This window comes from Mus caroli, unplaced genomic scaffold (assembly GCF_978045245.1).
Source record: "Mus caroli unplaced genomic scaffold, Mus_caroli_1 scaffold_11, whole genome shotgun sequence".
NCBI lineage: Eukaryota > Metazoa > Chordata > Mammalia > Rodentia > Muridae > Mus > Mus caroli.
In genome coordinates, this window is record NW_028227266.1 from 106,455,548 (window position 1) to 106,523,925 (window position 68,378).

General features: G+C 53.5%; 3 protein-coding genes across 10 annotated transcripts; all 3 read right to left on the reverse strand.

Annotated features, from left to right (window-relative positions):
* Positions 1 to 5,299: 5,299 nt before the first annotated feature.
* On the reverse strand, positions 5,300 to 22,959 carry Slc38a3 (solute carrier family 38 member 3). 2 transcript variants are annotated; one of them, XM_021172042.3, is made up of 16 exons: positions 22,818 to 22,959; positions 12,953 to 13,102; positions 12,790 to 12,868; positions 12,499 to 12,614; positions 11,860 to 11,933; positions 11,676 to 11,768; positions 11,496 to 11,577; positions 10,439 to 10,521; positions 10,299 to 10,357; positions 9,940 to 10,110; positions 9,775 to 9,854; positions 9,425 to 9,525; positions 9,096 to 9,220; positions 8,861 to 9,005; positions 6,273 to 6,376; positions 5,300 to 6,182 (listed from the first exon to the last, which is right to left on the reverse strand). In XM_021172042.3, exons 2-16 carry the CDS (start codon positions 13,051 to 13,053, stop codon positions 6,078 to 6,080), a joined length of 1,518 nt encoding a protein of 505 aa, XP_021027701.1. In that variant the 5' UTR covers positions 13,054 to 13,102; positions 22,818 to 22,959; the 3' UTR covers positions 5,300 to 6,077. The 2 variants fall into 2 exon arrangements, with proteins under 2 accessions (XP_021027701.1, XP_021027699.1); XM_021172040.3 differs by lacking the exon at positions 22,818 to 22,959 and adding an exon at positions 21,269 to 21,394.
* A 5,330-nt stretch (positions 22,960 to 28,289) lies between these two features.
* On the reverse strand, positions 28,290 to 33,173 carry Gnat1 (G protein subunit alpha transducin 1). The gene is made up of 9 exons (XM_029481994.2): positions 33,068 to 33,173; positions 31,449 to 31,491; positions 31,193 to 31,334; positions 30,939 to 31,096; positions 30,703 to 30,831; positions 30,370 to 30,499; positions 30,023 to 30,176; positions 29,714 to 29,905; positions 28,290 to 29,395 (listed from the first exon to the last, which is right to left on the reverse strand). The coding sequence occupies exons 1-8, from the start codon at positions 33,171 to 33,173 to the stop codon at positions 29,715 to 29,717; spliced, it is 1,053 nt and encodes a 350-aa protein (XP_029337854.1). The 3' UTR covers positions 28,290 to 29,395; position 29,714.
* Positions 33,174 to 35,133: 1,960 nt separating this feature from the next.
* Sema3f (semaphorin 3F) lies at positions 35,134 to 63,706 on the reverse strand. 7 transcript variants are annotated; one of them, XM_021171575.3, is made up of 19 exons: positions 63,122 to 63,706; positions 59,111 to 59,271; positions 46,041 to 46,201; positions 45,890 to 45,952; positions 45,669 to 45,788; positions 44,858 to 44,950; positions 43,212 to 43,305; positions 41,759 to 41,878; positions 41,475 to 41,614; positions 41,256 to 41,370; positions 41,014 to 41,083; positions 40,715 to 40,859; positions 38,917 to 39,139; positions 38,280 to 38,368; positions 38,120 to 38,161; positions 37,798 to 37,955; positions 37,549 to 37,616; positions 37,132 to 37,265; positions 35,134 to 36,448 (listed from the first exon to the last, which is right to left on the reverse strand). In XM_021171575.3, exons 2-19 carry the CDS (start codon positions 59,220 to 59,222, stop codon positions 36,038 to 36,040), a joined length of 2,358 nt encoding a protein of 785 aa, XP_021027234.1. In that variant the 5' UTR covers positions 59,223 to 59,271; positions 63,122 to 63,706; the 3' UTR covers positions 35,134 to 36,037. The 7 variants fall into 7 exon arrangements, with proteins under 7 accessions (XP_021027234.1, XP_021027233.1, XP_085684126.1 ...); XM_085828000.1 differs by lacking the exon at positions 35,134 to 36,448 and adding an exon at positions 62,286 to 62,366 and having other exon boundaries at positions 36,652 to 37,265; XM_085828001.1 differs by lacking the exons at positions 35,134 to 36,448; positions 63,122 to 63,706 and adding exons at positions 62,286 to 62,366; positions 62,665 to 62,937 and having other exon boundaries at positions 36,652 to 37,265.
* Between the last annotated feature and the right edge of the window lie 4,672 nt (positions 63,707 to 68,378).

Below are 68,378 nucleotides of genomic sequence, written 5' to 3' on the forward strand. Positions count from 1 at the left end.
CTGGTTTGCCTAGGACTCCCTATGTGAACTATACTTACTACCTTGAACTTGTGTCTATCTTCCTGTCTCTGATTAGGATTGGAAATTTACCACTGCCTCACCTAGCTCTTGTGAGGGTTTTGTTTTTGTTTTGGTTTGGTTTTGGTTTTTCTTTTTCTTTTTTTTTTTTTTTTGGTTTTTTGGTTTTTTGGTTTTTCGAGACAGGGTTTCTCTGTGTAGCCCTGGCTGTCCTGGCACTCACTTTGTAGACCAGGCTGGCCTCGAACTCAGAAATCCGCCTGCCTCTGCCTCCCGAGTGCTGGGATTAAAGGCGTGCGCCACCACGCCCGGCTGGTTTTGGTTTTTCAAGACAGGGTTTCTCTGTATAGCTCTGTCTGTCCTGGAACTCACTTTGTGGACTAGGCTGGCTTCAAACTCAGAAATCCACCTGCATCTGCCTCCCAAGTGCTGGGATTAAAAGCGTGTGCCACCACCGCCCGGCTCTTGCGAGGTTTTGAAAGCAGGTTTCTCTCTCTCTCTCTCTCTCTCTCTCTCTCTCTCTCTCTCTCTCTCTCACACACACACACACACACACACACACACACACACACACACACACACACACGCTCTGTTTGTGCAGGTTCCTATAGAAGTCAGAAGAAGGTGTCAGATGCCTGTAACCAGAGTCTCAAGCGGCGGTGGTGAATCACCAGGTGTAGGTGCTAGGAACTAGACTCAGGTTTTCTGGAAGAGCAGCCAGTGCTTCTTCCTACCTGCTGGGCCTTCTCCAGCTCTCTCTCCGAAAGCAATGTTATCTTTCAGATTTTTGTTGTTGTCGTCGTTCAGGGCTTTTCTTTCTAAGTCACTCCCTGGTAATCAAGTAGCACAGCTACAAGTTGTTAGAAAGAAAAGCATTTGCTTAGAGTTTACACTGAGACCAGAGCAAACTCCTGCATGTGTCCTCTAGCGTCCTGCCACATGTCCCTTACTGTACTGGGCTCATCTGGGGCTCAGTGTGTGCTGGCTTCCATTCTTGTCAGGGGGTCCCCAGTCACACCACACTCTCTGATTCCCAGCTGTCACTGTCCCCCTTCTTTTACTGCCTTTCAGCTCAGTTCCTCCACATCCTTCTACCTAACTCACTCCAGCCCATCCCCCAGCCAAGCTTCTGTCTCTAGTTTCCTTTCAGCAGTGAATTCTGGTCTGTCTTTCTTTCTTCCTTTTTTTTTTTTTTTCATTTCATTTTATGTTTTAAATTAAAAAAAAATGTGTATAAACACATACATGTAAGTGCCATGAAGGGCAGAGGCTTGGGAACTCTCTGAAGCTGAAGCTTGGGGCTGTTGTGAGCCCCCTGATGTAGATGCTGGGAATCAGCTTGGGTTCTCTGGAAGAGCAGTACAGATGTTAAACCTCTGAGTTATCTCTCAGTTCAGCAACTAGAGCAATCTATGTAACACTTACATTTACTAGCTAAAAAAAAAATAGTGTGTACATCTTTCATCTTTAATCCTAGCCCTGGAGAGGCAGAGGCAGGTGGATGAGGATGAGTTCAAGGTCAGCCTGGTCAAAAGAGAGTGTTTTAGTCTAATTAAAGTTACATATCAGAGGCCAGGCGATGGTGGCACACTCCTTTAATTCTAGCACTTGGGAGGCAGAGGCAGGCGGATTTCTAAGTTCGAGGCCAGCCTGGTCTACAAAGTGAGTTCCAGGACAGCCAGGGCTACACAGAGAAACCCTGTCTGGAAAAAACCAAAATAAACAAACAAACAAAAAGTTTGGCAGATGGGAGATCTTGTCTCAAAAGATTGGGAGACAGGGAGAGGCTGGAGAGATGGCTCAGTGGTTAAGAGCACTGGTTCCTCTTCTAGAGGACCTGAGTTCAATTCCCAGCAACCACAGGGTGTCTCACAACCATCTGTAATGGGATCTGATGCCCTCTTCTGTCATGCAGGCATACATGCAAATAGAGCACTCAATGCATAAATAAATAAATCTTAAATATATATATCATCTGTTTTTTAAAAATGACCATCCAAAAACACAAAGCAAAACAACAACAACAACAACAAAAACCCAAAAATCAAAACAAAAGAAAACTTAAAACCCTTTGAGTCCCACTGAATCAGATCTCACTCCTCTTACATTTCAGGGCCCAGAGCACTTCCCCTCCAGTGCCCACTGGACACATCTATTTCCATCTGCTTCATCTAGACTTAGCTCAGTGACTTCCTGGCTGTCCCTCCTATTCTCAGGTATATGAGGACCTCAGGCCTTTCTACTGGCTGGCCCTGCTCACTACAAAATTCCTGAACTTACTTTTTTTTTTTTTATTTTGGTTTGTTGGTTTTATTGTTGTTGTTTTGATTGTCAAAACAGGGTTTCTCTGTGTGACCCTGAGTGTCCTGCAACGTACGCTGTAGATCAGGCTGGCCTGGAACTCACAGAGATCCACCTGCCTCTGCTTTCTGCCTGAGGTCTGGGACTGAAAGTGTGTGCCACGATGTCCTGCTCACACTAAGTATCTTCTAACAAGTGAGATAACTATGTTCATTACTAATGCCTCTCTGCTAAAGGTATCTTTATCCATGGTCACTGTCATTTAAGAGTGTATGGCATGTAGAAAAGTCTCCATAAAAATTTGAGGATGGGGCTGGAGAGATGGTTTAGTGGTTAAGAGCACTGGCTGCTCTTCCAGAGGTCCTGAGTTCAATTCCCAGCAACCACATGGTGGCTCACAACCATCTGTAATGGGATCTGATGCCTTCTTCTGGTGTGTCTGAAGACAGCTACAGTATACTCATATAAATAAAATAAATATATATCTTCAAAAAAGTGTGATGACAGGGATATAGCTTGGTATTTGACCCTGTGCCCACTGTGTGTGAGTCCTTGGGTTTATCCCCAGCACCCTCCCCAGAAATGGGACTGAAGATATAGCTCTTTTGTAAAACACTTGCCTAACATACGTGAGATGCTGGGGTCAATATCCAACACCACAATAGCAAAGCAAAACCTTGGGGAATGAATGGGTGAGTCACTCTCCAGGAATGTACATATGGGCGAGCAGATGTGGGCAAAGCCGGCTGCTGGGCAGGGAGGGACCACTATATTATCCTGGTCTGTATTATCTTTTTGGTCACTCTATGTAGCCCAGGATGGCCTCAGACTCAGGGTCTTCCTGCCCTAGCCTCCAGAATGCTAAGCATGTCGTCTTATTTCTATGACAAGCAGGCAGTAGAAAACAGTGACCGCATGAGGGTCTGGTGCAGCGGCACACACCTGTAATCCCTTCTCTCAGGGGGAGAACTGGAAGCTTGAGTCTGCCTTGAGCTACATGGTGAGATCTTTTTTTTTGTTTTTGTTTTTTAAAGATTTATTTTATACATGAGTACACTATCATTGCTCTCTTCAGACACACCAGAACAGGGCACCAGACCCCATTACAGATGGTTGGGAGCCACCATGTGGTTGCTGGGAATTGAACTCAGGTCCTTTGGAAGAGCAACCAGTGCTCTTAACCACTGTGCTATCTCTTCAGCCACCACACGGTGAGATCTAACCTTCTGTCCCTCAGAGAAAGAACGAGTGAAGGAAATATGGGTGGCAGATGTGCTAGGCTTTTGGGGTGCTCTAGCATCAATATTTCAAATAAGACAATTTTTTCCAGAGCCATTGAGTATGTGCTTGTGTGTTGTCTCTCACATGCTAGACAAACACTCGATAACTAGGCTTCCAAGAAGAGAACATTTTCCCCCTCAAAAGCATAAAAAAAGGGGGGGACCTCGGAAGTTATTCAAAACATAAGATAATCCCTAAGGATATCCAAAGGGCCATGGACCTATCCTCACGGAGGCTGTTCCCAGACTTGGCGGCCAGTGACAAGAATCCTCATTTTTACAGTCATGGGGATACATGACTCCTGAATCTAGTACAGTGTCTTACATCGCTTGCCCCATTCTTCCTGGAGCCTGCCACCCCTGCTCTAGTTGAGCAAGCAGAGAGGGGTGTTGAGGTGAGGGTCCTCTTTCATACCCTGGCTCTGTGTGGGGGCTACTGTTATCACATCTGGACTGAGAAGCCTGCAGCCTTGGCTGATGTCCCATTGCTCTGTTGTTCTGCATCCTTCTTTGAATAGGGAACATGAAAAGGCTCTAAGATCTGCCCATAGGATAACATCTTCCCTTGATTATCCACCACCACCCCAGTGAACCAGGCATTCCAGGCAAGACTATGCGCCCCATCTAATGGAGAAGAAACTGGTGGCTCATGGGCGGTCCCTTCTGACAGTCTACCTTAGGTCGCATCTACCACTAGGTCAGTGTCCAGATGTTTCTTGTGGCCACAGGGCTCATGGTTGAAGTCAGGCTCCTGGGACCGATGGGAATGGGTCTCAGGAAGCCCCCCTCTGTCTAGCTGGCACAGCTGTGGGCCAAGCAGCCACCAGCTTGAAGAAGTTCTTTCTTCAGGGCTTTCCCAAGCTGGCAGTTGCCTTCCAAGTTCAAACTGGATTTTTCTTGCTGTCCTTTCGCTGGTGGCCTATCCTAGTGCAGGGTCTTTCCTAATGAGGGTTTGGTGCCAAGGTCTGGGCAGTTCTATCCTTCTGGACTGTAGCTGATTCAGGCCTGTGAGTTGCAATGGGCAGCTTCCCAGTCCCACTTGGGCCCGGATACCTGGGGCTGCCCTGCCTCCTTGGAGTCCCTGCCTTGCCTCGGACTTCACTCTCCCTTAGCCGTGCAGAACTATCCCGACTCCGGTGAGACGCACTAACCGACCTTTATTCATAGAGGTATTTATTACTAATAAAAAATCAGTCCTGCAAGGGAAAGGATCCCGAGATTTCTGTCTCCAGCTTTAAGGCACTGACAGAGGGCTGACAAGTAGCCTAAGAGCTGGTGGGCTGCAGGGGCCCTAGCCTGAGGCTTGTGCAAAGCTCAGCTACCCCCAGCTCAGACGACCCCCCCCCCCCCCGCCCCTGTGTGGAGCTGCTGGGGATGCGCCTCACGTTGCCTCCTTCCGCAGGCTTCTCTCTGTCCCACTTCCTGGCGCTCATTAATTCCTCCCCACCTCACCCCGTGAGAAAGCAGGTCTGTGCTGAACTTGGCCCAGGCCCAGAGCTGGGTCTGAGCACGCCACCGCCACCGCTTGGTCTGAGAGGCAGGAGGTGGGGTGGGGGAGGAGGGTCTTGCTCAGTTCCCACTCTGGTGCAGGCAAGCAGACAGGAGAAACCCAGTGCCCCTCTTCACAATTGTTACTAATCCCTACCCCATTTTCCAGAAACCTGAGGACTGTGGAGACCAAGAATATAGAACACAATCGGTCTTGTGTATAATATTTATAAAAGGCAAGCCTCCCCCTCCCTGTGCCAGCCTGGCTTCTAGGGTCTTTGACTCCCAAGGGCAGGCTACTCTGGGCCTGGCCTCCCCTCTCCCAGCAGTGGAATGTAAGTCATGGCCCAGGCGTGAGGTGTGGGAGTCCCAGCCTCCCCTGAACTGTGAAGGCCCACAGCAGGGAACCCTTGGGGTGCATACCAGCCCCATCCTCAGCAGAACCCGCTGACCCCAAATATGGGATGGGATAGGGTCCCCTATGGAGGAGAGGAAAGAAGACAAGATTATCCAAGATTTGGGGCCCAAGTGTTGGAAACAGGGCTGGAGATCAGGGACGGGCCCTTGGGTTTAGACTGTGGCCTCTCAGCAGGACTAGGGGATGTCTTCAGGCCTGGGTTTTCTGGCTCTGTGTGCCCCTACAGCCCGTGTGATTTCAGGAGGTGGCCGCTAGGCCTCAGTGTGCACAGCTGCTGGAGGAGGATGGAGGGTTTCATAGGATCTAAGGCGACGACAGCCCCACCCTGTTCCTAGTGCAGGAAGCCCCTGCAGCTCTGGAGCCCAGCAGGGGTGGTCCATGGGCCTTGGTCCTGGCTCTTCAACAAAAACCTTCCAACGGAGAGGATATGGGTGGAGCCAAAGGCCATAGTATTTACAGAGTCTTTCTCCCCGTCTCTCTCCCCTTACTTAGCCCCTGGCTGGGAGCAGGGGCCGGAGAGAGAGAGGGCAGGGGGTGCTAGGATGAATAGACAGGACAAAATGGAGGTCCTCCTAATGGTTTCCTCCATGCTGGCTGGTCCCAGAGACCCAGTCAATGATGATGAAACTCAGGCTCATGGTCATCAGCAGGAAGCCAACCGCAGCGAAACAAAGGGCCTGTGGAAGATCAGGAGTGAGAGTCAGGCCTGAGCTAGGGAGAATTCCCTTAGCACTGCCCCAGCCCACGGGCGCCAAGGCCCCTCCTACCAGGATTTTAGGGGTGGATCTTGCAGGCTCCTTGTCAGTGGGCATGATTCGGAAGTAGAAGATGGCAGGGAAGATGAAGATGAGGCACGGAGCAGATGTGGCACCTGCAGAGAACAGAACTTAGCAACAGCTGCTCTCACTTGCCTACTGGCCAAGGTCTGAAGTGGATCAGTGAGATCAAGTAGTCTCCTTTGGAGGAAAGACTACATTCCGGGGAAGCCCACCAGCCTTTCCCTCTCTTGTTCTCTCTCCACCAAGGTACAAGGCTGATGGTGTTGGCGGGTAAGGAAAATATATGAGAATGAAGCTAGCCATGAAGAAAAGAAACTTATATCAGAATAAACCCCTAAGAAAACTGGGTTCCTGGGGCTGGTGAGCTGGCTCAGCAGTTTCCAAAGGTCCTAAGTTCAATTCCCAGCAAGGGCATGGTGTCTCACAGCCATCTATGAGGGGATCTGATGCCCTCTTGTGACATTTGGGTGTACATGCAGCAGAGCACTCACATACATACATACATACATACATACATACATACATACAAGAATACTGGCTTCCTAACACAGCTTGCTATAATTTGGATCTTGAATGTTCTCAGAGGCCCAGGTGCTTGGGGAGGTGGGGAGTGGGGTCTCTAGGAGGTTCTGAAGTTGGTGCTACTTGAAAGGGGGCGGACTAGCGGGGCAGTGGTGGTGCTTTTAATCCTAACACTTGGGAGGCAGAGGCAGGTGGATTTCTGAGTTCGAGGCCAGCCTGGTCTACAAAGTGAGTTCCAGGACAGCCAGGGCTATACAGAGAAACCCTGTCTCGAAAAAAAAAAAAAAAAAAAAAAAAGAAAGAAAGAAAGAAAAAAAGAAAGAAAGAAAGGGGGTGGACTTTTAGGAGGTGGAGCCTTGTGGGAGGTCCTTAAGCATGGGTATGAGCCCCTTAATGGTACTGACTGTAAGACATTGTCTCCTCTTTCCCTATTAGCTCTTGGCCATGGAGTAAGCAGTTTTGTTCTGCCATGCACTTCTGTCAGGATGGGCTATCTCACTATAGCCTCAAATCAACTGGCACCAATCAATTATGGCTGACACCTGTGAAAGTATGAGGCAAGATAAACCTCTTTGTTTGTTTGGGGACAAGGTCCTGTCCCAAGGGATACAGGCTGTCTCCTGTATCCCAGGACAGCCTCAAACTGTATAGTCAAGAATGACCTTGGACCCCTGTTCTTCCTGCCTCCACCTCCTCAATGCTGGGAATATCACTGCAATAGCTTGTTTACATGTGCTGGAGTCTAACCCAGATCATCAGGCATGCATAGCCAGGCAAACAGTCTACTACAAACAGTCTACTAACTGAGCTATGTCCTCAGTCCTCAGTCCCTGAACCTTTTCTCTCTCTCACACTTGGTAATTTTTATATTTATTGCTTTGTATATGTGTGTGTGTGTGGCTGCACGTGTGTCATTGTGCACATGTGACCATTAGAGGACAACTGCTGTTTTTTTTTGTTTGTTTGTTTGGTTGGTTGGTTGGTTGGTTTGGTTTGGTTTTTCGAGACAGGGTTTCTCTGTGTAGCCCTGGCTGTCCTGGAACTCACTCTGTAGACCAGGCTGGCCTCAAACTTAGAAATCTGCCTGCCTCTGCCTCCCAAGTGCTGGGATTAAGGGCGTGTGCCACCACTGCCCGGCGAGGACAGCTGTTTAGGAGTCAGTTCTCTTCTTCCACCATGTGAGCTCCAGGGATCAAACTCCAGTTGTGAGGCTTGGTGGCAGACTCACTGAGTCGTGTCATCAGCCCTACATTTTTTCTTTATAAGTTAATTGCCTCTGGTATTCTGTCACAATGACAAAGAGCTGACTAACAGTTTCCCAACAGACTTTCCCATCCCTTGAACCATGCACTTCGGTCTGTGGATTTCAGTTTGACTCAGAGTTTGAACACACGGAAGCGAGTCTTTTCAAGATAATCTCACAATTCTCAGCCCCCCAGATCAGTAAGGCAGACTGAGGAGTAGGGTTAAGGAATCAGTCCTATGACTTTTGGGGTGACTTTTTAGAATTGTCTAATTTTCCAGCTCAAAACCTCAGCTGGGATGGGACAGTGGACAGAGCCTCAAGCTTGGAGTCCGATAGTCTTGTAGCTAAATTGGGTCCCTCTACTTATCAACTGTAGCTCTTGTGTTCCTTTAATCACGCTGGCCTTGGGCCTCCCTATATGTAAAATGGGCTAAGACATTATGGGATCTTTCATGGTTGTCCATGGTTGCTATGCTGTCTCTGCTTGCGTTCAAGTGATTCTCCTGTATCATCCTCTCAAGCTAAGATTACAGGCACATACTACCATGCCCAACTCAGTGAAATCCTTTGTGGAGACTTTGGCCTGGGCGTCCACACTATCATCTATTAAAGAGGACCAACTCAGGGTTTTTGAGCCTTCAAGATGGATTGCAGTAGTAAAGATAAGCATTCAGGTAGGAGGCCAAACCATGTACACGGGGGATAGCCCTCATAAATGTAGGGTGTGAACCCAGGGGTCTACCAGGATCTGTAGAAGTGAAACTCTCTATGGCTCTACCCTGCTCGCCCAGTCGGGTCAGGCTCTCACCAATGATCCCAAATATGCCCAAGATGTTGGGGGCGAAGATAACCAGCAGATTGATGCACGTAAGCAGGCCAGTGGCAATGAGCACGTGCCGCAACCAGCTGAACTCCTGGTTCTGAAACAGCATCTGCTGGATAGCACGTCGTACCTGGGCAGGGGGAAGAACCATCAGTCTGGTGGCCTCCACTAAACCCTCCCTTCCCTTTAGCCTTGCCCAGCCACCTGCCCACTGGCTCACCGGGAACAGAACGATCGGAACTGTAAGTGTGACCGCTATCAGCACGGCCACTCGCACACACAAGATCAGCACGTCAAACGGGTCCACCTTGCTGTAGGTGTGCAGCAGCTCCGACTCCACCCCGTCTGTGGCAGGCAGGGAGGGTGGTCAGCAGGCCAGGGGGCGGTGGACCCTGACACTGTGGGGAGTGGTACTCAGACTCACCTCCACAGCTGCAGGACACAGTCAGGCATTGCACATCTAGTGAGTGCCTAAAGTCACTGTGGCCACTGACCAGCCCTTGCCTCCCAGCCTGGCTCCCGATCCCACCCGCGCCGATCCAGCCATACCGTAGAAGGTGAGGTAGCCGAAGAGGGCGGCCAGGAAGTACATGACATACATGACAGCAATGGACAGGTTGGAGATGTGCTGCATCTTCCTCTTGGAGGGGCTGCGGACAGTAAGAGACGGGACTTGGTGGCGCGGCAGGCTGAGCCATGCCGTGATACCTGTTTATATCCGAGGGGTCTCCCTGTCTCCTTCTTGGCTCTAACTCCCACTCTTATCAACCGTGAAGACCTTTGGTCTGGTGACCTGAGTCTCAGCTTATCTCCCTCCAGACAGACATCCGAGACCACATCTATTCTCTCCAGACCAACTCAAGGCAGCCGCCGTCCCTCTCCCAGCCGCAGACACCTACTCCTTGAGCTCTGTATATATGGGCAGCACCTCAGGGTGGCAGACGAAGGCGAAAGCCATGATGGGGATGGTGTATGCTGTCTGGAGACACAAAAGACTTTGTCAAGGCAGTCCCTCCCCACCAAGCCCCTCCCCACTCCCCTGGCCCAGCTTGGCCTGTTGGAACCTGTGAGTTGAGAGTGAAGTAGCTTGGGGTACAGAAGGCCTCAGCAGCAGCGTCAGGCTCGCCCTGCAGCTGCGCCTTCTCCTCTGCTACCACCACGTGGCTGAAGTTGCTGGTGGCATTGGCCAGGTTGTGTGCCAATGGGCAAGGAACTTGGAACTTCTTATAGATGACCTGGAGTGGAGAAGCGTGAGTGTCAGAGTCAGGCAGAGCTGCCGGCAACGGGACTTGGAAGCCACAGTCAAGATTAGAAGAGCTGTCTCCTCACTCCAGCTTCCCTGGAGACCCTGCCCCCTCCCTCTGACACAGGACTCCCTCGGGCCACTGCTCTTTCCTGACCAACATGGAGGAGGGTGGCTCACTGCGATCAAGAAGAACACCATGCAGCTGAGAGAGAAGCCACTGGAGTAACCCAGGTAGCCTGCAAAGGAGGAGACTGTGAGACTCGGGCCTCTCCTGTGTCCCTTAACGTCCCCCCTACAGCCTGACCCTGGTGACTCACCGAGCTGTCGCATCAGTGCTAGGGGCAGAATGATGGTGACAGAAACCAGGATCACAAGGTAGTTGCCATCCATGTACCACACCCTACAGGAATAAGCAGTGGTCAGGAGGACGCCCCGCAGCCTGGTGTGGGGCCACCGGCTTCCCCAGTGGCACACTAGTGACACCACATTGTGTTCCCTGATGAATATTTAACCATCACTCCAAGTCTCCCTGTGCTTTATCTAAAATGGGCTCGTTGGTTGTCACACTCCTAAGTGGGGTGACCTGGCCTGGGATACAGCTCGTGCGGGTCCCCTGTGACTGAAGTTGCTGGTAGTGTTGTCTCAGAGGTCTGAGTCCAGCCTCCTGAGAGGACCTGGCTCAGGGAGGATCTGTGCTTTTCTTGGAGGGGAGGGGTCTCAGGGACTTGCAAATAATGTGTGCTCCCTGTGGTCTCTCTTGGCACCTGCATCTTGTATTATTCCAGCCCCCCTTCCTCCTGGAAATGAACATGGGGCATAGATAAGGGTAAATGGGGCAGGGCCACTCATTCTTCTTGGGGAAATTCAAGGGCCTTTCCTAGGGAGAAGTCCCCCGGGAGCCTAGGTGCACACCCCCAGTCCTTTCCTCTCAGCACTGTTCTCAATCACCAGCCCCTTTGCTTGTGGGCACTGGGTTGTCCACAGCAGGGGTAAGTAAGCTTCTGATCTCTTCCCCTAAATACACAGCGAGGTTGGTGCTCAGCCGCTGCTAGCTAAGTAGTAGGCACCCCCACATATGCCCTGGGCTTAATCTCTTGGTAGTGGCAGCTAGGGTGGGGGTGAACCCCATGATCAGGAATAGCAGGTGCTTAGAGTTAAGCCTGAGGCCCTTCTGCTCCTATGCAGGGTCCTGGGTCACATGGGCCCTAGCTTTCGGGCTCTCGGGGTTTTCCCTGGATGCTCTGCACACAAGTGGGAGCTGCATGTGGCTTTCTTCGCAGCCCTGTGCTTGCCACCAGCCATACTTCTGCCTTGTCTATCACAATAGCTGGTACCCATTACTTCCACCCCACCCCACCCCATTCCCAGGCTCACGAGGCCGGCTTCTCCAGATTCAGGAAGGTCTGTATGACAAGAGGCAATTCAGACTTGATGATGTATAGGTAGCTGGACATGGCTGGGGAGGAGGCAGGGGGATAACTGCTGAGGTGAGCTGAACCAGCCAGCCATCAGACCTGCCCATTCTGCATACTGCCACCCCAGCCACTTGCTCACCTCCGATGTTCTGAAGTGTAATGGCCAGGGCTGCTGCTAGCTTCCCCGGGGTCCCAAAGGCACGGTAGCCCAACTGCTCGTAGGCACGGATGCCTGTGAACACAGGAAGTCAGGATAGCTGGGGGTGGGGGTTGGCCCTCTTCACCTCGCCCCCCCCCCTTTTGCAAGCCCACGAGCGGCTCACCCACAATCCCCGAAGACTTGAGGAGCAGGTGGATGGAATAGCTAGACAACAGGGCCACCGCTGTAAGCAGGAACCTGGAGGACAGGGTGGGAAAGAGGCCACTGGGGGTTGGCTGGCAGGGAGTGATGAGCTCAAGGAGGCTGGGAGGAAGGACTCTGTGATATCAATGTCTGATCTCCCCCTACCCAGAGGGAGTGGGTGCAAATCAGGAGACTCCAGAGATATTATGAATGCTACTCTTTTTGACCCAGGGTGCAATCTGACCTGGGTCGGGGCTCTCTGGGTCAAGAGTGTCCTGAGCCTGTCCTCTAAGCACCTCCTCTTCTTGAGTCTTTGGGACAAACATGTTTTCCATGCAGGCTCCAGGGCAGAGCCACCAAATCAAGGACTCATGTGGCCACACAAGGCCTGGCCACAAGGATTCAGCCATCGAGTGTAAACGTAGTAGAACAGACACAGGTCTGTAAGGCTGGCCTTGTGGGTTTGAAGAACACTGAGGTATTTTTGCCTGGCTGTGGATGTTTTTGCAGCGGTGAACTGGGTGCTGAGAAAGAAGTGCCCACCCACTGGATAGTGAGCTGGAAGGTCCTTGGAGGTCATGGTTGGCGGCTATTTAGGGCTGTTTGCAGAGGCACTCACAGGAAAAGGATGATGCCCGTATTGGCCATGGCGTAGGCGAGCCCCAGAATTCCACTGCCCATGATGGCGTTGCTGAGATTGAACACTGACATCCCAAATGACGTCTTCCCCTCAAACTGCAGGCACCAGAGTAGGATGGAGACAAGAGGGGAATCAGCACAAGGGGGGGATGGGTGCACTGTGGTCATCTTCCTTGTTAACCTCCCGGCCTACCATTGTGTCCCTAGAGAACCTCATCACCGTGTCCAACTTCCCCACAGTCCCCCAACTCCCTCAGGCTGTCCAGCTCACATCAGTGAAGTGTGGCTCCTTGCTGGGACTTTTCTGAAGGAAGCCCTTGCCCTCTCCACAGTGTTGGGTGTCTTCAGCCCTGTAAGAGGAGGCCAGCGCGTGGGACTCTTGGACCTCTGCCCAAGGCTGCCCTCAGCCACCACTGGCTCCCTTTTCTGCTTACCTCTGGGTGTCTGTTGTAGGCACGCCCACTGGTAGAAGCCCCTCCAAGTGTTTGCCATTGGGCACCAGCTCCACCATCTCTGTCTGTCGGGGTATCTCCATGGCTCAGAGACCACCCCAGAACACCGCTCTCACACCGACAGTCAGGTATCTGTGGATCAGTCAGTCTTTCTGGTTATCCTTGGGGTCATGGTCTAGTCTCCCACATGGAGTCAATGACCATAATACATCTCTGAGAGGGTCACTTGGGACAGACAGGCCCATGAAAGCTCACTGGAACTTGGCACTTCCTTGGGATCAGGATGGGACAGGACAATAACTCTCCTGCAGAGAACAGTCCAAGCTGCTGGGACCTCAATTTCTCTACCTGTGAAGTGAGGGTCATTTGGGTGACCCGAGTCCATAGCTGAATAGCACCAGAAGTCCTGAATGCTAAGCCCTAGGTTCTGACCCCACTCCGCGTGTGCACCTTGAATTAAATCTCCTTCCTCACAGAAGTCCTGGGACACCATTTCCTGAACTGGTCCTGTGTGCCAGGGGCCTCCTGGCCAACCTAGAATGGCACTGCCCGACGGCTGGAGGCCTTGGGAGAGGGTGAGGGGTGTGGGCCCCGTTCCCAGCTGCCCGGCGGGCTCTGTTGGCAGTCAGAACAAAGGGCCCTCTGTGGGCTGAGAGCTGGCGCTGTGGACAGCAGGCGCAGAGGGTGCCCCTTCCAGAGCCAGGAGGCCTGAAGCAGTGCCGGGGCTGGACACCTGGGTCCATCCAGCCTGGCTGTCGTGAAAGGCCCTCAGGGGCCCTTCCAGGAAATGGATGTCCCAGGGCGCACAGTTCTGCGGGCCACTTGCTCTTCATGCTCCTCACAGCCCTGCCTTCCTTCTAGCATCTCCTCTCTTGCCAGGGAGCCCTGATCCTTAGAGCCTGCCATCCAAGACACCCTCTAAACAGAGCTCTCATTTCCCTGGGCCAGGAGCTTAGGGCTTGGCCGGCTGAGGAGAAGCCCATATCACTGCTGGGTGCCCCTCTCTCTCTGGGCTTGGCCAGGCTGGACTGCAGATGATCCAGCTTCCACAGTGACCACTGCCCAGACAACTCACTGGCTCCTCTCCCATCCCTGGGGCCAGGGGATACCTAACGTGCCCAGAAGATGTCTGGGCAAACTGAACCCAGGCTCCGTCAGGACATCCTAAAGGCTAAAGTGGCCAGGAGGGGCTCTGAGCCAGAGTGGAGATCAGAAAAGGCTGTCTCTGCCAGGCAGGATAGCCAGAGCCTGGGCCTGAGGCAAGCGGGGTATCCCAAATGCAGCTCTGAATCCATTCGCCCTACTCTAGCCCACAATGGTCTCAGACCTTCTTTGAAGCGGGACACTCCAAGGAGCTCGAACAAACACCTGGGATTGATCCTTGATTCTACAGGGAGCCAGGCTCAGGCCTTAGGCCCCACACCATATAGATATCTGTCTCCCTATACCCACCGGAGCACCCTCACCCACCCCAGCCCAAAGCTCAGATCTCAAATACCTTATCCCTGGGAATTCCACACCTGATACCATTACCTACCGCTGTTTCTCTAGTTGCCAGTTTTGAGCCCTTTATTATCGTAGCCTACCTACCTAGGACCCTGACCATGTGGACTCTAGGACTCTCTTCCCATAGATCATCGATCATCCCTAAGCTGTCCTCTCTCCTGTAGATCAACTGTCATTCCTAGGTTGTCCTCATGTTGCCCTTCTGCTGAGCCTTGCCAGGATCTCACCTAGATGTAAGGTGCCACTGCCAGGTCTCCAAAGCCCCCTGGCACTCAGCAGGTTGCCCTTGCTCGGTCCCCACCCTGAGCAAGCTGGAACAAGCCCTGGGAGTGTGCTGAGTCAGCGGTCTAGGCCAAGCAACTGTTTCTGCTATAATGACAGACAGAGGCCCCCAAGGGCTTGCCTGGGCCGGTGTGTGTAGGGCTTCATTCTATTCTGGCATCAGGATACGGAGCAGCCTAGCACTGCCTCCAGGGAGACTAAGTCTGTGGAATGGCTATGGGAGGTGCCTGAGGTTCTGGCTCTAGGTTCCCTGTCCCCTTTCAGGATGTGGGCTAAAAGCCTTTGAGGCCTGATGGCTATTATTCATAACCAGTCATTGCTGGGTCTCAGGCTGCCCTGAGATCCCAGGAAAGATGCAGAATATTTGTCCTCAAATGACCTCCAATCTGGTTGAAGTAATGTCCTTCCATGTTCCATTACCCCTGCCCCCAACCATCAATCCTTTATATCTCCTGCTGGGACTGGATGTGAGACAATCTCTTGGGACTTTAAAAAGGAGAGGAAAGTTAGGTATATAGCTAACTGGTAGAGTCTTTCCCTGGCATGCAAAAGACCCCAGGTTCCAGCCCTAAAACTCCCCTGCAAAAAAAAAAAAAAAAAAAAAAAAAAAAGGTGGTTAGGGGAGAGAGGTATCAAGAAAGGTTTCCTAGCCAGGCGGTGGTGGTGAAGGTGGTGGTAGTGATGGTGGTGGTGGCAGCGGCGGCGCACGCCTTTAATCCCAGCACTTGGGAGGCAGAGGCAGGTGGATTTCTGAGTTTGAGGCCAGCCTGGTCTACAGAGTGAGTTCCAGGACAGCCAGGCTACACAGAGAAACCCTGTCTGGAAAAACAAACAAACAAACAAACAAACAAACAAACAAACAAACGAAAGAAAGAAAGGCTTCCTGGAAGAGGCAGTGTAGTCAGGTCTAAACTTCCAACAGAAGCTCCAACGTGTGAAGTAAGGAAGAGAGGCAGAGAGTGCAGCACGGGCGGGCGTAGGCTCTGAGGTGTGGTATCAACAGGGGTGAGGGGAGAAGGAAGAGTCTGAGTGTAGACAAACCTTCCAGAGCCGTAAAGGCTAAGTCAAGGTTGGTAACCTCAGTGTGGGCGGGTCTCAGGACCACAGCCCCAGAATGGAGATTGGCTTTTATCCTATGAGGGAGATCTCAGATACTTCCTAGGGCTGCCAGCCCATCTCTTACAGCTCCTACCTTGGGCCTGCTGTCTCCAATGGTGGTGAGAGCCCAGACGAGCCCCCAGCTCAGACCAGCCTCACTACTCAGACCACCCTCAACCAGGACCTCATCGCCCCCTGAAGTCTAGGGGTTCTGGGAGGCTAGATCAAAGCTTATGACAGAATGAGGGAGCTCTCATGAGGCTTCACCTCCAAGAGCAGGCCTGGGGGGTCCAAAGAACGGCCAAGCCTTAGGATAGAGAGGTCCCCGAGCCCTTGGACGTTCGTGAGGATGGCGTCAGTTGTGGGTAGTGTGAGCAGTGAGCTGATGGCCTGGCCCAGCATACCACTCTGAGGCTTGTTTGCTCTGCCAGGAGATGGGAGGGAGGGGCATCAGGAGGACGGTGCATCAAGTAACGCCTGCCCACGCAAGCATCACAGAGTGAGAATTTATCAGGCACACCTCGGCAGGTGTTGACTTTGGCTAATTAAAGACTTCTAGGCCCAGGAATCCAGGCCAGGATGGGCTGGCTGCTTGCATCAGCCACCATGGGCACCACAGCTTCCTCTCCTATCGGAGTCCCTAGGCTCTGTTCTTCCCCTCAGTTCTCAGGGACCTAAGTGGGCTTGCGAGTGTGGGCCAGCGACAGGGTGGACTGTACTTCTCCCAGTCCTGTAACCATATGTTCTAACGGGGTGTGTACGTCATATAAAATTCACTTCTGCAGCTCTGCCTTCCTGGGCCTGGGCAGCCTTGAACTTAGCCCAAGGAAGACCTGATATGAAGCAGGCTGTTTGGAATGAAGAGTCACAGAGCTCCTTACTGGGAGGCTCCAAAGTAGGGAAAGCTCCTATCCCTGGTTTAGCCATTATGTCAGGGTATCTCTAGATTCCTGCTTCTCCGGGTTTAAAGAGGGGACTCCATCTTGGGAGTAAGCGTGCATTGCCGAGGGATCAGTATATGGTTAACATGTTTGAACGGTAGGTCCCTAACACACAGCCACAGGGACTGCTGGGAGCCGCCGCTGTAAGAGATTGAGGTTCAGGGCAAGTAGGAGGTTGGTAGAGCACCCAGTCACATCTCGTCCCCCCCCCAGGTCACTTTGGTGACAGAAGACCCCAGGCTGTACCTAACCACTGTCTCATCACTAAAAGACAACGGAACAGGAGGACGAGATGTGGCCAGTGTGTGATCGGCACAGCTGGCATGAAGAGGTGAGTGTGTAAGAGCAGGCGAAGCCAGGGAAAGGTGCAGACCTGGAACAATGATGCCTCAGCGACTCCATGCCTCAGCCTCGGCTCCCTGGCCCTGGGATCTGTGTAGCCTGTGTCTGTGTTCTGGCTATCCGGAAGCATCTAGGAGGATCTAAGAAACCCAGCTGGAGCCGGAAGGTAGACTTTCCTGTGACAGGGTACACTTCCTAGACAAGGCAGATGCTTACAAGTCACCTTGGCCTCATCTCCCACTGCGACCTGAACCCCCTGCTCAGTCCCTAAGGGAGAGTGTAGCCTGAACCTCTCAATGCAAGCTGTCCGGAGCCAGCAGCAGCCCCCTCCCCCGACTCCATTGCCAGCTTGTTCAGAGAGATGTGTAGCCAGAAGTCCTGCTGAGGCAAAGGACAGAACATCACGTGACTGTGGCCCCCAAGAGGCAGGGGAGACCCTGCGCCAGCCAGCCCATCTTCCTCTGGGCCGACCCGGAATCCCCTGGAGGTGGCCAAATATTTGGACAGCCGGACTTCTGGCCTCAAGGAAAACTGGAACACAAGCCTGAGGCAGTTTGGGACTCATTGTAGACCCTGATGGGGGGCTAAAGCAAGGTCAGCTTGGAGGAGGGGAGACATCCAAGGTCAGGAGGATTGAGAGGGCGAGAGGAAAGATCTGAAGGGAGAGAATGCAAAAGAAAACACACATTTCACATATGCGCCCATGCATACTGATCTAGACAGACAACCAGCCAGCCAGCCAGGGGCCCAGAGAGCTAGAGAAACATGGGTGGATATACAGGGTGACAGACAGAAGAAAACAGAAAGAACCATAAATCATATATAAGTGGATGGTTTGCTATTCAGGCAAGGAGAAAGAGACAATGAGAGAGGTAAGAAACAAAGAGGACCCTCCAGAGGCTGCAGAAAGATGGTGCCAAGAAATAGCCAGCAAGAGACAGAGCCCTATAGGGATGGTGGTGCAAACCTTAAACCCCAGCACTTAGGAGGCAGAGACAGGGGCATAGCTATGAGTTAGAGGCCAGCCGGATCTATATAGCAAGTTCCAGAGCAGCCAAAGCTACATAGTAAAACTCTGTCTTAAAAACACCCACAAAAACGGGACTGGAAGCCGGGCGTGGTGGCGCATGCCTTTAATCCCAGCACTCGGGAGGCAGAGGCAGGCGGATTTCTGAGTTCGAGGCCAGCCTGGTCTACAAAGTGAGCTCCAGGACAGCCAGAGCTATAAAGAGAAACCCTGTCTCGAAACCCCCCCCCCAAAAAAAAAGGGACTGGAGAGATGGCTCAGCAGTTAGGAACACTGACTGCTATTCCGAAGGTCCTGAGTTCAAATCCCAGCAACCACATGGTGGCTCACAACCATCTGTAATGAGATCTGATGCCCTCTTCTGAAGACACCTACAGTGTACTTACATACAATAAATAAATAAATCTTAAAAAGAAAAGAAAAAAAAAAAAGAAAGAAGAAACACAAAAACAGAGCTGGGCCAGTGGTGGCACACACCTTTAATCCCGGCACTTGGGAGACAAAAGCAGATGGATTTCTGTGAGCTCAAGGCCAGCCTGGTCTGCCAAACAAGTTCCAGGACAGACAGGATACAGAGAAACCCTGCCGTGAAATAACCAAAAAAAAAAAAAAAAATCCCACAAAACCAAAACAAACAATCAAATAACCTCCGCCCCAACAAAGACAGAGAGTCCTAGAAGGAGCAAGGAGGGAGAAGGAGCCAAAATGGCCATGCATAGGGTATGAGGCAGGTGTGTGTCAGGCTCCGTATGTACCATGGAGACCCTAGGCAGAACCCAGGGAGGACTCCATAAGGCCACCACTGCATCAGGTCTCCATAAATTCAAGTCCTATCCCACCAGCCCGATGCCATGGCACATCCAGTGGAGCCAAGGCCAGGCTCTGCTAGGAAGTTCAGAGACCTCAAGGCTGGTGCCTGAGACTTATTTACCTGAACAGAGGAAAAGGCAAGCAGAGGCGATGGTCAGCTGGAGCGACTCCTATTGTCAGTGGTCACACACAGGTGCAGACGTGCTGGCTGAGGGGCTGTGTACAGGACGTGGCCCGCAGAGCGGAAATTCAAAGCCAAGCAACCCTGGGCCACTGGCAGGAAAGCCCCTCCTGCCCCAGCAGCTGGTCCTTCCCGTTGGCCCCCAGAAGTGCTGCCTGGTCCTCTAGAGCTCCCACCCTAGCCTCCTGTGTCTGTGTTCCCATCCAAAGTCAAAGGCCCACCTCTTCAGTATGCTTTCACCAGTCACACTGTGTGCAAGACACACAGTAGGTACTCAATAATCATACTGAATGAATGGAATGCATTCAAAGTTCTCAGTCTAACTTACCTACTCTGTGGGACCCAGTCCCTGGTGATGTCTACAATAGAACTCTTCCCACGGGGCCCCTTCCTACGACGATGACAGCACAAACATCACATTTCAGCTTGCTGGGCACACAAATGCCTAAACGGCATTTAGTCTCTTGCAGGCACTGCCTTGCAAACATGCTTTGCCCTCAGTCTTTCTGCTTCCACTCACACCCAGCGCAGACTCCCAGGGTGTGCTTCATTCAGCTTCCGATCTTTTCCTGGTTCAGCCTGGAGTTCATGATCTACCTGCCTTCGTTGGGCCTGTTTCTCCATTTGTGGGGGTAGGGAGGCCATGGCCCCTGACACAAGTACAGGGATAAGCAAGTCTTTGGGCCTGGTTTTCTGGAGCCTTGGACTGTGGGATACAGCAAGCCTGGGATAAGATCACACTCAGAAGGATGATTTGAGAGGCAGTGAAGAGATGGGATCCCCAGACCCAGGCTGAAGGAAGCTCTGAGGCACACCGTTCTCATCTTTCCTAGAGACACAGTCTCATGCTCAAACCCAAGAAATCAGAGCTTGCATTCCTGGTTCTGCCATCCCAGCCTCTCCAAAGTGCTGGGCATGGCCTCATGCACTCCTGATCCCTCCCATCATGGGGCTTCTTAGGGGAGGTTTCCACAGCTGTGCAGATGTTCCCTATTTCCAAATAGAACTATCCTTGGATTTATCTAGCTTTCTAACACCCTATCACACAACGAATGATCCAAGGGACTGACTTCTTTTCTGGAAAATAAGCCCCTACTCCAGATTGTGTGCCAGAGGTCTCTTTTAGGGGACAATATAATGGCGGGACGCGGAGAAAGCAAAGGGGGAAGAACAGGACTGGTGGGCTAAAGTGCCATGGAGACGTCCTCCGTGGTTACTCCTCAGGGTGCAAGAGCCCCCTCCCTCCGCACACAGGAGAAGGAAAACCTGGATTCAGGTCTCAGGTCACGTGGCGAGGGGGAGCTGCGCTTGGGGAGCAGTTCTCACGTGCTCCATCCTTGGCCCCCTTCTCTAGTGTAAACAAACGGCACGCATTCACTGTAGCCAATGGTAGGGGCCAGTCCAGCAGGGGCAGGTTCATGAAAACTGTCCTGGGCCCTGGCTAGTTCTCACACCTCGGCCAGCCAGGTCCACAGGTGGACAGGAGCGCCCATTGCACCCCGCCCTCAAGCCTAAGAGCCACATAAACCCAGAGCAGTTAGTGCCCGCTGGCCCCACTGCAAATGGCACTGGTTCTGGGGCCAGCATGTACCCCGCGGCCCCTCAGGCGTCCCGGCCCGATCTGCCCTCAAACTGCCCAGAGAGCGGGATAAATATACCCGGATCGCCAGCGTGCCAGCCGGCGGATCTGCCTCTCAGGCGCCCGTCGGGGCAGCGCTCCAGGGTCTACTCCCGGCCATTCTTTAGCTGGTGCCCGCGGGTCCTGACTCAGGAAGTCAGTCCACTGTTTCCTGAGCTTCAAACTAGGTGTTCTGTGGATCTAACCCCGGGCTGCTGTCCCCTTCTGTCCTGCTTGGCTCTACCAAGAAGCGGAATCGACGAGGTGGCCCTCCCCGCACCCTGGCGCAAGCTTGTAGCTGGTGCCTACCGGCAAGCTCACAAACCTGTGCTCTGGAGCTCGCAAGATTCTGACTCTCGGAAAGCTGAGACGCCTGCCCGGGTCTCTGGGTACAAGGAGAGCTGCCCAGAGCCCACTATGCACTGGGGGAGGTATTGTGGGCTCCTTCTGCCCAGCGCCCCTGTGCTGGTGGCTCTATATCCCCCAGCCGTACCTGGCCTCGTGGTGGGCACGTTCAGCACACTCCGTTCCAGAGGGTGAGATCCGCTCTGCTCCAGGCTGAGCGCAGGGCTGCAGCAGCAACTGCAGCAGCAGGGGATGAAGGGTGTCCGGCCCCGCCCCCGGCCCGCCCCCGGCCCGCCAATCCCAGGCTGCCCGAGGGAGGAGGGGCTGGTCCGGGGAGGAGCGGGGGCCTGGCCGACTTGTCTCAAAGGGGCAGTCGGTGCCCTTGGTGCCCTCGGAACCTATAGGTGGGAGATCCTGATTGGGGAGGGGTCGCTAGAGCCTTGAAGGATCGGGGCGATGGTTCAGGTCAAAGCAGAGATCTTTGTGAGGACAGTGACTGCCCTGAACCCCTGAAACATTCTGCCTACATTTCTCTAAATCCCCGAAGAGATCTTCAACCAGAAGAAATAGGAATACCGCAAGGCTTAACTTCAGTGAGGGACTTGGAACGGACGGCTTTCAGACTTACGCCTTTTCTACCTTGCCTGGGTCGACTGCCTTTGCTTAGCAGGGGTGGATGGAGAGGCTATCTCAATCAGTTTTTTTCTTCCCTTGAGATAGTACCCCAGAGTCTGAAGCAAATAATGTCTGGGACAGCGAAAACAAGGGGAGATCTCACTGTGTCTTTTCAAGCCTTGCACTGCTATGCTCTCTACTCTAAGAGTGAGTGACTGCTGACAGCCTGCCCATCAGAAACGGGGGCAGCACTTGTGAGAAAGAGACTTTAGGGATGGCTCATTCTTGGCTGGCAGTCAATGCCACCTCTACCTGATTCCCACCTACGGCTCTGGTGCTCAGAGGCAGGTGGCAGAGGGTAGGGAGCTAGGGGAGGCGTTGACCTTTCAGGCTAAAGGGGCCGGGACAACAGCTGTGCCTCTCTCTCAGCCACTGGCTCTGATCCGATTAATTCCATGGCCTCTGCTGTTCCTCTCCAAGCTGGACTTCTCTTGTCATATCTACCTCCTGATGTCATATCTACTTCCTGACGCTGTGAAACATGCCTTCAGAGGCCAGGTCTCATCCTTCCCTGCCTGAGGCTGGGAGTCGGGACTCCTCAAATTCCGAAGCCCTGGATTCCCTTCCTGGTGACTCATAACACTAGCACAGCCAAGCCCAAGCGTGCCTCAGTTTCCCTCTGTATCAGAAAGAAATGGTTGTCTTGCCCTTTGGCCTGAGAGAAGGGGGTGGGGGGGTGGGGTAAAGAGAAAGCCATGAACTGAGACCAGATGCTGCCTAAGAGGGCCAGGGAGCTGAGGGCCTAAGGAAACAGGCCCTGGGGTGATGACAACTCCAGGAACACAGGCCATCGAAGCCTACCTTTCCGGTAGCTAGATGACAGGAAGGAAAGATTTGCATCCTTAACCAAGGCTGACGTAATTGCCAGACCAGAGCTTACTTACCACATTGTGAAGGGCCATTAGACTCCCAACCTCTAAAACAGCATGAGAAACAGGTAGAGTGGCACATGACTGCAATCCCAGCCCAGAGGGGAGCAGGGAGAACAAAATGGCTGAGACAGAATCACCTTGGATACTCACAGGAGCTATTTGTCAAGGGGTAGTGGCACCCACGGGCAGTTCCTGAGGGTCCTAACTAGGCTCAAGGTCACTCAGCATATGGACATTGGAGTCCTCAGTCCAAACGGAACAGGCCGAGACTGGCTGTGCTGGGCTTCTGAGGGAGGCCTGGAAACTTAGTGATGAGGGGTCCCTGGGTAAGGCCAATCACATTGAAGCTGGGGGAAGGGTGACTGTTTGTTGTTGCTAAGCCTGGAGCCCTGCCAGGGTAAACAGAGCTCTGAGGCCTTCCTTGCTACGCCACCTGCAGAATCTCCCAGCCCAGCCTTCATCAGCTGCACAGCCTGGATAGGACGCCAAGAGAGGCCAGGCACCTTCTTCTAGAGGTCCTTGTAAACGCCATGGTGAGGTACCTTTTTTAGGAGAAAGAAAGCTTTATTATCTGTGGCATTAGGCCAGCCCTTGCCTCTATTCCCTGATTTCCACATTTCAGACACAGGCCTAAAAGATTGCCGGACATGTGGGATAGAGCTTAGAGTCAATTCTCCTTCCAAGGTCACATTGGTGCTATTCCCTTCCCTCTTCCTTAGCCTTTACCTATCCAGCCTCCAATAGGGCAGGCTTTTCTCATACCCCATTCTACACAGTTCCTCCAGACCCTCTATGGCATTGATGCCCCATCACCTCTAACCTAGTCCTTCTTGGATCCACGAATTCCATGGGCATCTGCGAATCCTCCTTTAGACACACACACACACACACACACACACACACACACACACACACACCTGATGCAGCCTGGCTGACCACACACGAACCTACCATTTTTTTAGAACAGGCCAAATGTCATGCTTCTGTGCCTCTCTTCCCTTGCTTCACCAGCCCGAGAGCCTCACAGTCCTAAGTCCTTGGCAACCCCTGGTTTGTCCTTTAGCATTCCAAGGTGCCCAACTCGCCAAAGAAGCGGCCGGCTATTCTAGGTCTTGCTATGGTTGTCCAATCAATGTTCCCAACACACTCAGTCCCAGCCTCAGCATTTTCTTTTCTTTTTTTTTTTTAATAATTTGTACTGGGATACCACATTTTTTTTAAGATTTTTATTTTATTTATTGATTATATGTAAGTACACTGTAGCTGTCTTCAGACACTCCAGAAGAGGGAGTCAGATCTCGTTACGGATGGTTGTGAGCCACCATGTGGTTGCTGGGATTTGAACTCCGGACCTTCGGAAGAGCAGTCGGGTGCTCTTACCCACTGAGCCATCTCACCAGCCCCAGCCTCAGCATTTTCATGTGCTTTTCGTGGGACATGTAGATGTCTATCAGAATCAGTGCACCAATGAATGAAATCCCAGTGGAGGAGCAGACTCAGTTCAGGGGATGGGAGTGACATGTCCAGGCTGGATGAGAAAGAACTCTCCAGAGAAAGCCCAGGTATACACTAATAGATTCTGCACTATGTATACTATGTAACAAGAAGAGATACTTGTTAAGGAAACAAGTTGGAGACTTAAAGGGTTCACAGAAGAGGGAAATCTTGTTTCACACTCCAGAGCAGAAGACCCAAGTCTACACTCTTTCATTGTTCAGTGCCCAGGAAGCTGCTCTTTGGACACAAGCAGAGTTGAATGTCACACTACAGAATGCAAAAGAATGGAGGTAACTCATAGGCAATTCCTCTTAGCTAGTCTTGCCCAACTGGGGCCCCTAGAGCTGGTAGCTTCCCTGCCTTCCCTGCTTCTGCAGGTCTGGCATGTCTGCCCTCTCTCCCCTGAGATCTGGCCCCTAGCTTCTCTGGCCACTGAAGCAGTTTAATGAACCCAGGTCACATGGACCATGCTGCTGCCCATGGGAGGGCTCAGACTCCCAGTGGTCACCCAGCCAGGCTTGACGTCAGTGGCCGTAACCATCCACTTGTCTAATCTCTGGTCAGTGGCCTGGCCAGGCGAGACCTGTCAGAGCCAGAGCAAAAGATCATGAGGGCCCTCGGGGACACTTTGAGGTTGTAGGACAGACAGGATGGCTGGAGGGCACATAGTAAATGCCCCCCACCCCCACTCCATATGACAGATATGACCATGGTGTTCTGTCGGACCCTCTGCCCTAAATCAGCCATCAGGCACTAACTGGGCTCATCTCTCACAGTGTGTTTGCACTGCTGTGGTAAGTGGGGCTAAGGACTTCTGCCTTGGAGACTTCCCTCACACAAAGTGCAGCTTAGGGCCAGGCAGTGTCTCCCTCACACAAGACTCGGGAATGTTATTCTTCAGGCCTAGACCCTGTACTCAGAACCCTGTCTGGAGGGTGGAGTCCAGCTCACACACAGAGCTGATGTTCTTCTCTTCCCCTTACTCAAGAGCTTTCCCCAAACAGGGCAGCTAATGAAGGAGATTCCATTAGTCTGCCTCTCCCCGCTTTTTTTTTTTTTTTTTTTTTTTTTTTGAGACAGGGTTTCTCTGTGCAGCCTTGGCTGTCCTGGGACTCATTCTGTAGAGTAGGTTGGCCTCAGATTCACAGAGACCCACCAGCCTGTCTTGAATCCTGGGATTAAAGGTGGGATATATAATTTTTCTAATTTTCTTAAAACTTTTACTACATTTGTACATTTGCTGGGCAGTGGTGCCACACTTTTAATCCCAGCACTCAGGAGGTTGAGGCCAGCCTAGTCTACTAACAAACAAACAAACAAACAAACAAACAAACAAATTATAGTCATTCCTTTTCCTTTCCTCTTCCCACACCCTTCTCTCTTTCCCTTTCACTCTCTTTGTGAAACAGGGCCTCACTGCATAGAATTCTGTATATAGACCAGGATGGCCTTAGACTCAGATAAATCTGTCTGCCTCTGCCTCTGTCTCCGGAGTGCTGGAATGAAAGGTTTCTGCACCATCGTTCCTGGCTTCCCCTGTTTCCTTCAAAAGAGTTTTCATTTGAACTTACTAGAAAGCCAAGGAAGGCTACTTTCCAAACCTTCATTGCTTTGTTCTTCTTTTGATGTTTTTCTCATTAATTAATTAATTAATTAATTCACTTTAAGTCCTGTTACAGCCCCCTCCCTCCTTCCTCTACTCCCACCCTCTCCTCCTCCATACCCCCCCCATGGGTTCCAACCCACCTTGGCACAGGGAGCCCCTCCTCCCTCACTGAGGCCTGACCAGTCAGTCCAGCCAGGGCAAAGGGATCCAAAGGCAGGCAGCAGACTCTGAGACAGCCCCTGCTCCAGTTGTTATGGGAGGCACATGAAGACCAAGCTGCACATCTGTTATACATGTTCAGGGGGCCTAGGTCCAGCCTATGCATGCTCTTCGGTTGGATGACTCAGTTTTTATGAGCATGGGCCCAAGTTAGTTGACTCTGTAGGTCTTCCTGTGGTATCCGTGACATTTTGATCATTTTTTGAAGACAGAGTCTCACATACTTCATGCTATCAATCTGAGGAGTTCCTGAGCCCTGACCCTCCCAAATACTCAATGTCCAGTATTTTATAGTGCATATACTATACCCTGCTAAAATATCTTTATGTTTATTCTTTAAGTATGTAAAGAAAGAGAAAGCATATCTAGGCACAGAGATTTTTCTTCGTGTTATGGTGCATGCCGAAATGCAAATGTGGAAGACAGAGGAGAAGAAAAAAAGAAAAGGAAAGAAGGAAAGAAAAAAAGAAAAAAAAATACTGACAGAGTTTTTCTATGTAGCCCTGGTTAGCCTGAAACTTGCTGTGTAGATCAGGTGGCCTCAAACTCAAGGAAGACAGCCTGCCTCGGCAGACCAAAGGCTTATGCCACCATGCCACTTCCTGACTTCTTTGTTTCAGTTGTAGCATTTGCTTTTGTTTTTTTTTTTGACACAGTGTTTCTTTGCATAGTTCTTTGTGTAGGTTGTCCTAGAACTTGCTATGTAGATCTGCCTGCTTCTGGGATTAAAGGGGTGTGCCACCACAATTTTTGCCTTATTTATTTATTTATTTATTTATTTATTTATTTATTATATGTAAGTACACTGTAGCTGTCTTCAGACACTCCAGAAGAGGGAGTCAGATCTCATTACGGATGGTTGTGAGCCACCATGTGGTTGCTGGGATTTGAACTCCAGACCTTCAGAAGAGCAGTCGGGTGCTCTTACCCACTGAGCCATCTCACCAGCCCAATTTTTGCCTTTTTAAAGACATTATCTATGTCGCTCTGGATGTCTTGGAACTCACTGTATAGACCAGGCTGGCCTCAAACTCACAGAGATTCACCCGCCTCACCTTTGGAGTGTGGGGAGCAAAGATGTGTGCCACGACACCCAACTAAAAATGTTAAAAAATGATTTTACTTTATGCCTGTGGGTGTTTGCCTGCAGGGGTGTCTATGTACCACGTGGGTACCATGTGTATGCAGGGTGCCCACAGAAGCCAGCAGAAGATATTGGGTTCCTTGGAATGGGAGTTACAGGTGGTTCTAGTTACCATGTGGTGCTGAGAACTAAACCCAGGGCCCCTGGAAGAGCAGCCAGTGCTCCTGAGTGCTGAGCCTTCTCTCTCCAGTACCCAGATGAAAACAACCACTTATTTTGTTAATGATTTATCTTTATTTGGGTCTATGTGTGTGGGGATATGTGGATGTGAGTCCAGGTACCTTCTAAAGCTAAAAGAAGGCATCAGATCCTCTGGACCTAGAGCAACAGGTGGTTGTGAACAGCCTGCTATGAGAACTGAGCTCAAGTCCTCTGTAAAAGCATTATGTGTTATTAACTGCTGAGCATCTCTCAGTGTGTGTGAGTGTGTGTGTGTGTGTCACTATGTAGCCCTGACTGGCCTGGAACTTGCTACATAGACAGAGAGTCTCAAGCTCACACAGGTCCACCTGCCTCTGCTCTCTGAGTGCTGGAATTAAGATCATGAGCTTGGCTGCCACTGCTGTTCTGGAGGTGATGAGTCTCCTTTGCCTCACCCTAATCCTAGCTGCAATCAGGTCCGAGCTTTGAGAGCTTCTGTAAGTCCTCATGTCCTTCGTTTGGCCCTGTCCGCTGTCTTCCACCATCTTTTGTTTCTCTGCTTCGCTGAGCTCCTGTGCCCACAGTTCCAAGTGCTCAGCCAGCTCTTATGCGTTCTATGATCTGTCAGATGAACATCTGTCTCACATGCCCTGGCACTAGGTGCCATCAAAGAGGCATGCCTATAATCCCAGCACTCAGAAGCAGGAAGATGGTGAGTTCAAAGCCAGCCTACGCTACCCAGGAAGACCCTGTCTCATAAAACAAGTAAGCAAAAACTCCTTCTTGATCATAACCTGTCCCAGTAATGTTTTCCATATCCTTCAGCCTCTGTCTGACGCCATGAGTTGGATCCACTAATCCCCTCTGAGATCCCACAGCCCATGACAGGCTGGATCCTTTCCCTTGGAAGAAGGTCATCTTCCTACATGACTGATGTCTAGTATTAGGAACTTAATAAATGTACAGGACACATGATGGTTGAGGTTCCCCCGCCGACCCAAGGAAGGACAGCAGACCTGGTGCAAAGGTTTATTGCTGAGTCTGCAGCTCGCTAAGGGAGGGAGAGGTTGTGCCCTAGGCTTACTGTACAGAAGCACCTTGCCTCTTCCAGCAGCACTGGCTCTGGTCCACAGGCTTAAGCAAAGGTTGTAGAAGTGGCTGGGGGTTGGGGGACATTGTCTCTAATGGTTTAGGCCTGGTTTTCAGTTCTCCCTCCTAAGGAATGGGCCCTGAATCAAGAGGGACAACATGGTCACATGGAATTGCCTGTAACCTCACATGGGATATTCTTTGCCCATGGTTGATCAATAGGGGTTGGACTCTGCTCTGAGCCACCCCTCAGCATGGCTTCATTATTGGTCATAGCTATGTCAATAATACCCTCCTTCAATACAGCATACCTTGACCAGCCAGCCCTGAGTATTGTGTGTGGGTGGATGAGGTGTGGTGTGGAAGTGTCCAAGGACAGAGGGGCAAGACCCAGAGGGAGAAGGGACTGGAGAAACCCTGAGCCTGGTGTTCGGGAATGGGTTTGGCTTGTGTCTTTCTTTCCCTGGCACCCACGTCAAAGTCACTCACTTCTCTATGCGAGGCTTCAAAAACCAGAGCTTGGACTTTGGAGTCCTCAGGCTACTGGGAGGGACAGTCTCTAACCACTGGGTGGACACGTGTTGGACTTGTCATATGCAGGTAGCAGGCTGGACAGGCCTACTGCTTGAGGGAGGGATACCTCAAGCCCTTCGTGGAAACTGGGGAGGGAGGGCTGTTTGTGGAACCAGGATCTGCTGGTGAGCTGTTGCTGCTGCTGCTGGGGGGTGGCAGAAGAGGCTGGAGACAGACGGGTCACTAGGGCACTGCTGAGTCACTGTGAGTTCCAGCTGTCCCAAGTCCTGAGGTGTCCTAGCTCAGGCTGGCTGCTGTAGGTCCAAGAGGCCAGTGCAGCCAGGCGGTGAAAAGCAGGGTCGATTTGGGTACTTGGGGGAGGGTCTGCACTGCAAGCCTCATGCCTTTGGGTGTGTGGCTACAAGAGCAGCAGCTTGTGGAAAGGACGGTATTTGAGGGGACTACAGGGCTGCAGGGCTACAGAGTCTCAGGGCAAGAGACACACCTGAATTCAGGTACCTGTGAAGAGAAGAAGAAATGGAATCTCAGGCTCCTTGAACAGCAAAATAAATGGGATTGGGGCGGGGGTGGGGGCAGCCCTGGAATCAGTGCATCTGGAGGTTGGGAAGGGATGAAAAGATGTTGAGCTAATGAATAGGGGGAGGGGCTTCTGGTAATGGGTGGAACCTGAGAGCAGTGGGGCGGGGCTTAGGGGTGGGCAACAGGGAATGCAGCAGTCAGTCTGAAGCAGTGAATCTAATGAGGAACTAGGGACAGGATTAGCGCCCTGAGATTAAGGTGAAGAATGGCGGAAGGTCTGGCTAGCTAGGACTCCACCTCAGAAGAGCCCGCAGTCTTTGAGGTTCTCCTTGATGATAATGTCGGTGACAGCGTCAAAGACAAACTTGACGTTCTGTGTGTCGGTAGCGCACGTCATGTGGGAATAGATCTCCTTCACATCACGTCGCATGTTAAGCTCCAGGAACTGCACTTTGATGTAGTTGCCGGCATCCTCGTAAGTGTTAGGTCCTGCGGCAGAAGAGCAGCATTCGCTCTGCGCGGGAAGACCTTTTCCCGCGGGAAGGAGCGTGCGGCGGGAATCCTGGGGCTGGGGCACCGCCTGGCGGCCGGGCCTAGGGATCTCACCATCGTAGTCGGGGAAGCAGATGCTGAGGTGTGCCTTTTTTATCTTCTCGGAGAAAACGTCCTTCTTGTTGAGGAAGAGCACGATAGACGTTGTGGCGAAGTAGCGATGATTGCAGATGCTGTTGAACAGGTGCAGGCTCTCGTGCATTCGGTTCTGGGGAGGGGTGCGGCTGTTGGGCATCAGGCTACGCAGACAGCTACCCCTGGGTCTCTGCCCTCCCGACACCAACGGCTCCCAGACAGCTTCTGTTTCGTGAGTCTCACTGGCTCCCACCCCGCCCTCGTCCGCCCCCCTCCCCACGGCTCCACCTCCCTTCTCAAACACTCAGGCCCCACTTGGCACTCACCACTTCGTCGTCCTCCACCAGCACCATGTCGTAAGCGCTCAGCGCAGCGATGAAAATGATGCACGTCACACCCTCAAAGCAGTGGATCCACTTTTTGCGCTCGGAACGCTGCCCGCCCACATCGAACATTCTGTCGGGTAGAGCCCGGTCCCGATTTAGATCGGTGTGTCTGGTCACCTGGATTTGCCCACTGGCACCCCCTCCCCTTGTCCTCCTAAGCTGGCTGGAGAGCCCTCATCTCGCTTGGCATCTGAAATGACCAGCCTTTCTCCTGGCAAGGACCTTCACTCAAGACCAGTGAGTCCAGGTGAGCTCCTAGCGCAGGGGTCTTACCTGAAGTTGAGGTCCTTGAAGGAGAATTGAGTCTCGATAATACCAGTGGTTTTGACACGAGAACGCAACACGTCCTGCTCAGTGGGCACATATCCTGGAGTCACCAGACGCTCTAGGTCTGAGAGATAGCTGAAGAAGACCACCGGGTAAGAGTGGGTGAGTGGCGTGGGCGATCACACCCGCGGGGCCCTGCCTACCCACCTCCCCTGCCCGCCTGCATCCACATGTGTACTCACTAGCCGGCGGAGTCATTGAGCTGGTATTCTGAGGCTCGGTCAAAGCAAGCTTGGATACCCGAGTCCTTCCACAAGCGCTGAATGATGTCTGACATCTCCTTGGGCATTGTGCCTTCCTCAATAGTATCCGCCATGTGCATGAGCTTCCGGGCATCATCCTAGTGGTAGGGCAGGGTAGTGGTTGTGAACCTGAGCCTAGCTAGGTGCCATGAGCCCTCGAAGACTAACCACCATCAGCCTGCCTCCTGCCTCACCTGACGGGCTGAATCTCCATACTGAATGTTGAGCGTGGTCATAGCCCGAACGATGGCCAGGATGGACTGCAGAGTGTTGCCATAGATGATGGCAATGAACTCGAGGCATTCCTCCAGGGAATACCCGTCCTGGTGGATAATCCTGAAGCCAAGACCAGCAAAGTCAGAGCCACCTGGGCTAGTAGGGAAGGACAGGTTCGAAAGTGCATGCACCCACCCACCACTAGGGGCCTTAGGATGGGCTGAAAACACTCACTTCATCTGTTTGACAATAGTGCTCTTCCCGGATTCGCCGGCACCTGAAAGGAAAGCTGTGCTTCAGAGCCGCACTTCTTTTGGATCAGAGCCCAGGGGTGCCAACTAGACCTCTAGATATTCAAAGAATCATCATTGCCCTCATCTCTATTCAAAGTAAAGTCTTTAAGGCCCCTGAAGAAAGCCAGGCATGGTGGCACACGCCTTTAATCCCAGCACTTGGAAGGCAGAGGCAGGCGAATTTCTGAGTTCGAGGTTTACAGAGTGAGTTCCAGGACAGCCAGGGCTATAACAGAGAAACCCTGTCTCGAAGAAAAAAAAAAACCCTGAAGAACAATGGCTGTAAGTGACAAAAGGGACCTACATCAGTTAAGGGACCTCAACTGTGTCCAGTGGAAAGGAGGAGGCTTCTCAAAACTCTTGTTGTATAAAGAAAGTCTTTAGTATGCTGCGAGACCAAAATAAGACCCTCTAGTGCCACCTTGTGGAGATTTTCAGTACCACATGCGTAGGACTATCTGAATGGACCAGCCTCTGCTTTTCACCTGAAACTAGGGAGATGTCTCTGAGAGACTCAGAGGGAATTAGCATCCTTAGATGGGGGAGAGGACAGAGTTGACATCCTTTCTGAGCCTGCACTCCTTAAGTGTGCTGGATACAATTAATGGGATTTCCGGCTTAGCTTTGGCCTTTCTCCTGGGGCTCTGGCTTAGTACCTCTGGCTGCCCTTCTAAAGCAGCAACTTTCCCTTGGGGGTTAAGCAATGGCAGTACCCGCATGTCCCCTCAATACCCACGGGATCATGAGATTGGCTTTATTTATCCCATGTAGGCCTCAATATCTTTCCACTTCCTTCTTTCCTTTTGTGTAGGCCTGGTTACTCTGGAACTCAGTCTGTAGACCAGGCTAGCCTCAGACTCAGAGAGTCACTTGCTTTTGCCTCCCAGTGCTGGGATTGAAGGCGTGCACCACCACTGCCTGGCATCTGTCCACTTTTAAAAGCTGTCTCACAGGTCTACTGACGACCAAGTTCTGGCACACAGTGCCTTTGTGAACCTGGGTGATCCTAGAGTTATTCTCAGACCTTATTCCCAAGAGAGAAAGAAAAGCCAAGAATACCTTGCTGAGCAGGCCTGGAAAACCCAAGGCTATAGCCTGAGGGCAAAAGGTGCCTGAACACACACATTTATACAATGGTGTGTTTGGTATACCCTTCTGCAGAGAAGAGTGTCCCCGGAGGCTGGAGAGATGGCTCAGTGGTTAAGAGCACTGACTGCTTTACCAGAGGTCCTGAGTTCAATTCCCAGCAACCACATGGTGGCTCACAACCATCTTTAATGGGATCCGATGCCCTCTTCTGGTGTGTCTAAGAGAGCAACAGTGTACTCACCTACATAAAATAAATCTTTTTTTTTTAAAAAAAAAAAGTGTCCCAAGAAATTGTCTTGTGATACCTTGCCTTGGGGACTATGACATCATCACCTAGCCTTGCCTGGGAATGGCACCCACCACACGGTCATTCTTCCTCCCACTAAGGAATCCCTGCTTCAAGGAGAGGCTGTTTGCCTAGCCTGACTGGCCTGCAGCTGTCCCCTCCCCATCGCTGGCCCACACCCCTACCCAGAAGCAGCAGTTTCACAGTCCGGGCATCCTTCTCAGCATCCTCTTTCAGCTTCTTCTCCAGCTCTCTGGAGTGCTTCTCCTCAGCGCTGGCCCCAGCCCCCATGGTCCCAGCAGCAGGCAAAGGGACAGGGTAGGCAGCCTCCCCGGCCTCCTCAGACGACCTTCTGGCCCCAAAGCCAACAATCAACTGGCTCTCCACAGACCTGCACAGGTCCTGGTGGGGTAGCTCAGTAGGATTTGGGAGCTAGGGATGCCCAAGGGCCAATCAGAGACAAGGACAGGTGAAGCTCAGTCTCCTAGCCTTTTAATCTGGCTGGCAAGGCCCCAATCCTTCAACTGCTGACTTGGCACCCCTCTGCCCCACTCCAGGTCTTCAGACGAGATCCTAGAGAGTCCTCCCCCACCCCTGTCCTATATACATTTATTTGGCAGAATTGAGGGAACAAACCCTTTAGTCCCAGGAGTGGGGGGACTGAGAGCTGGCAGGAGAGTGCTGAAGGAGGTGTAGGCACTGAGGGCCTAATGTTTGCCCAGCTGTGGTCACCTCTCCTTATCTTGTAAGCTTACATGAACTTGGAGGAAGGTGGTGCCCGAATCTCAGCCCCATTTTACCGATTAAAAGAGGCTCACATAATTAGCAGTGGCTTAGAAGAGTGGGGTGTCTCTGGATCAGAGGGTACTGTGCCTCCCGGGAGCCCTGAGGGAATAGGTGACTATTTGCCTCCCACTCAGGGTTAAATGTGACCCTGTACATGGTCTCTATATGTCCTCTGCTGGTGGATGGGTGAGTCTGCTATACACGGCCCATGTGTGTCTTTCTGTTCCTTACTAGAGCCAAGTTAAGTGCACACACCCAATCCTGTATAGCTGCATGTATGTGTACCTGCTAGTAAAGTGCATGTGCTCTTACATACCTGTTTACATGACGATGAGTGCAGCCTGTGGATGTGCAGTGGTGCTCTGTGTGTGTATACTGGGGATCAAGTCTAGGATGCCCACATGCTGGGCATGTACTTCAGTCCAGCATGCTCTGCCTGTTCTCCGTCTAGGCACGGGTGTGTGTGTGCTCATTTTGCAGGGCTTTGTGTGAATTCACACAGTGCCCTTGCCTAAGCATTTAGATGCACACCCGTGTTCCTGTGTGTGCATACATGCTTGCCTGTGCCAGCCCACGCACACTGTCTAAGCGTACATGTGCATTTAGATGCAACAAAGATCACCATAGAGGTGGCTAGATTCAGTGTATCTTTGGCAAGCTTATTGTCAGATATGAAGATCTAGTGCCAATTTGGCACTCCCCAGAGTACAGAAGAGTGAGTGGGGGTCTCACTTGCTCTGCTTTTGCCTGGTCTACTCATAATGTGGGACCTGCATAGGGTACCACTCTAACCTGACAGCCTCTACTCCGGGGTTTGGAGACCTGCTCAGGTGTAGCAATTGGTGACGTATGGAGCCTGCTGTGCGGAGCATCTAGGTGCTAGAGATGGCTTCTGCCCATACAACCGGAAACCCCAATCTCGGGCTCTCTCTATGGGTTTAGAGCCTCTTTTCCTAAACCAGACTCAACTCTGTGACAGACTACAAGGGGGTGCTCGGGTCCCAAGCTCCAAGCATAGAATTGTCCCTAAAGATAGTAGAAAGTAGATTCCCTGTCCTGGCAATTTTGTCATTCGTCCTGAGTGAGGAGGGCTCTGTTCAGGAGCAAATGTCATCAGTCACTTCAGCCCTTGGGCTCCACCCACCCTCAACTGCACAGTGTTAAGTGGAGCCTGAGCCGCAGGGGTCTCTGGAGCTTAGGAAATGCAGGAGCCCTGATTATTAAACCAAACCTGTCCTTCTACACAGATGTGTGTGTTTTTTTTCAAGATAGGGTTTCTCTGCCTGTCCTAGAAGACACTCTGTAGACCAGGTTGGCCTCAAACTCAAGAGATCTGCCTGCCTCTTGTAGCAGATGCATTGCCTTCAGGTCCCTCCCTAGCTTGAAATTTCTCAGCAGTTGTGGCCCTAACCCGCCTCCATTCCCACTCCAATCACCAAGGAGAGAAACCAAAGTCTAGTCCCAGAGCCAGCATTTATTAGCAAGATGGAACCCAAGAGTGGCTGTGGCCTGGGTAGCAGAGGCTGCAGGATACCCCTCCTCCAGACCATCTACCCCACTGCCTCCAGAGCTAGTTACACCCGTCACCTGAGGCAGTGGGCAGAAGGGAGCCTCGGGGATGCCAGGCAGGCCCTGGGCCTCCACCACGGCCCGTGTATCCTCAGGGCGGGGGTGGGGTTCTTTTAAGCCATGCCCGCACCCAGCCCCACCCATGAGTCGAGGCGGCACAGGAAAAGCTAAGGAGGTAGAGTGGGCTGGACCTGCCAGGACAGGCAAGGAAGGGAGAAGAGAAGGTTCTGCCTTACCCAGACAGACATCTCTTCCGTCCCCAATAAATAGGGAATAAATACCTGGGAAAGGTTGGCCTTGACTGGGCACCTCTGTCCCAGGCAGGGGCCTGTCTCCTGGGATAGCCCCTTTCTCCCTCCTCCGAGTGCCCTGAGCCCCCACCCCAGACTCCACAGCAATCCTGGTGTCCATGTCTATGCCGAGGCACAGATGACAACGCATCAGCAAAGGCATGCGGTTCATGCCTGACAAGTAGGGCTCGCTCCCTCCCTGTGTTTTGTAGATCTTGACAGCTCTTCAGCAGGGAGATCTCCACGGAGTCTGGGGACTGTGTGGTCTCGGGCTGGCCCTGGCAACTCCCTAGTCCGGGCTGGGCATTGCTCAGTCATGTGCCATTGCTGACCAACACGGGTCTAAGTTCTGGATAATGCTGCCACCTAGGCAGGCTATATACAACCCACCAATAAATACTGTCTTTGCAGGGGTAGGGTATGTATAGAATATAGATATTTATATATATATATATATCTTTTATATTAAAAGGGATGAGGGGCTAGGCTGGTCCTATGCAGCAGCTGGCCTCATGTGTCCGGAGGGTGGTGGCGACGGTTCCTCGGCTTTTTCTGGTCCTGGAGTTCAGGAGGCCTAAGTGCTCCTGGCGCCTCCCTGGGGCTGGGGGGCACATGGCGCCAGTAACCCTGGCAGTACTGATGGATGAGGCCCACTTCCGGCTGGGCTAGGAGCTGGGCCAGCTCCTGGTAAGGAGGCGTTGGAGGGCCTGTGCCAGGAGGTGGAGGGACGCTCACAGCCAGTGGGGGGAAGAGGGCAGCATGGACGGCGTCCCGGCCCAGTACATGCAGCTGCACCCGCGTGACGATGTGCTTGAAGTTGTTCTCAGTGGCCGTGCAGGAGTAGAGGCCGCGGTCACCAAGCTGCAGGGCGCGAAGCAACAGCCCCTGCTCTGTACGCAGGAAGCGGTCCTCTGCGCGAATCTGCAGGGGTAGGGGGTGGGGCTCAGGGGTTGGGTCACCACTCCACGGGCCTTAGCCAGCTTCCAGGTGAGACCACCATGTTTGTGACCATTCCAAGTAGACACCCACGTGGCATTTTCATATTCCAAGAAGAGAAAAATAGCCCCAGGTACTGTTTGTACATGAGAGGGATATGAATAAGGTATCCACAAATATTCCCACTTTCAGGAAGGATAATGACCCGGGGGTTGGGGTTGGGGGGGCAGTGGGTGTGGTTTCTGAACAATGAATGAGAAAATTTTGGAGCACACACAGAATTTCCATTTAATGAGAATACCCAATTGCGAAACCCGCATAGCATTTCCACGGGAAGAGGAACACGGGGAGGGCTTTCCCAGAAAATATCCACAGAATTTCCATATACTGGAGCTCACCCACGGGATGTTCCGAACAAGAAGGTATACCCCGACAAGAGTACAGATACGGAATTTTTTGTTCTTTTGGGTTTCTCTGGGTAGCCCTGGTGGGGTGGTCCTGGAACTTGCTCTGTAGACCAGACTGGCCTCGAACTCAAGAGATCCGCCTGCCTCTGCCTCCCCAGTGCTGGGCTGCCCCAGGCTGGCCACATTAGTACATTTCTCTCTCATGGACTCACCGCTGTAAAAGACTGGGGTGGGGGTGGGGAGACGGACACAGGAACTCACCTCACGGCGCCGATCACTGGGATCTCGCTGGAACAGCCACTTAACAGTGGCTTGAGGGGAGCGGGGCTGACACTCAAGGAAAGCTGCGCTACCGGCCACTCCGTACTGCACAGACTCTACGGCATTCTTGTTTGCTGTGGATCAAGAGGACCCTGAGTGGAAGCAGCACTGTTCCCAGGTGGTCTGCTCAGTAGGGAGAGGCAGACATCAAGGGGCACACACACACCAAACAGGACCACACCGCTGGGTATCTATCCATTGAGGTGACATGGGACTTCCTAATCCCAGACCTAAGGCGATCCTGCCACCCAGGGCACCATATGTAAGTCTGGACTCTGAGGGTGTCTGTGGGCTTTGGGTGCATAGGACTCTAAAACATGAGAAGCAGCCTACAGGAGGTGCCATGGGCTTACTTACCATTGGAATTGAAACCACGGCACTGCCTGATGGGGTTCCCGTGGCGGACATCTTGCCGGCGACTCCGCCTGGATGAGGGTTAATTCCTAAAGGAGTGCTCTTGGGAGGCTCCTGGACCCCTAAGACTCTAGGACATGGTCCTGTGCCCCAGGGCAGCTGTGTCCCCAACTCTCAACCCCCACCTCAGCCTTATCTCCCTCCAACCTCCCAGGGCTTTGGATAGAATCCCGAGGTTCTGGCGGTCTGTACCTCTTGGAGGATGCTGTGTAGCGAGAGCAGGCCTGGCCATCCCAGGCACAGTAGGGATCGCGGGCGAGGCAGCAGTCAGCACAGGCAGCTCCATAGGCCTGGCAGCGGTGCAGGCTCAGGTGTGTGACACCCACGGCTGAGGCCACATACAGTTGTTGCTGGGAGCAGGAGCAGGAGGAGTCAGTTCTCTCCTCACAGACAGCCCTGTCAGCAGCCAGTTGGGCTGGATTCCTTTTCTGACTCCTAGTCCTTATGCCAAGGGCGTGACCCCAACGGGACACAGGCTCCAACCTCACTCCAGCCCACACTGCCAAGGACTCACCCTCTTGGAAGAGATGGTCATGGTCTTAACAGGTGCCGGTTCCTAGAAGAAAGCAGGGGTCAGCGTCGGCTCCTGAGGAGGCTCAGGACACCTCCTGACCCAGTCTAAGGTCAAGGATGGGACCGGAGAGGGTCACGGAGGCATGCGCGGGACCACCTACCTTGAAGACCTCCACTTCCTCTAGCATGAGCTCTTCCACCTCCTGGTCATCCTTGGGCAGCACGATGACCTTCTGCACTGTCCCGCGGTCTGGAACGGGCCGGGCAGGACCTCAGTGGGGCTGAGGATGCTGGGGAAGGGGCAAAGCCTCAGCCCCTTCCCCACCAAAGCCCCATCTCCTCTAGGGCATTGGAGCGGGGCTTCCATGCTGAGGCTCAAGGACCTCCCTTGGACGAAGGGGAGAGTTGTTGGGGGATGGAAACAGGACAAAGGGGCTCACAGCCGGGGTCTGCCTCTGCACCCAGACTCTCATTTTGGGCCCTACCAAGAACAGAAAACGGGCAGCTGAATTGGATGCTGCTATGATTTTGACAGGTGTGTTTAAGCAAGCACGCATGCATGCGTGTGTATGTGTGTATACGGGCAAACAGTTAGAGCCCTGTATCCTAAGTTATTTTAAAGTCCTGATATAGGGTGGGCCCCTCAAAATGGGAAAAGAGATGGGAGTTTTCCCATTCCTAGCCTTGGCTATTCTGACCAAGGAGGGCAACCCCTAGCTGGGCAGGCTCTGGCTCCAGGATCAGCTCCTCCCATCCAGTGGGCCCAATGTGGGAGTGTCTGAGAGCAGCAGTGGGTACCTGTGCCCAGGAAAAGCACCTCATAGCGTCCATCAGCTGCATCCACCTGGTCTACAGCGACAGTGGTGAGGCGGTAGGGAGCGCCTGTACGGACCACCAGGGGTCGCCGCTGCAGCGGGTAGACGGCCTGGTACATGAGCGGGTGAGTGCGCATGAAGTTGATCACTTCATCAGGGTAGTCCTTAGTGGACTTCATCGAGGGTGTGAAGGTTCCACCAGGGCACTGCAGGCAGATAACGAGTGTCAGTCCTAGGCTGCCCAGGTGGGGCACGTGCACCCGTTAGCTGAGGAGAAGTGTCCATACTGTCTCTTCAACATCCACCTGCTTCTCTCCAAACCCTTTCCTGCTCTCGGTCCTCCCCACAGATCTATGCTGTCACACGCCATGACCTTGTGGCAGCATCTGCCTGAGCTGACCACTCCCTTCCCATGTTCTCATCTCCACCCAGCTGTCTCCTTCCTCTCTGGCTGTCCCTCTGGCTGGCTCACTGCTCTTTCCTGTGCAGTGGGGCCAGAGGCCTCAAGATCTATGCTCTCCCCTTCCCCCTGATGCTGTCCCTACTGCCCTGGACTCAGCCTGTCAGCCTTTCAATTCCAACTTCATTCTTGAAGGAAGCCTCCCCACACCCCTTCAGAGACCAACCTCCCCATGCTGGCATGGAGCCCACGGTCATATCAGCCACACACTCAGGCCACACACTCGGGCTCCTGTGGCAGGCCCAGGCCATACCCAGATAAAGTGAGCCGGCACCCAAGGCTGCAGAATGAGCACGGCCTGGCCCTGCCCACTCCTCATCTCCTTTCCTGTTGTTAGCTGGCCAATCTGGCTTCAGCTGACCTCCAGCTTTGCTGCGAGGGTCTTCCCACTAACCTTCACCTCCCCCAAAGCTGGAGTAACTTCCATGGATTAGCGAACTACTCCTGGCCTCTCATCCGTCTCTAGATCCTGGGCGGCTGCTTTCTTTACAGCCTGATGTATGTTGTGTAAATAATAGCTTTCTTTCTTTCTTCTTCTTCTTCTTTTGCTTTTTGTTTTTTGAGCAGGGTCTCTCTACATAGCCCTGGCTGTTCTAGAACTCACTGTGTAGACCAGACTGGCTTGAAATCACAGAGCTCCACCTGCTGCTGCCTCCTGAGTGCTGGGATTAAAGGACTCTGCTACCATGACCAACTGTGAGTAGCAGTTTTCTAAGTATTATGTGTGTCACTGGACCTGTTGACTGAAGGTTCATTATAGTGGAGCCCATGTCTACAGAGGGCAGCCCAGAGTAGGCCTCTTAAAAACAAAGGAGAGGGGCTGGGGAGATGGCTTAGCAGATAAGAGCACTGGCTAGTTAGTTCCCAGCAGCCCGCACAAAGGCTCATAACCTCTGAAACTCCAGGGCATCCAATGTCCTCTTGTGGGCTCTGCAGGAGCTAAGTGTGCATGTGTCTATACATGCCAAACACCCATACACAGACCAAGCAAACAGACAACAACAAAACAAAAAACAAAAACCAGAGGATATGACTTTAATCCCAGCACTTGAGAGGTAGAAGCAGGCGGACCTCTGTGGACTTGAGCCCAGCCTGATCTACATAGGGAGTTCCAGGACAGCCAGGGATACAGTGAGGTCTTGTCTCAAGATAGAAAACAAGAAGGAGAAGGAGGAGGGGGAGGAGGAGGAGAAAGAGGAGGAAAAAGAGAAGGAAGGGAAGGGGAGGGGAGGGGAGGGGAGGGGAGGGGAGGGGAGGGGAGGGGAGGGGAGGGAAGGGAAGGGAAGGGAGGAAGGAAGAAGAGAAAGAGAGAGGTACGTACTGTGCCAGGCCGAGGATAGGGCATCTTTCCTGAGAAGGGCATCCATTGATAGTTGGGGCCCTCCTTGTGAGCAAAAGGCCCATTGAAGACCATGCGGATATCAGCCATGGAGTAGACACACACTGCAGACCCTCGGAACACAGAGCTGTGTGCAAACAGGTTACTTCTATGGCTGGGGCAGACCCTGGGCCCACAGTCCTCCCCAGCTCAAGGCTACTCCACAGCTCACAACCACACCAGGGTCTTCCACAAACCATAACCCCAAATCCTTCCACTGCTTACCCTAACTCCAGCCTTACCCTGAAGAGGTAAAGACAGCATAAATGACTGGGTTCCTAACGTCCTGGGTCTGCTGGACAAACACATCCTCTGAAAAAGGGGAGAAGGTACTGGGGACACTGCCGCCTTAGGGAGGAGTCCCATGGACCCGTCCACTCCTGCCTTCTGAAGGAGGCCCCCTAAAGGCCCCCTGACCTCTCTGATCCAGCCTCCACCCCTCTTGCTGCAGCCACAGGACCCTGCCGACTTGTTGAGCACTCACGGAGTTCGTCGAAGTGGGTCTCGATACCATCCTCGCCCGGCACGGAGCAGACAAGCCGAGCCTTCAGGAATGTGCTCCACTTGTTGACCAGGCAGCAATGGCCACCATCATCGTTCTGGGGGTCGGGGCAGGGAGCCAGATTAGATCAGCTCATTCACCACCCCCAAGACCAGCTGGGGTAGGTCTGGGGGGTGGCAGCAGAGCCTTTTAGACACTTACGAGGCAGATGCGCCCGATGCGGGCATACACAGCAGGGTTCTGTGGTGCCTCTGCCGAGCGCTCTCGGAAGAAGAAGTAGAGTTTATCGTCATTGCGCTCCGCGCTGTCAGGGATGAGCTCAGCATGTATGAAGGAAGGATCTGGAAAGGGGGGGGGGGTTAGAGGTGGTTAGGAGACGGGCAGCGTGAACCTGCCCCGGGTTAGTCACAGGCTTAAACTCTCCCCCAGGTGTGCAGGTCTTGGCACATCCGGCCACATTTCCCACTCAGGTCTTTGCAGCTCACCATTGAGCCACCGGGAGTTGTACTGATCTGTGCGCATGGCTGTCTGCTTTCCCAGCGTGCGGAAAATGGCTGCATCGGTGCCCATAAAATCGATGTACACTCCTGCATAGAGTTCCTCATCTGTAGGAGCATTGGTGGGTCAGTCAGGGCACTGCTCAGACTCTGGGACCCTTGGGTGAAGTTTGACATGCTCCTCCCCCCCCCACCCTGCCCTGCACCCCCTCCCACCTTGTCAACCCCTCCCTCCTTCAAGATGCCCTGGGACACAGGGCCAGATCCTATCTCTCAGTAAGTGCTTGCAACCTGTTCTGGGAGGAGGGCGGTAGTGTCAGTGGCCAATTCCTATGATCCTTCCATCCCAGCTTAACTCAAGCTGATAACCTGAGGTCACTGCACTCAGAGCTGGGAAAGACATGCCAATGCCATCCTACAGGATTTCTGCCCCACCAATCACAACAGGCAGACAGAGCCTCAAAAGATTACAATGTAGAGATGTAGTCAAACACTAGGAAGTAATACCTTTTGAGCATTTATTATATTTTGTTGCCGGTGCTTCTGGCTTAATACAATTTATTTAGTTATGAGCTTTGATAATTGAATTTTCAGTAATAGCTGCGTTTAACAACTGGATCAGGGAATTCCTGAGAATGTAACTGCTGAGCCGGCTCCAGCACGTCCCTTCTTCCCTCTGAGATTCTGCAGGTAATGAGTTTGACCTTCCTCCACTTATACCCCCTGGTCTGAACTGTTATCAGGCCAAACCCTTTTCATTCACCAAAGAGAAAACGCCGGCACCCCACACCCCCGAAAACCCTTGGCCTAACCAGGTCTGCAGGTGACACAGCACCCAGCAGCTGCCCGATAAGACACCCTAGGGACGGACGTCAGAAAGCAGGCACAGTGCCAGACCGGGGGTGAGTTTCCCAACCTGCAGACAGGTGCAGCAGCTGCTCTGAGTCTCCAATAGGACACTGCCTTGAGAAAAGCCCCCAACTCACCCAGACACCTGCTCGAAACATGTTCTCCCATCTGCCCAGGGTGCTCTCTGGTTCTATGTGAGCTTCTTCCAGTCTCCTTGACACAGGAAGGAGCTATGGAACCCTTACCTCGCTCTTACTTAGCACGGACCCAGCTTATTTTCTCTTCTAGGCAACCTCAGGCTTGGAGGGTTCTAGGTTTTGCAAAGGCCACACTTGGTATCCCAGGGGAAGACCTGGCCCCCTACTGTCCCATCCAAAGAGGGTTGGGTAGAGGATTACACACCTAGTCTCTGCTTCTCAGCACATACCAGGGATTGTACTGTATCCTAACCCTCTCTAGGCAAGTCCCCCCCACTGGGGGCTAATGAGACACGGTCGTGGTCTCTGACCTAGAGTACAGGTAACCCCCCCTCATTCTAGTGGCAAAGGCTACGTACTGAGACCATAGACCCTGGTGGAGTGGGGTCACTCACTGATGAGGGCTGAGGCTGTGTCCAGCTTGGGGTCATAGGGACATTTGCCTTTTCCTGACTCCAGTTTCTCAGGCTCCAGGTAGAAGATGTAATCCTGCAGGGCAGAAAGGGGCTCAGCACACCCAGGCCAGTCCCACAGACAAGGATAAGTTTCATAAGGTTCCTAGGGCAAGAATGAGCCCCAAGGGCCACCCTAAGTCCACCCGCCATACCCCACTCCCAGGGTCCTTGCCAGGTCTCCTGGGGCAAGCCCATGGTATTTCCAAGGGGGTTGCTCTCTGATTCTATGCCTCAGGTAAGACCTAAGAATCAACTCTCAGAGGTCCAGTTCTTCAGGACCACTGGTGGTGGGCTTACAGGGCTAAAGTACTTTTGTGCCAACTAGCCCAGAAGATGCCAACAAACCCCTGGGACTACAGAGGCTGGAGAGTTTGAGCTACAGCTGTTTATCTTGGGCCAGGGAGGGGCTGCAGACCTGGGTAGGGCAGGAGCCACAGTTCAAAGACCTGGGGTCCTGTCCTACTTTCAGGTCCAACCAAGGAGCTCCAAGGCTGTCTCCAGGTTTTTGCTCTACCTGTGGACCTCAGGATGGACCAAGAGGTCATGGGTTTTCTATCCCTCCACATCAGCCCAGAGAGCCAAGTTGGGGGAATCCAGCTGAGATCACGTGGAATTCACAGAGTTAACCATCATCCAACCCCACACTGCCCATTTCACCCTGGAAGATGCTAGGAGGAAGACCTGCGAAGTCCCTGGGACCAGGATGAGCTCACAGGCCTGGTGGGAAAGGCAGGGAAGAGGGAGGGAGAGGGAGGAGGAGAGACGCACAGAGGAAGTGGCAGCAGGCGGCAGGATGGTGACGGGAAGGCGCACACAGGTCTGCTTTCAGCTACACTCTGCTCACAGAACTTCCTGCACACACACACACACACGAGCTGCACATAGATCCGCACACAACAAACTGGCACACCTAAGCCATTGTTCATCCCAAATGCACACACACAGAATCTAGATAGCCTGAGATGTTCAACACTCCCCATCAGACAGATAAACACACACACACACACACACAGAGTCATGCACAAATATATATTCTCACACATACTCACATGCTGTCATTCACCGGCAGCCTCTGCCCCCCTGCCCGCCCCTGCCCAGCCCCAGCTTGCCTTCCCCAGCCCAGACCCCCAGGCTAGACTAACTGTCAGACACACTACCTTGATCCCACATATGAGAATGGGCAGAACACCTCTATCTACATACATGCCCCACGAAAGGCATGGGAACAGACACGGAGGAGTCCTGTGCCAGCCCCACTGTGAATATGCTCAGGCACAGGTTGCTCTGTGGTCATGTGTGTCTCTACACATTTCTCAGGGCTGAGGCATGACTGTCCCCAGGACTCCTGTCTTCCCCACCTGGTGGCTTCAGGATTCCTTGCCTGCAGGAGTCCCACTGAGGCTGACAAAGAGTCCAGCTGGAGCTGCTTTCAGAACCTGAGGGCACTGCAGGGGAAGGGGTGGGAGTGGGGTGGGGGCATGAGGGTATAGGGAGACATTGGGGGGGCTGGCCCTGGGGCCAGGCCCAGGGTAAACTGAGCTCAGAGGTCGTTTAGCTTGGCGAGAGACTAGAAGGAGAAGGCCCACCTGGCGTGGGGCTGTGGGCGTCGGGCGGTCGGCACCATCGGTGGCCCTGCTGCCTCGGCCTCTGACCACCTGCATCTGGGTCCACGGTAGGGCCTGGGAAGATAGATGTTAGAGCTGGGGGCGATAGATGTTAGAGCTGGGGGTGGCAGGGGCTGGGGGAGCGGGCCTGGGCTGCCAGCCTCTCATACCACACAGGCCAGGAACACACGTGAACACATGGGTCCCCAGAGAACAGATATGCATGTGTACACACACATACACACAGGATTGGCTCACGCCTGCACACCATGTGCCCCGTATGTTCAGTCGCTCTCACGCATGCCCTACGAGGTCACATCAACTCACATCCATGCCCACATGGAAATGGAAAAGGGCAGAAGCAGGCAGGGTGGAGCGGAGCTGGGGAGAAGGCAGCTCTCCCCTGGGGCCAGAGGGTGGAAGCTGGCTCAGGCTTCCAGCCTCCTGGAATACCGAAGACGCCACCAAGACCCTCCCGACTTGGCAGCTCCATAGACATGGCCAAGAGAACGGTTGCCCCGTGCAGGGCAAATGCTTACTAATGCGCCAGGCACAGTGTTATCTGGAGAGCACTAACTCACTGCCTCTTCCTCACATCGACCTGTTCGAAAGGAACTGTGAACCCAATTTCAAGGTGAGAAAATTGAGGCTCAGAGAGCTGAACAACTTACTCACCCAAGGCCACGGGGCCTGGAAGGGTTAAGGATGGGGCTCAAGCCCATCCTCCCATCAGGACCTTGGAACACAGCCACCAGAGGGGGACAGCACAGAGCTAGGGTTGACAGGAGCTTACCTGTGCGCGACGGCCACGGTTCACATAGGTGCACATGGGGTTGTAGGCACCGGTCCCACACACGTACAGGTGTGTTCGGTTCCAGGGCTGGATGAGCCGGACGAAGTTCCCACACTCTCCCTGTGGCCAGACAGAAAGCTGTGTGGATGCCCAGACATCTGCCCTTGTCCGTCCCTCTCCGAGATCACGGCCTCACCCTCAGTGGGCCCCACTGCACTCACGTTGCCATCCTTGCCTGACAGTATGCACTCCTCAATGCGCTGCGGGGAGGCTGCCCAATGGATCTGCCAAAGATGAAGTTTAGAGGATGCAGCCTGCTGGCCAGGACCCTGACCCTGGGCTCCAGGCCCTTCACCCTGCCTCCCCACTTACAATAAGGGGCTCTCGGTTGATGTCATGCAGGTCCAGGGACAGCACGTAGTCCTTGCTGCCCACATACATGCGGTCATGGTCCTCATCCTTGAGCAGGATTCTGTAGTCTGTAGTGTTGAGCAGAAAGTTGAAGAAGTGGGCGGTACCGGTGGCCTTAAGTTCTGTGGACGAGAAGCAGGACACCAATGAGAAGGACACATTCCCTCTGAAAGAGAGACACTGAGGCCGCGGCTGTCCTAAACTTCCCATTCCTTCCCCCACGGCCTTCTTAGCTCCCTTTCCAGTTGCTGCTTGTCCATGGAGGAGAAAGTGGGACATGTAGACAAGCCAGAGAAGGGGCCACACCCAAAGCTACACCCTGATTCACAGGCAGCCCAAGCTAATCCCAATGAAAGGGCCGTGGGTATAACCCAGGGTGTGCGATGGCATCAAAGAGCCTGCTCAGGTGGGGGCAGATGCTTCCACTCAGGGTGGGGCCGAAAGGGTTAACGAGCAGATGGGAGTGGTGTTGGGGTGGAAGATGCTACAGACGCTGGCACAGAGCCCAGATACCCTGCCCTCACCCTAGCTGACCACCATGCAGGGGACACAGCCATCACACTGCAAGATCCCTACTGGACCTGAAATAGGCTAGCCAGATACCAAAAAGCTCCAAAGGAGCCCCAATACCCTACAGAACTCAGGCCCATCAGACCCTACAAGGTTGCTAATGGTGGGGCTCAGCTAGGAGGGGTCCTGGAGGGAAGGAGGCTCCTCCCAGCAATGCTTTAGGAGCACATGACAAGGGCTGAAGACAGTGCAACTGGGTCTTGTTTTCTCTTTGTTGTCTGCAGCAGTGGCCTTAGCTCCCTGAGCACACTAAGACAAAGTTTCCTGGGGTGAACGATGGGTAGCTTTGCCAACAACAGGCCAGTGACACAGCCAACAACAGGTCAGGACTCCTGGAAGCTTGTGAACCTGTCTTTGGGGACCCAAAGGGTTCACTTGACAAGTCTGTCCCTTGACGGCCCCCAGCTAGTTTTAGCTCAAGAGAGAGAAAACTATGATTGAGGGTCATGAATATTCACCAGCAGAGGGGGCTTTGGTGGTAACATACAAAAGCGCACATATATGCACATCATGCATGGAGCAGATATGCAAATGTGTCCTGCGACAGATGAGGTACCACTGGAGCATATGTACCCTCTGCCTGATCCCACAGCTGGCACCCAGCTTCACAGATGGGACAATGGAGGGGCAGACTAGGCACCTGGGGAGAGAACAGCTGAGATCAGAGCTCTGAACTTAGCAGGAAGGTGGCAGCAGCAGGTGGCTGTCCCTGACTGGCCTGGCTCTGATTCCAACTGGTGTGTAGAGACCCTAGGATAAGCTAGAGACACTGTCTGAGGCCAGCAGGCTGGTGGTGCTACCCATCTTTTTTTTTTTTTTTTTTTTTTTTTTTTTTTGGTTTTTCGAGACAAGGTTTCTCTGTGTAGCCCTGGCTGTCCTGGAACTCACTCTGTAGACCAGGCTGGCCTCGAACTCAGAAATCCGCCTGCCTCTGCCTCCCAAGTGCTGGGATTAAAGGCATGCGCCACCACGCCCGGCTGGTGCTATGCATCTTTAATCCTAGTACTTGGAAGGTAGAGGCATGTAGATCTCTGAGTTCAAGGCTAGCCTGGTCTACAGAGTCAGTTCCAGAACAGCCAGGGCTACACAGAGCAATCTTATCTTGAAAAGCCAAAAAAGGGTTGGAGAGATGGCTCAGAGGTTAAGAGCACTGACTGTTCTTCTGAAGGTTCTGAGTTCAAATCTCAGCAACCACATGGTGGCTCACAACCATCTGTAATGAGAGCTGATGCCCTCTTCTGGTGTGTCTGAAAACAGTTACAGTGTACTTACATGTAATAAATAAATAAATAAATAAATAAATAAATAAATAATCTTTAAAAGAGGGAAGGGGCTGGAGAGATGGCTCAGCGGTTAAGAGCACAGACTGCTCTTCTGGAGGTCCTGAGTTTAAATCCCAGCAACCACATCTGTAATGAGATCTGATGCTCTCTTCTGGTGCATCTGAAGACAGCTAGTATACTTACATATAATAAATAAGTCAATCTTTAAGAGGGTGGGCAGGTTGGGGGTGGGAAGATGGGACCATGATCTGATGGTCAACCCAGGGTCTGGTTCAGGGCATTACTGTGTGGAGCTGCAGTGCAAAGAGAAGCCTTGCCCTGCTCAGACCTGATTATGTAGCAACAAGAGAATATAGGTGATGACCTTGGCCAGCCACTGGGACATAGGGACGCAGGGACGCCAAAAGATCAAAGGGCCAATCCCTGCCTGGCTATGGCCTCACCCGCCTGTCCGGCGGTGCCTCTGAAGTCCTGGGCAGGGCAGCCTGGGCACCTGTCCTGCACCTGTTGTTGGGTCACTTGGAGTCTCCTGCCTGGCCACCCAGTCATAGTGACAACAGGAAAGTAAACACTCCCCCACCCCCACGGCTGGGAAGTAGCCAGAGAGGAAGTGGGGCTGCCAGTGGAGCCCCCCCAGGCTGGGATAGCCTGCCAGGGGTTATTTATACCCTGGCTGGGGGCATGGCCTTGGTTGTGCCCTTATTCATTCTGCTACGCTGGGGGGCACTTCAGGGACAACGGAAAAAAGTAGGGCAGAAGATTAAGTGGACTCCTTCTGAGAAGTGGGCAGGGGAAGATTCAGAGAGCTTAGTCCCCCAGCCACACAGCCATAAACCCAAAGCCTTGAGCTCACATATCCCTATCCACTCTTGACCCCATAGTCTAGACCCCACCTCATGCTGCACCATGACTGCCAGGACCCAAGATCCACATCCAAACTAGGACCCTGTGAGGAAGGGGAGTTCTAGAAAGGGGACAGGAGTCTCTCCTTGATCCAACATACATGGCTTCTGTATGTCCTCCAGTCTGTCCCTAGGTAGAGGGTGCCGCTAAGCCAGGTACCCACTCTCCTCAGAGCTTTGTGCTTACATCCAGTTCATAGGTGAGGAAGTTGGGGTACAGGGAAGGGAAGTGACAGGCAGACTGCATAAAGATGGGGAGCCCATGGAAGTCAGTCCTGGTGATAGGGTCTGCCTGCCAGGGGATGGAGAGCCGGAAGGTGACGCGTCCTCCATCATTGAGACACTTGACCCAGAACCCTGGGGACTCCTCTAAATGGCTTTGGGATATGGCGTCAATGGCTCTGGTATTATGGGACACTCTGGTGTCACAGGACATGATGCTTTAGTTGCTGTGGAAATGGTGAGGAGGAGGAGGGGAGCCCCCGGGAGGCAAGGCAGGCTGGAGAAGAGGTGGGGAAGGGAGGTCAGGAACCTTGGCTATGGTTCCACTTCCACTCTGGGCTGTTGAAGTATCCTGGCTCTCTGGGCCTCATTTTACAGTCCAGAGCATTTCACGAGCTGCCTAAATCTGACATTCAAGGTGGCCCTGGTAGAGTCTGAGAGCTGTCACTCCTCTGGATTCCCCTGTCTTGAGGGGGGCCGGAGAACGGGTTGGGGCTTCCCAGATCTTTTCCTGAGGAAACAGGCTTCCTTCCAGCTGCCAGCATCACCTGAAGAACATGCAGTCGTCACACACATCCCTGCTACCCCACTTCCTAAGGCTGGGGAGACAGGCGGAGAGGACTGCAGGGGCGGAAGAGGCATCCTGTTGACTCAAGCCGACATCCACAGAAGCACAGCTAACTGAATTCATCAGAGGCAGCCTACATAAGCGAAGGCAGAGCTGGGTAGTTCTCCAGGGTCTAGAGAGAGCCACGTGTCAGGGTCTAGCCTTGCTAACTCACAGCTGGAGTGCTAACACCACTCATGCTAGATGTCCCGAGAAAATGCAAATCAAAAGCCCCATGACTGTCCCACATCCCTAGCTGCTGCAGACAGGAAGACAGTGGTGCTCAAAGTTAGGAAGTAGAACTAGCTGCCTGACCTACCCTAACCTGTGTACCACGGGGCAAAGGATCTGGAGGCTTTTACCCACCTCCCAAGAAGCCTGGTTCAAAGTGGAAGGGGAGCTGAAGCAGGTATCCATAGCTGGCACCTGCAGGATCAGCAGACACTACTGCCTTGGATCCTTCTGGGCCCAGTACTCTGAAAACATAGGTTCTCAACCTGTGGGCTGTGACCTCTTTAGGGGCTGAGGGACCCTTTCACAGGAGTCGCCTAAGACCATCTGCATGTCAGATGTTTAAATTATGGTCTATAACCATGGCAAAATTAGTTATGAAGTAGCAACAAAAATAATTTTATGGTTAAGGGTCACCCCGACACGAGGAGCTATATATACTAAGGGGTGGCAGCTAAGAAGGTTGAGAACCACTGCCTTCAAGGGACTTGAGCCAAAAAGTTCCAGGGGCCTGAAACGGTATCAGTCCACGTGTCGCTGATTCAGACCCAGCTTGGTCATACCTTCAGACCAGGGCTGACTTCTGCTCAGTCTGTGACAGCCGGGCTCAAGCCTGAATAGGTTTTTGAGCTTGTCAGGGGAGGGTGGGGGCCTGGGTGCTGCTTCCTGGGGTGAGCCCCACACCCCTGCTCTCACCCAAGCTGGGCACAGGTTGGGTGGGGTGGTATCCGGGAAGGATTTTCCCGTCATGGGAAGGAAGAGCCTTTTCTGGCATCAGACACTCGTTTCCGTAGTCTTTCCCAGCTTCCAGACCTCTCCCATGGCTGTTAGACATTCTGTCCTGGCCCAAAGTGGTCTGGCCAAGGTCCCAGGGGCAGGAACAATCCCACTGCATTTGAGGCTTGACCCTGGGGGGGGGGGGTGGTGTCTCTGCTTCCTCATCTGTGGGAAGCAATGGCTGAAGCCTTGCTTTAAAGGAGCCAGTGGGCGTGTCCACAGCCCTCACCAGAGACCCCTAAATGGGAGGGCCTCACCCCCTGCTGCCTGTCTCTAGGACACCAGACCTGCTACCAGTGAGGCAGTGGCTGTTGCAAAGAGAGGAATCTTGGACCAGAGGTGGGTGACCCGCCCCCTTGGTTACAGATCCACAAAGCAGTGGGCTCTGACTGACAGCGTGACCTCCCCTAAAAGGGCTGGGGTTGAGGGAGTGATAGACAGGTCCCTGTACCCTAGCCCTGACCTCTGACCTCCTGTGGGCGAGTGGCAGTCCTAACTCCTGAGCTGAAGAGAAATGGGATTGGGTGTGAAGGGGCTGCCAGTCTAGATCTTTGTTAGTGCATCATCCACCAGGAAGACAGGCCTCCTGACCCGAGGACAAAAACTGAAGTAGACATGAAGATTATGTGTGTGTGTGTGTGCGTGTGTGTGTGTGTGTGTGTGTGTGTGTATACACACATATATATGAACATATAAAATGTTATTAAGTTAAATATCTATATACATATATTAACAGTGGCAGTCACATGTGTGGCAGAGCCCAGGCAATCCCCACCCAACACTCTCATGGACTCTAGGGAAGGGTCACCCTTAGCATCTTTCCCTCCTCCAAAGCTATGAGGGGCCCCAGAGGAAGGCCCAGGGGCTGGCCTGGCCCCCTGGCTCCCTGCCTAATCCTCTTTTAATGAGCGGCCGGCTGGCCAGCCGGAAGGCCTCAGTCCCTGGCCACAGCTCTACAAGCCTGAGAGCCCCAGCCAGGCTGAGTAGGGGGCAGGGTATGCCAGAAGCCTTAGTATGCCCCACCCCCAAGCTCAGCATATCTAGTCAAGACTTCACCCACTGACCAGGTCAACTCGGTGCCCATCAGCAACAATGCTATCTGCTGTTGCTGCTGAGGGCACTCTGGATATAAATCACTTGGGGCTGGGCAAGGGAAGGCCTCGCTGCTGATCGCCTTTGACTTAGTGTTAAGTTGCCAGTCCTTGGGGAGTAGACCATCCTCACCAGGCACTGAGACTAAGAGCTAGGAGCCTTCCCAGGATTCCTAGGCACCGCCCCCCCCACCAGGCAGGTGAGCCAGGTCGGTGCCAACAAAACCAATTACAACCGCTCTCACCCAATTAGCAACTAATTATGGCCTCATAGTCCGTTCAACATAATTAACATGTAAATGACTCCGCGTGTTTATATTCAATAACCACTCTGATTGAATTTAATTTAAATGTCTGAACTGGGAACCCAGTTACCGTATTTCACCACTTACAGCTGCCACTTTCAGGAAACCTACTCCTGAGCGACACCGCTCCAGGTCCCCACACCCTCTGCCCTTCTATCCTACAGGAGCAGGGAGGTAGAGAGGTAGGAAGAGCCCCTGGTGAGACCCTCCAGATGGGAAATCCTCTAGAACAAGGGGGCGCTTCTTAAGGGCTACTGTAAACATCCCAGCAGTTCAGTAAACATCAAGTATGAGCCGCCCAGATGGACTAAGGCTCCTCCACTCTTCCGTCCCATTTCAGGGGCCAGGGTTGGGGGCTGGGGCCAGCAGGCCCAGACGTGCTATTCCCACGGCCTGGCCGTTCTGCCCCACTGCCCACCTGCTCCGCCCAGGAGAGGGCAGACAAGAGACCAGGAGCCAGCTCATCCTGAATCCAGGAAGAGCCAGAGGGGAGGCGCAGCAAGGTCACCACCCACAAGCGCAGAACCAGAGAGCCACACCGTGTACTAAGGATGTCTAGTTACTGCTGACCCTCCCTCCATCTCAGCAGAAGAGAGCTCCCAGATGCCCCCTTGCCTGTCTTTCCCATGGCCCTGTAATATCTGACGATTCTACGTCTGGACTGTTGGACAGAAGGCTAGGAGGTCCTATCGGGACCCTTCCCATGCACAGGTGCCGTGGGAAAACACACACGGGGATGTCACGTAGGCAGAAGTCAGGGTCCTGACTAGGCTTGAAGAAGCAGCATGGTCCCTAGTTGCCGTTTTGCAGGGGATGGGAGAAGGTGACCAGGGTAGGGTAACGAGGGCCAGGCAATCACTGATTTTCGAATCCTCAAGCAATGGAAGAGGAGTAATGAGGGCCGCTCTTCCATTTCTCAGGTAGAAAGAGTAAGCCAGTCTTCAGAGGTCTCCAGTTCCAAAGGCCCCAGGGACTCACCCCTCCTCCCACATTCCAGACCTGGCCCGGAAACCTCTCACTCCATCTTCCACCACCGCCACCACCATCTCCTCCTCCTCCTCCTCCTCCCCCATGACTGCAAAAGACAACAAACTCTGCATGGCTCATTTACTGCTATAAATCACCCAGACAGACAGGCCAGGATGGGACAACAGGCTGGTGGGTGTCAAGACCCTTCCCCCCGCCCTAGGCCTAGCCTTCATCTCTGCTATCCTCAGATTCCCCAGAGTCTTGCAGCCCCTTCCCATCACCCTTACAGGATGCCCCAGTCTCAGCCCCCACCCCTTCACATTCTTACGGGGAAACTGAGACAGAGAACAGAAGACAAAGATGCTCAGGGCCAGCCTTAGAGGTTGCGGTGGCACTAGGTCAGGAAAGGGTTAAAAATCACAGCAGCTCCGTTGCAGCCCCCTAGAGTGCCACCCACCTCATCTCTGACTGCTTCAGAAACCCACAAATCCCCAGATTCTAGCTGCCTGTTATATACCACCCCTAGGACTTGGCCCATAGAGGGAACCGAGGGAGCAGAACCAAGTCCCAAGTAAGAAGAAATTTGGTTCTTGGCTAGCTATGGAGACTTCAGAGGAAAGATGGGGTCAGAGTAGAAAGTCACAGCAAGGTGGCAGTTAGGAAAGGGGGACGATGGGAGGGGGACGGTGGGAGGAAAGGGCTGTTAGAACTGAGTTCTCCAGACTCCCAGCATTCCTGGTCCCTGGAGAGACACTGATGCTGTGTCTGTCCCTGCCTGCGTAGAGCCAGCCCTAGACTGCTGGTGCTGGCAAGTAGATCGGCGTGTACTCCAGTGGGCCTAGCTGAGCCCAACCCTAGACGGGTCCTCTGGATCCCAGACCAGTAGCCAGTGCCCAGGCTCTGTTCTTTGCTAGGTCAGGACCATAGGTCAGGGTCTGGAGCCCAGAAGGCATCCATTCTCTCCTGGGGCTTGAGCAGCCTGGGTGGGAGCTACGGGCCCTGCCAAGCTCAGGCACCCACGTGAGCTGGGCTTCGGATTCAGGCTGTAGCCTTCTGGCATCCAACTCTCTGGCAGAGGCCCTCCTGCTATTTCTAAGAAAAATGCAGCAGGAATTCTCTCCGCTTCTCCAAGGGCTCCCTTGAGGCAGGGCTCAGATTCCCAGGATAGCACTGGGCCAGGCCAACAGACCTTCTCGCTGGCCCCTTTGAGCAGTCTGGGGCTGGCCACCCTTAAACAAGCTGCAGAAGCCAGAGCAGTATCCATTCCGTGGAGTCAGGGGTGGGTGTCACTGCAGGCACTCAGGTGCTCAGGCCAGGCTCCGGGTGCCCATGTCACCAGGAGGTCAGTGCCTCAGGACACCTGCTTCCCTCCAGTGTATCTACCATGAAGTTCCCCCACCACTTATACTTAGGACCCTGCTACAAGCAACAGAACTAAAAGCCATGGGGTGCTGGGTGCTGCAAATGCCCCTCCTCTGCCCCAACTCTTTCCTTTCCATCCCTTTTTCCTCTGTTTGAAGCACCATCTCACCCATGAGGGCTGCCTGCCCTCCACCTGCCCATGGTAGGAATTCTCTCCCTCTCGACCCCTCTACCCCAGCAGGTCCTTCCCAGCCACCATCTCCCTAACCAAAAGTCTGAATTCTGGGAAGGTGAGTGAGGAGCCCTTGGGGCATGGCCCCATCAACCCTCACCTGTCAGCCACCATCCTGGTCACTGCGCCTTTCTTTTCTGCCAGGGACAGTAGCCACATAATCCACCACAATGAAGTCAGAACTATTCCCAGCCCCATTTTCCATTTCCAGAAGGCGGTGCGGACAGGCAAGTTTGCTGTTCAAGGTGTATTGATAACCACAATGCAAACAAGATAGCTCTCTGGATGGGCTGGCAGCACAGGCCTCTAATCCCAGTCACCCCAGACGCTGAGACAGGAGGATCTCAAATCCAGGGCCTGCCTGTCCTACAGTTGAGGCTGTTTTCAGGGTGCTACCACCATTTCCACCTTATGAAGGAGAAACCGGGGCTCAGAGGGCTTAAGCCACATTATGGAATTCACACAGCCACCAGGGGTAGGTTTGGAGTTTGACCACATCTGTATGATACTCTCTAAATGAAGGAGGCACTCGGGCCCCCTAGTAATCAGGAACCAGGAAGCCATCTTCTAAGCTCTGGAGAATGGGAGGGGTGAAAGGTGTGTGCACACATGCAGGTTAAGCAGCCAAAAACCTACTTTGGGGTTTGCTGCCTCCCAAGCCACAGGGTAAAAGATGCCTTTAGGGGCCCGGGTGAGATCTCTATCTTGGCAGTTTCTCTTTAAATTCTTTACGATTACGAAGCCGTGAGGGCTGCCAGGGAACATGATTTACTCCTCGAGCATGCACCAGCTCCTCGCTCAGTGCCAAGGGACGGCGGAGCCAGCAGGGCGGGGTGGGCGGCATGCCAGAGCCTGAGACAAGGCCTGGGCTTCGGAAGGCCCGGCCAGTGTGTCCCATCCGAAGCTTGAGAAGGGTCTGAGTTACAGGCAGAGGCCCTGGCCTCCAACTGAACCTCCTGACATCATTACACAAAGCCGGCCTCCATTTCCTCCAAAGCCAACTGTCATCCCGGCTCACCCTGGAACGTCCACCCCTCCAGAGTTTAAGAGCTCCAAACCCGCTGTAGGTGTCAAAGCCACCTGACCCCTGCCCAGCTTTCAGATGCCACCACGGCCTCAGCTCCTGAACCACTTCCTCCCCCTCCCCCTCCCCCTCCCCCTCCTCCTCCCCCTCCTCCTCCCCCTCCTCTTCCTCCTCCTCATTTCTCTACAATTAGAAGCTACTCAAACTTTGGAGACTCGGGGAACCCTTAGGGCCCAGGTCGATACTCCACCTTTCCAGCGCCTCCCCCCCTGCCCCCCGCCAGTTAAGCATGGCCAAGGCTCTGTCAAAACTTGCTTCAGACCCTTACACCTCGGCCTATATTCACCTTCCCCGGCCTCCAAGTGAAGTAGATGACTTGTGACCACCCCTGACCTCTAGCTTCCTCAATCCCAACAAGATACAGCAATCGGGTCCACTGATGATGCCAAATGAAGTGAGTAGGCAGGCGGCCACCCAGCCCCACCCCGCTGCCCCCACCCCCTGGGCAGAGCGATCTTCCCTACGGAGGAGCCAGGTGCACTTGAGGTCAGAGCCCAGCTCCACAGCGGTTTTTGGGCCTTTCTGTTCTTTGTCTCGGTCCTGATGTCCCTTCACACGGTGACCACTCACTCCCTCTCCTGATTCCTACACCTCAGTTTCCCTAACAGCCCAGCTGTGTCACGTCACCATAAGGTCCCTCAATCCCATCAAACATTGCTCAGCCCTAAATCCTGGCCTAAGCCAATCCAGGCAGCAGTGGCATGGGGGTGGGGGCTTCCTGACAAAAAGTAAACATTCCTTGCACTGAACAAAGGCCCTGGCAGGGCCTGGCACCTCCCTGCTGCTGTGAGGGTGGTGGCGTCCTCCTGGACTTAAGAGTGGCCCAGGGCAGGGAAGGAAAAGCTTTTCTATCCTAACTTGGCTTGTGATTCTGGGCAAAAGGGACTGCAGGCACCATCAGGGGTGGGGGGTGGGGGGTGGAGGGGTGGGGGTGGCTTACTGTCTAGGATCCCAGCAGGCACCCAGAAGACAGAGGAAAAGGCACATCTGGTGCCCTGGAAGTTGGTCCTACTTGGCTCCTTGTTTGTGCCTGGCATTCTCTGTGCTGCTAATGGAAGCCCAGGAGATGGACCACAGAAACCTCTCCGTCTGAATGAACCCTTGGCTCTCATGCCCTCCTGGCTCTAGATCTAGGGTGCCTGGGCGGATGGGTGGGCTGCAAGCTGGAATCTGGTCTGATTCCTGTCTTTGTTCTTTTATCTTCTCTGAGCAGTGTGGCCCCTCACACCAGCACCTCCGCCTAGGAGAGTTTAGCTACACCCAGCACAAGGTGGCACCTTCCACTGTAACACCCAAGGCTGGCTTTTTCACCCAAATTTGCGTTCCGGCTGTTGTATCCATCTAAGCAGGGAAAAGAGAGTCCTGGAGCCCACGGTACCAGCAGTGCTTCTTCCTGAGAGCAACTCTCTATGAACCTCGTATGTGCACACCAGAAGGGAAGACCCTCACTTCTTCCCAGCCCTAAGCCAGCTGTGAAACCCCCATCTCTGAGTCAGTCTCCACTCGCACCCCACAAACATTTTTCCTCACCGACAGCCAGTTTTTGTGAACCCAAGGAACTTAAAGGGAAGAGGGCATGCAGGGCCGGCCTGGGAGTTCTGTGGCGGAGTCACCTAACACGAGTTTTCAGCTAGTCTCCTTATATACACTCCATCTTGTTTACTGCAGTGTTCCCAGGACTTGGCAGAGTACAGCGCCCAGTAGGTGCTCAAGTAACTGCTGGACTGAGCTCACATCTAAGCACAATACTATGGCATGAAGTCAGGTGAGAACAGGGAGGTCACCCTAGCTGATGAACCCTCCTAGGCAAAGGTGCTAGGTTCCAGGATGGGGTGGCCCCAAGCGTCCTCCAGCCCTGCCCTGGGCCTGCACAGTCACAGCAAACAACACCGTAGGCCGCCTGCCAGGAAGCTGGGCTTTTAGTCACTGTGGGTGTCGGCTTCAGAGCTAATTGAGAGGGAATCGACCCAACTTGATGTGGGCGCCAGCAGGGCCAGGACACCAGGGTTCTATTTCTGGCCTCCTCTCTGCCTCCTGCCTGACCTTGGACCTGCTCTTGCCTGAGCCTCAGTTTCTCTCTCTGAAAAACAGGAACAAATCCTGTTTTCCCTAGAGGTCCAACAAGTTTTAAAGGAGCGCACAGAGGACCACCCTATGTGTCCGGGCTCTCTGGCATGAATGTTAATAAAAATAATATCCCAAGCTGTAGACACAGCAGGGTCCCTAGGTGTGGTGTTCAAGCCCCCTCCCTTCTCTTGCTGGGGGAGGGGACACTTAATGGCCCTAGGCAGGGAGGTGAGAGGGGAAAACGGGGCCCTTCAAGATTTATTAATCTGCTTTGAGGAATTCCACCAGGGAAGGTTGGAAGTATCAGCCGAATAAATATCTCACCTTCCCAAGCCTGGGAAGGGAGGCCCTTAAGAACCAGAACCGATTAACTCTTGTCTGCCCATCAGGACTGAGAAAGTTAACCAGGTCATTCCCCTCCTCCTCCAATCAAGATGTGGGGGTGGGGTGGGAAGAGGCCAGGGGCCCTGCCAGGGGGCCATGGTGTTGAGATAGGGGCCCAGGCTTCAGCCAAGCCTAAGGAAGGAAAGGTCAGCCTTTCACCCAATATGGCTGCTGGGAAATCTGGCCAGCCTGGGCTGAGCTGGCCCCACCCAGGGCAGGAGGCTAGCCAAGGTTGCCTCTCGCCAGAGGATGGCCAAGACAGAACTCTAAATCCCTAACATCAGCATGGCCACTGTTCTTCACTTCAGTCCTACGGTGCATTCTACACACACACACACACACACACACACACACACCCTTTGAGGAAGTGTCTAGCAAATAAGCCACAGGTCCTGGATTCCCACTGTGTTCACCTGCCAGGTGTGCGAGACACAAAGGCGCTGGGTTATTAAAGTACTCCCTGGGGGCTGGGGGGGCAATGCCTTTCACAGCAGTAGATGCCCTCCATGACCCCACCAAGGATTCTGTTCCCCCACAATCCTCCAGGCACAACACAGTGCCTTTTCTCCGGGACCTTGGGACACCCACTGCTCACAGGAACACTTGCCCTGGTACCACATACCACAGCAGAATGTTCCTGCTCCTCCAGCTGTCTCTGACCCTCTACCCTAGAAGCTGCCTGGGACACAGACAGCCTTGACACCAGCAAATCTCCCAGAGCTCAAAGAAACCAGTGCCCAGCTCAGGACCCTCTCTCAAAATATCTCAGTCCTCAGTGCTCCAACCTTTCCCAGCAAGGTCTGCTTCCCTCCTCGTGCCTGTCTAGGAAACCCCAAGGGACCGACCGCAGTCAGTCTGTGTGTACTGACCACTCCTCTTCCCTCTGCAGGGAAACCAGCACTGTGAGGAAGGACGGTTTGAGAGAGGAGCGAAGAAGCCCCTTACCTTTGAATGACAGTCGGACTCTAGGTGTGGCTGGAAGCTGGTTCTGGATAGGGGTAGCAGGCCAGGCCCCGGTCAGCAGGGAAGCCCAGAGGATGAAGGCAGTGACAAGCATCGTGGGAGGGGCCTGGGGCCCAGGAAACAGGTTCCAGTTCTGTGGACACCTGGAAAGAGAGCAAAGTTGGAATGTGTGAGCCATTTCCATTTCCGTATGCAGCCTTTGATTTTGAGACAGGGTCTCCTCACTGTATAACCTTCTGGTCTTGAACTTACAATGATCCTTCAGTCTTTGCCTCCTAAGGGCTGAGACTGAGGGAGTGCAGCACCCCGCCTACCTTCCCTTGTGCCTCAGTTTCCCTTCCTGAACAGACTATTGCAGTCTCCATGCTCACAGCCCTCGGCTCAGGACAAAGCTCGTTCATTCATTCTTCTGCCTCCCTTTGTCAGGGGAAGTGTCACAGACAAGCCTGACGTCCACAAGGAGCAGCAGAATTGAGGGGAGTAGCTAGAGAGCCAAGTTTTACCCCCTACTGTCCCTCCCCTCAGTTCCCTGCTGGAACAGATGACAGGAGCCCTCTGTGGCTCAAAGCAAGTTTCCACGTTTTGCCCACAACCTCCAGAGTGGCTGCTCTCTCCCATGTCCAGATCTCTTGAGCAAATGCTCTCCTCCAGAGAAGGAAAGTCTGTACCTAATATTGGAGTGGAGGGTAACTATGGGAAGATGGGGAGCAAGAAAGAGACATACAGATGGCCCAAAGCAGGAGGGATGCCATTGGTCAAAAAGGAACAGACAGGTAATAACAGGACTCACATTAACTAAAAAAGCAGGAAGCAGGAAGCACTCAGGTTAGACAGGCAGAAGGACTTCCTCCATGAAAAAGTACCAGCTCAGGGGTCAGAAAGGATGCTAGAATGTCCAGAGGATCTGTGATAGGGTGTATGCCAGATGTACTGCTCCCTTCAAATTCACCCATATCCCTGGCAAGTCCAAATTTTAATACTGTGTTTTTCAAATATTGTCTCCCCAGGCAGGCTGGCTGTTGGGTAAACGTAGCCCAGCACCAGTTGTTGTAACATATTGCTCCCTCCTGATACAAGTCTGCGCCAACTCCCACCCCCCACCCAGAAAGCACTGGGGGTGAGGGCATTAAGGATAACAGCCTCATGGCCCCAGATCTGCCCTGTCTATCCCTTTTTCCCATGGGAAGCAATATGACAGACCCATTTCCAGGACACCAGGGTATGTGTACATTAGGATGCGACTCCTTACTCCCCCAGCCGGGATTTCGGGGCTGAGACAAGGCCTAGGCTCTACCGTGGCCTCCTAGACTCCAGTGCCCTCCTCAGACTAGCCCCCAGCCCTGGAGCCCTGCCTCTCCTGCCAAGGAAAACCACTTGGTGGTTCCTCAGACAGGAAGTGCAGCTTCAGCCGACTCCTCCAGCGGTGCTCTCAGAGTGCCTGGCACACCTTTCATTTCTCCAAGATCCCCCCCATCCCAGATGCTCTCTCCCGGGGAGGCTGGCTGACTGGGGGGAGGGGAGGAGCAGGCCCGGCCCCTCCCCCATCAGTTGGGGGCACAAAGCTAGTGCCTACAGAATTCAAGACAGGCTCCGGCACGGAGGCAGGAGGGGGAGAGGGCTAAGCAGTTTCCATCCACCCTAAGGGTGCACCAGGAGGCCCCGTGAACAGTCCTGTATCTACATCCACACATCCACACCTGCATGCCCACGCACGCCTTCACAAGCATGAGTTTGCTCAAGAACTTGACCTGCTAGTGGGGTGCGGCTCAAGGAAGCTAGAAGGGCAGGATGTAGTCTGAGTCCCTGAGAGCTTTGATCAGGGGGCTCATGTCAACAACCCCCCCCATGACCTCATTTTTCTTCCATACCCATTTTTCACAGTGACATGGTCAGGGTCACCAAAGCCAGTGTTGGACTCACTCAAGGTGTCCAAGAAAGTAGGGGACCTTTCCCCATGAGGCTCCTACAGGGAGCACCACAATTCTCTGGCCCTTGAAGGAGTAAATGGGGGTGGGGTGAAGTCTGTTAGGACCTCAAGACCAAATCCAGGGCCCCTCTTTGGGAATCTAGGGGTGGGGGACAGAGGAAAAAGAAGGATGAAGAGGAAAGGAGGGACAGAGAGGGGAGGGGGAGGGGGCGGCTACATTCCTTTCCCTTCAGCTAGCCCCTGAATACCTCCCATTCAACCCCAGTCCCTTTAAAGCCCCCAAGTCAGAACAAGCTCAAGTAGGTGGACAGGGGCAGAACAGTCACCGCCACCTGGGAGCCCACCAGGAGAAAAACCCGAAAAGGAGAAGAAAGCTGGCGGGAGGGAACAAGGGAGGGAGGCAGCAGGCGGGAGGAGGAGAGAGGGAGGAGAGAGGGAGGGACGGAGGAGAGACGCCTGAACAAAGAAACGAGGAGCTGGGGCTGGCAAGGGGTGCAGGAAAGGGGCGGACGGAGGAAGGGGTCCAGAGGCACCTGGGGGCGGGACAGGGGGCCAGGTGGTCAGATTGTCCAGCCTGATCCAGACCTCCCAAGCTCATAGTGTGTGTGTCTATGTGCGTGTATGTGTGTGTCAGGGGGAGCCTGTCTTAGCAGAGGAAGGTTGGCTCCTCTAGCTGAGAACTGCCTCAATTGAAGGGAGGCAAGGCAAGAACAGGGCTGTGGAGGAACACGGAGGAAATTACTAACAGCACCCGACCAGCTCATCAGCTAACACCCCCCCACACCAACACACACCCCAAGACTCCTTCCTGGAGCCTTAGCTCCCCCCTCCCCCAACACCACATAGACCAGGAAGCAGATCTGCTGGGACCGAAACCCCCTTTTGTGGCCAGGGTTTCCCAGTCAAGGTCACCTGGGCCAGGCTCCATCCCCACCCCCAAGGTTCGCAGAGTAGCGGGGGCTGAGGCTGGGCTTCTGGCCTCTCCAACCCCCCACCTTCCTACTTCCGGGCCTGGCTCCTTTGGAACTACGGGGGAACAGTGAGGGTAGATCCGACTGCATTCTTGCCTGGCCCAGACAAGATAGTCCACTGCGTCCAGGCACACCCCCTGAGCAGCTGGAGAAGCAGCCCCGGCTCCATCCCACCCCCGGGCCCAGTTTTCCCCTATCTGTAACTAGGGTAGCGGGTACTGGAGAAAGAGTGAATTCGGGGAAACAGGAGTCCTTCTACCTGGCCCAGCTCCACGGTGGACACAGGAAGGCTTCAGTTTGTCCTCTCCCCAGATGTTAATGGTCTGGTGGCAAAATGCACCTATTTCAAGAATGAGGAGTTATCGGTCTGGCTGGGACCCCAGCTTTAGTTCCAAAGGGCTCTTCATCTTGACACTTTCCTTACCTCACCTGCTCTAGACAACCCGCCACCCCCCATGGTCCCTTGCCCACTTCACCACTAGGGTCCGTAGTTCAAACTGGGGCTTGACCCCAGGCTCTTCCAACTTAACAACACCTCACCTACACCGAGACCCCTGAACCGGAGAAGGACCGAGAGGCAGCTGGGGGTCAGGAGATCGGCAAATGGCTGAAAGAAAAGCCCATTTGGAAACAGATACCCTTGTCTTGCGGTTCCGGACGACCCTCCACGTGGGGGCTTCCAATTTAGACCTTCCCCTGGGGCTGACCTGGTCTTCAGACTAGAGACACTGAGGCAGTGCAAACGCGCCGTTTGGGAAAGAGTGCAGGCGTCAGCAGAGGACTAAAACAGAAGGATCCGAACTCCCACTCAACGAGGGTAAGGGTACCCACCCAAAACCTTGCGGGGGTGGAAAAAGTTAATTCACACACCGGTGATCCCGCAGGCCACAGCACCTAGTCACACACACACATCTTTACAGCGCCCGGGAACCAGGGGGGTTCAGGACGCCGGGACAGGTATGAAGCACATCCTAGTTCTGTCGCCTGGTACCCGCAGACAGTGTGCCACGGTTCGCCAGACCTCGCGCACTTCTAAGGAGTTGCAGTGCCGCGGATCCTAGTGGGGTCGGGAGGTCGCGTTCCCTCCGTACTCACCTCGTCCACGGCGGCGGGGCCTGGGCACCCGGGCAGCGGTGGCCGCCGCAGCAGCGGAGAGGTTCGCGTCGGGCCGGTCCGCTTTAGCTGCTCCCCCGGGGCCACGGCCCTGTCCGCGCCCTCTTGTCTCTTAGCCTGAGCCGGGATCCGCACCGCGGACTCGGCTTCACTGGGTTCCCTGGCTTCGTGCACGTCAGCAGCCGAGGCCCCGGGCCCTAGCCCGGGCCATGGAAAGGCTCAGGGGCGCTCGGGGCCGCCTCCCCCGGGGCGGGCTGCGGGCGCCCCCTGGCCTGCGCGCCGAGGGCGCATTCCCCGGTGCGGGGCGCGGGCGGCGGCGCGCGCTAGGCTACAGAGCGCTGCGCTGGGCTCGGCCGGGTGGCGCTGCGCTTGCCTGGCTGTCTGACTAGGGCCCGGAGACCGAGCGGGGCTGCGCGGGTCCTCGAAGCGTACCCTGGCTCTACGCTGCGCTCGGGGCTCCCTGGACCGCTGCGGCTTGTTCCCTAGCTGCTCAGGTCTCGAGGCCGCTGGCGGGACGGGACGCTCGGAGCCGCGCGCGGAGCGCAGGCAATTGGCCGCCCGTGGGCGACATTTGCATAGCACGGCCCCGCCCCGCCGGGCCCGCCCGGCCCCACCCCCGGGGCGGGACCCTCCCGGCCACCGCCCCGCCCCCGCTCCACCTGTCCGCGGGCAGGGCTCAGGGTTCCCAGGCGGTGGGCAACCCGCGCCAGGGGAGACTGCTCTGCGCCCTGCACCCCCGCCCTGGCATCGCGGGCGGCGCCCCCGCCCCGCCCTGGCTTTGTCTCTCCGTGGATACACGGCGCACATCGCGCCTGGTGTTTACCCGGGCATTCAACTCCCTGGTGAGAAGGGCTGAAGCGCAGGGGAGCAACCAGCTAGCACTCACCTGCGCGCCCCCTTCCGCGTTCCTCCTTCCTACTTGCTGCTAGCCGCGGCCCCGCGGCGAAGGACCTGGGACGGCCCAGGCCTCTCAGCAGGTGGCGGTGCAGCCCTTGGGACGGTTGGCACTTCTGGACCTTCCGACAGATGGCTACCTCCAGAGTAGGTCAAGTGGGTGCAGCCCAGCCACTAGCTCTGTCCAGCTAGCCAAATGCTCCAAGTGACCACCTCAAACACCAGTAAGTCTCGTTTCAAGCCAGCGGCCCTCACAGACTTTCCCTTTACAGTGCCATATTCCAGAGAACCCAGATGACAGGAGGACGACTCAAGGCATACCCCCACACACACCCCTCTGCTATGAAAGGGGCACTTGCTTTCAAATCTCCTCAACAATTGAGCAAGAGCCTCCCCTGACCCCAGGAAGGGTCCCTCTGAGCAGCCCATCCCCTAAGGTCATGGCCTCATCAGCCAGAACCACTTCTCAGCCCTTCCCCATACACTCTTGCTGTGGTCCCAGGAGGCTTTGGCCCTCTTTGTCCTCTGCTTCCTCCCTGTCCTCCATCTCCTATTCCCTCCTCTTCTCTCCCTTCTCTTCTGTCTTCCTCCTTTCTTCCCCTTTCTTTCTCTCTGCCTTCTGCTCTCTCCCCACTCAGTCCTCCATTTGTCTTCTTCCTCCCCTTCCTACCCTTCTTTCCTCCTGTCTCCCTTTTCCATTTCTCTTTTCTTCTTCCTCCATCCTCTCCTTTTCCTGGCTACAACTCCCAGGAGAGCCACTCTTCCTCTGACCCACTGGCTGGCTGACTGTGTGCATTAGGTGGGTATCAAAGGGCTGCTGGGAGACTACTGAGGGTCACCTGACTCACAAGTGGGGTACTTCCTCTGTTTCCAAGAGGGCCTGGCTGTTTAAGGTGAGGAAATGTCTACCTGCTGTAGTGAGGGACAGCACCGATCTTCTCCCTAATGTCATGCTTCACTCAAAACATTAACAAAACCGGGCAGTGGTGGCGCACACCTTTAATCCCAGCACTTGGGAGGCAGAGGCAGGTGGATTTCTGAGTTGGATTCCAGCCTGGTCTACAAAGTGAGTTCCAGGACAGCCAGGGTGACACAGAGAAACCCTGTCTCAAAAGAGGCTAGGTGAGCTGGCATATGCCTTTAGCTTTTAATCTAGACCCTTCTCTGAGTTCCAGGCCAGTTTGGTCTACATGGCAAATTCTAAACCAGCCAGGGCTATACAATAAAATCCAGTTTGGGGTGGCTGGTGAGATGGCTCAGTGGGTAAGAGCACCCGACTGCTCTTCCGAAGGTCCAGAGTTCAAATCCCAGCAACCCATGGTGGCTCACAACCATCTGCAACGAGATCTGGCGCCCTCTTCTGGAGTGTCTGAAGACAGCTACAGTGTACTTACATATAATAAATAAATAAATCTTTAAAAAAAAAAAAAAAAAAAGGGCTGGTGAGATGGCTCAGTGGGTAAGAGCACCCGACTGCTCTTCCGAAGGTCCGGAGTTCAAATCCCAGCAACCACATGGTGGCTCACAACCATCCATAACAAGATCTGACTCCCTCTTCTGGAATGTCTGAAGACAGCTACAGTGTACTTACATATAATCAATAAATAAATCTTTAAAAAAAAATCCAGTTTGCTCAGACAAATAAAACATGCATGCATGCTGACAAAGAAAGAGTGCTGCTTCTCTTCCAGAGGTCCTGAGTTCGATTCCCAGCAACTACAGCCATCTATAATCACATCTGATGCCCTCTTCTGTCATGCAGGCATACATGCAGGCAGAGCACTTAAACACTGAAATACATAAATGGTTACTGCCACTGCTATGGCTTCTAGGACCTCCATTCTTTCACAGCCCCCACCTGTCTCCTTGAAACTCTTCTGCCACCAGTAGCAGCAGCAGCAGCAGCAGCAGCAAGGTCCCAAAGGCAGAATTGTAAGGGTGTGGCAGAGCTCCAAGTTCAGGGCTGGAAAGGACTGCTCTCAACTAACCTGTTTGTGTGAGGAACAGCTTAGACACAGAACAGTTTATCACACAAAGGCCTCAGGTGATGGGATGATGGGAAAGGGGCCAGGAACAAGTATTGAACCTGACTGTGTGCAGAGTGGAAGGAAGGCCAGGTTCTCTCTAAGTGGATGGAGAGGGATGAATAAAAAACATGTTTTTAAAAAGATTTGTTTATTTTATTTTATGCACTATTGCTCTTTTCAGAATCACCAGAAGAGGGCATCAGACCCCATTACAGATGATTGTGAGCCACCATGTGGTTGCTGGGAATTGAACTCAGGACCTCTGGAAGAGCAGCCGGTGCTCTTAACCACTGAGCCATCTCTCCAGCACATTAAAAAAAATTTTTTTTTTTAATTATAAGCATGGTGGCATACGTCTACAATCCGAGCAGTTCGGAGGTAGAGGCAGGATAATCTGCAATTTGTGGTCATCCTCAGCTACATAGCAAGTTGAAGGCTAACCTGAGCTACATGAGACTCTTTCAAAAATCCTAAAGGAAAAGGAGGAAGAGGAAGAGGAGAAAACAAAAAGCCCCCAATACCCAAGTACTAAGCTGGTCACAGAAGCACATGCCTATCCCATAATCCCAACACGTCAGAGTCTGAGGTAGGGGCTGCAGAATGAAATACTGTCTATAGAAAATAAGTACTAGGGGATGTGTGGGCGGGGCTGGTGTGGCACAGGTCTTGAATCCCAGCACTCAGGAAGCCTAGACTGGCAAATCTCTGTGAAACAGAGTGTCATGTATCTCAGGCTAGCCTCAAACTTACTAGTAGCCTAGGATGACTCAAAGGGAACCTCCTTCTACCTCCATCTCCACAGTCAGGGGTTGCAGTCTTATATCGGTATGTGGTACCGAGGGTCAAACCCAGGCAGGGGTTTGTGCATGCCTGGTCAGTCTGTCAACCAAGCTACATTCCCAGCCTATAATATAGTATTATCTGAATATAGAATATAGTTTTCTGCAATTTTGTCTTCAATTTTAAAGAGTCAAAGAACCTTTAAAACCAACCCTGGTTTGATGCCAGCAGAGGCAGGCAGATTTATGTGAATTTGAGACCAGCCTGGTCTATATTCTAATGTCGAGGCCAGGCAGGGCTCCATGGTGAGATTCTATCTCAAAAAACTAAAACAAACAAACAAATGAAAAGCAACCACAAGTTGGGGGGACTCCTATTCTAACAAGGATCCTAGCTACTTACTCTAGGTGTTCTTCAGTCCTGCAAAGGAAGTGGCCCTATTGTCCCCACCACGGAATGGAGAAGTCAGCAGAGTGAAGTGGGCAGGACATGTGACCACCATGCTGAAGAGAACAGACATCTTCAGGAGTTGAGAGAAAGCCCCAGGACAGAAGACCAGGCTCTGATGCCCACAGGGAACCAAAGGCAGGCAACAAATAGGTGCTCAGGGTTTGGCAGGGTGCTAGAGCCCCAAGCTTTGATCACAAGGTTCAGTATTTTGACTGAATTCAATCATTATCGAATGACCCGTGAGAGTAAGTCTGAGTAGCACCAGAGCCATTTAAAAGATAAGGAGAGCCAAGAGGCCAAGATAGAGCTGAGAGAGCTGACATCATACCTAGCCCAATGGACTGGCTGTCTTCACCATGTGCACCCTGACACCCAGAGTCTTCTTGTCCCCCACCCACCCATTAGCTGTTCATGTCCCCCCTCCAGAGGATGTTCTAGGGGTAAACAAAAAGTCCTCTGTGAGACCCTCAGCTCCAGGCATGATGTGCATCTTCTGTAGTTCCCACTCCAGTCACATGACAGGGTCAGGGGAGGGCATCTGTGACTTGGCTTCTTGCACCCTTCTAGGTGTTCCAGGTGGACAGGAACTGGCTTAGTCCTCACCCTGGGTGATGGCATTCCCCAAAACCATGAGAAAAACTCCTGCCTCCGGTCCTCCAGCCCTTCAACCTGGCCCAAACTGTTCTCTTGGCAGCTTTTGTATCAGCTTCTCTCTCTCTCTAGCTCTTCCAGGCTGTTCTGTGGGAACTGCATTGCAGCCTCTTGGCCTCCCGCTGCCTATACATCCTCTATCTGGCTGCCAGGCCTACCACAAGCTAGAGACGGAAGCCTGAAGATGCATTGCCCCAGCTAACCTGAGAGGGACCCTGTCCTCAGCCCTCTGAATATGAAGGCTGGACTTGGAAGACCTCAGAGACCTGCCACGCCCCTTGGATGAAGGTGGTGTCTACACTCCCTCCCCTGCACCAGTCTCCAGGGAACCTGTTTCCCGGGCCTAGCAGGCAGAGCAGGCCCTGGCCCGCCCAGCGCTGCTGGCTCAGATTTCCTTACTTTCTGGTTTTCTCATCTCCCCTGCCCCAGGCGCCACT

Bases quoted from the DNA above. Each gene is read 5' to 3' on its own strand.
- Slc38a3 (XM_021172042.3), bottom strand. From the start codon at position 13,053: ATGGAGATACCCCGACAGACAGAGATGGTGGAGCTGGTGCCCAATGGC. The intron at 9,855-9,939 runs GTTCCAACAGGC...TTGTGTCTCCAG, and splicing joins ACTTCACTCTCAACTCACAG to ACAGCATACACCATCCCCAT. The intron at 6,377-8,860 runs GTGAGAGCCTGA...TGTTCTCTGCAG, and splicing joins GGGCATATTTGGGATCATTG to GTGCCACATCTGCTCCGTGC.
- Gnat1 (XM_029481994.2), bottom strand. From the start codon at position 33,173: ATGGGGGCTGGGGCCAGCGCTGAGGAGAAGCACTCCAGAGAGCTGGAG. The intron at 31,492-33,067 runs GTAGGGGTGTGG...CTTTCCTTTCAG, and splicing joins TGTGAAACTGCTGCTTCTGG to GTGCCGGCGAATCCGGGAAG. The intron at 31,097-31,192 runs GTGAGGCAGGAG...CCCTACCACTAG, and splicing joins ATGGAGATTCAGCCCGTCAG to GATGATGCCCGGAAGCTCAT.
- Sema3f (XM_085827998.1), bottom strand. From the start codon at position 59,222: ATGCTTGTCACTGCCTTCATCCTCTGGGCTTCCCTGCTGACCGGGGCC. The intron at 45,953-46,040 runs GTAAGTGGGGAG...CATCTTTGGCAG, and splicing joins TCAACCGAGAGCCCCTTATT to ATCCATTGGGCAGCCTCCCC. The intron at 44,951-45,668 runs GTAAGCTCCTGT...CTATCTTCCCAG, and splicing joins ACCGTGGCCGTCGCGCACAG to GCCCTACCGTGGACCCAGAT.